This window comes from Pleurodeles waltl, chromosome 4_2, assembly GCF_031143425.1.
Source record: "Pleurodeles waltl isolate 20211129_DDA chromosome 4_2, aPleWal1.hap1.20221129, whole genome shotgun sequence".
NCBI classification, from domain to species: Eukaryota; Metazoa; Chordata; class Amphibia; order Caudata; family Salamandridae; genus Pleurodeles; species Pleurodeles waltl.
The window spans coordinates 659,995,841-660,067,929 of record NC_090443.1 but is presented as its reverse complement, the minus strand read 5'-3'; positions in this window follow the sequence as shown (position 1 = coordinate 660,067,929).

The following is a 72,089-nucleotide window of genomic DNA, read 5'->3' as shown; positions in this document are numbered from 1 at the left end:
GTGGTGTGAACATGTGTGGACCCTCCTGTGCGGTGACGTTGGGTAGGGGTCCTGCAGGTGTGTGTAAAAGCATGATTATTGCATCTGGGTGTACCATGGTGTGCAATGGGTGGGTGACCGTGTACCTCAGTGCTTGCGTTCCTGTGTGGGACATTGTGTGATGATGGTTTAGGGGGGTATATGGGTATGTGCAGTGTCCATGCATTGGTGATGGGTGTCCATGCTTTGTTGTTGCATGCAGGGCTTGGTGTTGGGATGGGTGGTTTGTGATATTGGGACATTTGTGAGGAGTAGGAGTGATGGGGGTGAAGGCGAGGGTAGGGGTATGTGATGGCATGCAGGTAGGGTGGGGGATATAGTAGTTAAGGTTTGACTTACCAGAGTCCATTCCTCCAGCTACTCCTTCAAGGCCCTCAGGATGCAGAATAGCCAAGACTTGCTCCTCCCATGTTGTTAGTTGTAGGGGAGCAGGTGGAGGTCCGCCGCCAGTCCTCTGAACCGTGATGTGCTGTCTTGAGACCACGGAATGCACCTTCCCCCGTAGGTCATTCCACCTCTTCCTGATGTCATCCCTATTTCTTGGGTGCTGTCCCACTGCATTGACCCTGTCCACTATTCTTTGCCATAGCTCCATCTTCCTAGCTATGGAGGTGTGCTGCACCTGTGATCCGAATAGCTGTGGCTCTACCCGGATAATTTCCTCCACCATGACCCTGAGCTCCTCCTCAGAGAACCTGGGCTGTCTTTGCCGTGCCATGGGGTGGTGTGGGTGATGTGTGGGGTGGGGTGTGTTGTGAAATGTGGGGTGATATTTAGTGGTGTGTTGTGTGAGGTGCGTGGATGTTATGTGGGTGATGGTATTGTGTGCCTGTGGATGCTTGGTTGGAGATTGTAGTGCCTCTCTCTGGCCTTCTGTCGTAATTGTGGTCGTAAGGGTTTGTGGGTGATGTGAGTGTGTGTTTTATTTTGTATTGGGTGTGTGGGAGTGGTGTGTGTATGTGTATCAGGTGTGTGTATTTCGAATTGTCCAATGTGGTAGTGTTTTGTATATGTGTGTGTATTTTGAGCACAGTGGTTTGTACCGCCAATGGAATACCGCGGATGAAAGACCGCTGCGTGGATTCGTGGGTCGTGATAGTGTGGGCGTATTCCTGTTGGTGTGACGGTGGAGGTTTTGTTTTCGCCAGTTTATCACTGACCTTTGGTGTGGCGGACTTGTGTGGGTGTCTAAATTTTGGCGGATTCCGAGCTGTGGGTCATAATGACCGTGGCGGAATTCCGCAGCGGTGTGTTGGCGGTCTTCTGCATGGCGGTAAGCGGCTTTTACCGCCAATATTGTAATGACCCCCTAAGTTTTATGGTATCCCACCTGCCAGATCGGCCACCTAGCTGTTTGGCCGTTACAATATCAGAATGAATGATTGAGCCACAGCCTCTGACATGACAGATCCAATGTGAGACTTTAAGAGTTAAGGAAAATGTATCTTCCCACAAATGTACTCAAAGCGGAGGGACACTGCACATATAAATGCAGTTTTAATTAGGCATATATGCGGACTAGCCAGATACTAATAAAGTATCCTGGTTCCGATCAAAATTGGAAAGAGAAGGTATGGATTTTGCCAAAGGTGGCACAGCAGCTTTACTATGACTAAACCTTTGTTTGGGACCTTGGACAGCCACGGGATTCAGCGGCAGATCTGCTGGCAAGGACACAGAGGCCGAGGGTTGGTTACTTGGCAATGGCAATGGCTTCAGTACACTGGAAAGGGGTAAATCAGGCTTCTTAAGAAGCTTGAGTACTTCAACCAGTAAGTGCTTCAACTCTCCTACCTCACTCTTTAAGCTAAGAACCAATGCTGAAAGTTCTTCTCTGAAAGAATCGCAATTGGGGACAAGGAAACCAGTGGAATCTGCTGGACACTATCCAAGTCTTGTTGTTCCAATATGGAAAAACGGTTTGAATAAGGGATCCCATGAATGATTGTATCGGTGTCTGAGGCTTCCAGGATGGAATTGGGTGCAGGATATAAAGCAAAATTGTCATTTTAAGAAGGGCTTTTGGCAGCGGGTGCTTGGGGCGGATCACACAGGGGCTGGGCATCAGTAGAGGAGTGGATTCCAGTTGTTAAAAACGGTATTAGAGTGCCCAATTTCAGCGTCTTCCGAACATTCCTCTCTTTTTTATTAAGAATCAACTCCACTTCTTCGATTAGATTATCAATCTCTCGAGACACGCAATTGGTGTGAGGCTGCGTGACTCTATTAGGTTTTTAAATTTTTGATTTGGCAGAGCCCAGTTCGGGACTGGTTCTTGCCTCACGTTTCCCCATTCTGTGCAAGGATCTCTGCGCCAATTTAAAAGTAAAAAAGTCACACAACTGTATCAAAGAACCCCAAACCGTACCTGGGGCCCGGAGGGGGTGCCCAGCCCGGCCCCAGATAGTCTCAATCGGGTACGGACGAGCCTGCTCTTAGCCCAGGCTTCGTAGCATGCTGGACCACATCTGCTATCTGAAAAGTACAGCAGGGGTCCTGGTAGATGTGTTTTATTGATGAAATTTAAAGGGGGCCTAAAGGTCCTGCCCCCACAGCAGCACCGGAGTCCAGCACGTCCCGCGAAGCGGGCACACAATGAAATTTAAAGGGGGCCTAAAGGTCCCACCCCCACTGCAGCACCGGAGTCTAGTGTGTCCCGCTGTGTCAATGTTTCTGCTGCTCCCATTCTGGTGATGCATCTTGTGGCCCTATGAATGCTTGTTGTGCACACTGGTAAGGTGTCGTTCCTGTCCTCATTACTTTCATCTTGACATAGCAAGTCAAGATGGAGCTATGTAGACAGACATGTCTCTGATTTGAGCATGATCTGTGCTTGATCACTCCCAGGTGATTACACTTCATTTGTAAGATGACAAATAGGGTTTTTGTGCAAGGGAACACTGTGGTAGTGTTTGGAGTTACAGAAACAGGGCCTGCTGGGATTTGCTGTCGGGTCATTCTCTTTACTACCCAATACTTGACAAATATTCTCCCCCCAGGTAAGATAACTTTATTTGTGAGTTGACAAACAGGGGTATTTGGACAAGTAAACACAGCGCTGGTGGTTGGAGTAACAGAAACAAGGCCTACAGGGAGTTGTAGTCTTGACACCCCATCTACTACACACCCTGTACAAATGGTATCCTACCAGGTGAGTATACTTCAATTTTTAGTTAACAAAGAAGGTAATTGTGCAATTGAACCATAGACTGGTGTTCAGAGTAACAGAAACAAGGCCTCCTGGGAGTTACAGCCATGTCACTCCCTCTACTACACACATTGTTCAAATAGTATCCTCCCAGGTGAGTACACTGCAATTGTGAGTTAGCAAACACGGGTAATTGTGTATGTGAACCCTGGGTTGGTGTTTGGAGTTACAAAAACACGGCCTCCTCGGAGTTGCTGTCATGTCACTCACTCTGCTACACACACTGTACAAGTGGTATCCTTCCAGGTGAGTACACTTCAACTGTAAGATAACACACAAGTGTAATAGTGCAAGTGCACCACTGGTGTTTGGAGTTACAGACAAAAGGCCCCCTCGGAGTTCTAGTCAGGTCACTTTCTCTACTACATACATCACTCAAATCATGGGTATTACAGATCTGTATGCAGATTGCATTTAGGTGTGGGCATACATTTACATGGTGAGATATACAATTAGACATGGGCTTTTTTTGATAGACTTACAGGCACCATTCGGACATATGGCATGTGATGGGCCTTGGTCGGTGTGATATTGGGTTCAACAATACACATTGGCAATGTTAACACTCAGATACTCTGGGTATTGAATGTTGGTTAAGTACATGAACACAACAGTGGCAAAAGGTGAGTTATGAGCATGCATGACATTGCATTTTTGTGACAATGTTTGTGTTGTAACTTACTAGACTCCACTCTCCCAGGTATTCCTGTCAACCCCTCAGGATGCATGATGGCCAAGACCTTCTCCTCCCAGGGAAAGAGTATTAATGGGGCCTTCAACTGATGCCTGGAAACCAGGGAACGGACCTTGCCCCTGAGGTCATTCCACCTCTTCTTAATGTTCTCATTTGTGTGAAGGGTAGTGCCTACAGCATTCACTCTGTCAAAGATCCTGTCACACATTCCAATTTTTACAGAGAGGACTATTCTGGACTTCTGCTCCAAACAATTGTGGCTCTACTTCTATGATTTCATCCACCATGACTCTTAACTCATCTTCAGAAAAATGGGGATTTTATTAATGTGGCATGTTGGAAGAAAAAAAAAAAGGATGACAGGGACTTATGTAACAGGGGAAGTGCAATAGGGTAAGAATGGACAAAAGTGTGTGCAGGGTGTTCTGTGGGATGGTGAAAAAAAGGGGTGCCTAATCTATGTACTCTGCAAATAAAGGTGCCTGGGTTTAGTTGTCTTGCAGTGGAAATGCAAAGGATTGTGGTCTGGGAAGGGCTGTGTTTTATAGTGTCCTTTGCAGGTTTGGGACAGCCACATCAATTGTGTGATTGTAATATGCTCAGTAGTTTGGCACTGCATAGGCGGCGCTGGAGATCGGCCCGCCTATACCCATGCTGCCGCTGTGCTGGTGGTCTGCCTTTTTGCTTGGTGGTCGCCGGTCCTGCCTGTATGTCTCGTAATAAGGCGGTCTGGAAGACCGCCGCGTGATAGTCTTTTTACGACCTCCAACATGGCGGTCTGGCGGTCCAATCGCCAAACTTGTAATCAAGCCCTAAATCTTAACATTTTACAGTCAATAAGGTCAATAGCACCTCCGTAGTTATGGTTAAGTCAAACATTCCATTCAAAAAACATTTTTACTTAATATATTTGGCGCTGTTAAATGAAGCTGCTTGAAACATTCTGACTAAAGTTAACCAATGGAAAATTTCATACACGTCCATCAATCATAGGCCTAAAAATAGGGGTGATCCAAAATTAACATTTCCCTTTTCAATTCTTATCGCATTATTTGCCCCTTGATGCAGCTGAATGGCTGAATAAAATTACTTAAAGGTTGGCATCTAAATACAACTTTGCTCAAGGAAGTACCTTTACTTGGTTTCATGCAGATCTGTTCAGCAGTTTTCAAGAAAGTAGATTTTAAAGGTGTCCTGGTCTTGGCATGAATATTTTAAATTATAGCACTATTTGGACTGTTAAGTCATAGATCATCCATTATATGCATTGGCAAATCCAATTAAAAAAAATAAAGGCACTTCATTGCACTAGGTAGCTCTTTCTATTGCTGTCTATTGTAAATTTCGGAATTCACAATGGATGGTCATTCTGTTGAGGGTGACATAAGTCATCCTGGTGCACTGAGCTATGTGCTGAGAAAAAAGGGCACAAAGAGGCAGAATGTTGATATAAAAAATGATAATAACAGAATTCACAAGGCCTACACACGATTAACACATTTCCAATCCTCTGAGTTCTGTGGAGTTTACTGGGTATGAGAATTCACAAATCCAACCAAGGATCAACAAGTCCTATAAAAATGAGGAAAAAAGTATTTAGGGCCAGATGTATCAAAAAAAGCCTTTTGCGATTCGGTAATAGCGATTTTTAAGAAATAGCTATTTCTGAATCGCAAAATGCTATGTATCCTATTTGCGATTCGGTAATAGCGATTTCTTAAAAATCGCAAATGCTATTACCAAATTGCAAATTGCGATACCGGCCCCATTCGCACCTATGGGCCTGTAGGCCCATATTTGCGAATTTTTTGTATTTCCCAAACTGCGAATTCCAGTTAGGAATTTGGGAAATGCAAAACCCAGGGTGCTGGGGGCATAAGGCCCCCTCTGCTGCATCCCAAGATTTTCTTTAAGGACATGTAAGGCGCACACATGCCAAAGGGGCATGTGTGCGTTACATGTCAATTTTAAAAATGCATTTTAATGCATTTTACAAATTTGCACATGGTTACCACCAAGTTCAACTTGGTGGTAGTAGCGATTCCTTAATGTCCAATTCGCATTAAGGAATTGCTTGTTACATGTGATTTAGAAATTGCAAATAAGGATTCCTTATTTGCGATTTTTTTTTTTAGAGAATCGCAATTTGCGATTCTCTAAATGGGCTCGCAATTTTAAGGAATTGCAATTTTAGCAATTCCTTAAATTGCGTTGCGAGTGCCTTTCATAAATACTGAATGGCATTTTTGCATTCGCAAACGACCATAAGCACTGTTTGCGAATGCAAAAATGGATGATACATCTGGCCCTTAGTGCCTACTGTTGTACTTGGCCAACAACAACACATGGGTGTGGGTTACCAAGCATGGTAGGCCACCCATGCAATGCATGCCTGAAAGCAGTTTTCAGTGGGATTTGACTTCTTGTAGACCTGCAGTCAACCCCCCTTGCACACTGCTGAATATCATGCACTGTGAATGTTGGGCAGCCACGAAGAGTAGGGTTAGGGCATGAGTGGAGGTCCTCATCTCTGTGCTCTGCCCTCCCCAGGAGCCTATATGGGGCTGTGCACAAGGTATAAATATACACATTAACCTTGCCACATGACAATGATGTGCAGACACAACATGTCACAATGACCCTGTAGACCACATCTGTGGAGTACTAGAGCATCCCCACATGATCAAGACCCCTAGAGCAAAACTTAAGGATATTAAAAGTGCTCTTAATGATGGCTCCCATGTGTATGTGTGACTTGTAGTACGGCTGTTGTGGCAGGCTGGCTGAGGGTTGGAAGAGAGTAATTAGATGTAGGCAGAGGCCATGAGCATCATCACCTATAATAAAGATATATGATATTTGTTTCACCGTTGGGACATTGCATGATTGCATTTCGCTAAGGCACAATTGTGATAGAGTGAATACCTACGAGAAGATATTTCCAAGTTAAATACACAGTCCTGGTGTAAGTTAGGTAAACATTCCCAGTTGCCGTATGTCACCAAAACCCTAGCAATTAAATGAAGTGCAATAACCAGCAGGCATGGACTGGAGCTTGCATGTGTGCATCCAGGAAAGGAAGCATATACATCAAAGAAAAAAGCACTGGCGTCACCTACAGCAGACATGCTAATAAAATGTCACTGGTGTCTGTTGAGGAAATGCTATTCTATGTGGTAGTTTGGCTTATGTCCCACATGAGCACAGTCAATGCATCTAACAGCAAAAATAATTTTTGCACTCACCTGATCATGCATCCCTGCACCTGAATAAAAACACCTTAATTTGCTTCTCTATGAGACGCCAAGTGTGATCCCATTGGTTGTCAAGAAAAAACAGTGGCCAGGAAGAGGACTGTATCCATTGATTTGACATGTGTTGGAATGGCCTGGAAAAGGCAGTAGGTGAAGTAAACTACTGCTGCCAGTTGGCCACAACATCAAGGAAAACATACGGAGGGAAGCTGGATCTTGCCACTACTGCTTCACTGGACATTCCAGTAAGAGTGATACTCTGCCTGTTGATCCTCACTCTCCATCTCAAGCAATTGTGCCTCAAACCGAGGGACAATGTGACAGTTTGGTTTGGCTATGGCTTACCTTCTTATGTCGTCAGGCAATTTGTGATTAGCTGATGGTGCGCTATCTTTCAGGTCATGATTAGTGTGATGGAGTTATGATTGTTGAATCCCCGCTCCTTTACAATGACAGGGGTATTCATAGGAAACCTTGTAGTTATATGCATAGACCACTCAGTAGTAGTAAGTAGTGTCTGTCTATCATTTATGATATGTGCTTAAGAATGTCTGTTGTTGTTTTTAACATTTTAATGAATTTATGGGTAGAAGTGTAGGAATACTGAGTTGTGAGACTCACGGTGTCCTCTCACATTGTGTAGCTTTCCCATGCAGTGATGTGAAGTAATTAATTTTTTAACCAAAGTTTTATGTCTGCAGGCACTCTAGGTAAGAAAATACAGTAACATCTAAGGAGGCCAGCACCCAGATCTCCCCAAGGTGTCTATTATTAGGATATGTTTAGGTTTGGGAGATTTACCTAGGTTCCAGACAACAGAACACCCAAATGTTTTCCACATTCCCCCACTGAGATGCATTTTTAGGTCTAACCAGAGGTAGTGTTATACAGTTTACAGACTGTGTGCATGAGTTATTCGATTGGGAGGATGTGAGTCATTCCCAAATAATAAGTGCAAAACCCTGTTTGGTCCAACAAATACATTTAATACCTAAACCTGGGCTCAACCCTGGTAGCAAACAGGCTTAACTTCAAGAAAAGTGGTAAAATATTTACCAGTAGCAAATCATTTAAGTACTCAAATGTAACACAAGAAATATCCCACAAACAATTTCTGGTAGAGACAATGTTCATTGGATACATGACATAAAAATGTCTACACCTGAACTAGAGATATGGGGGCATATTTATACTCCGTTTGCGCCGGAATTGCGTCGTTTTTTTTTACGCAATTTTGACGCAAAACTAACTCCATATTTATACTTTGGCGTTAGACGCGTCTAGCGCCAAAGTCCATGGAGTTTGCGTCATTTTTTAGCGTGGGCACCTACTTTGCGTTATTGAGATGCAAGGTAGGCGTTCCCGTCTAAAAAATCGACTCCGAGGCATGTGCGTCGGATTTATACTTGCGGGCAAAATTCACGCCCGGGAGTGGGCGGGTCAAAAAAAATGACGTACGGCCGCTTTTGCGCCGTTTTTTAGCGCCTGCAAAAGGCAGGCGTTAAGGGACCTGTGGGCTCTGAAGGAGCCCAGAGGTGCCCTCCCATGCCCCCAGGGACACCCCCTGTCACCTTTGCCCACCCCAGGAGGACACCCAAGGCTGGAGGGACCCATCCCAGGGACATTAAGGTAAGTTCAGGTAAGTTTAAAAAAAAAACATTTTTTGTGGCATAGGGGGGCCTGATTTGTGCCCCCCTACATGCCACTATGCCCAATGACCATGCCCAGGGGACAGAAGTCCCCTGGGCATGGCCATTGGGCAAGGGGGCATGACTCCTGTCTTTGCTAAGACAGGAGTCATTTCTATGGGGGTTGGAAGTGAAAAAAAATGGCGCAAACCGGGTTGAGGCGAAAAAATTGCCTCAACCTGACTTGCCCCATTTCTTGACGCCCAAGCTCCATTTTCCCCTACGCCGGTGCTGCCTGGTGTACGTCGTTTTTTTTAACGCACACCAGACGGCGCCGGCGGCTAACGCCGGCTAACGTCATTCAATAAATACGGCGTCCGCATGGCGCTTCAGAATGGCGTTAGCCGGCGCTAATTTGTTTGACGCAAAACTGCGTTAGCGCAGTTTTGCGTCAAAAAGTATAAATATGGGCCATGATGTTTTAAAGATTTAGGGCAAAAGGAACCAAGACAAAGCCAATCAGAGGTCACTGTTCATGGATGATCAGGCCTTAGGCATGATTCAAGTGATGGAACTGAGGTCAAATACCACCCGAGTCATCTCGATCAAATATTTTACTTTCTGTCTCAGTCTCTGAAATGGCAGTCAAAACCTTCAATGGAGCAAGGCGGCATGATGTGTCCAGTTTTGTCAGGAAAAATTCTGAGAAGAGAAATATAAATTTCATATTTGCCATAGTCCTCTTGTCATTTGGACTTTTTTTGTTCCTTTCCTGAGTCTGGATTTCTACCTTAGGCCCATAATTGCAGGCTTTTTGATGCAGGGCAGCACAGCAAGTCATCTTGCTGGACTGCCCTGCATCACAAGGCAAGGTCATGAATGCATAATATTTATTCAATACGGCACATTCCTGTCATTTCCCCCTGCATTGGTGCCCTTTTGACAGCCTTTGACCAATGCAGGCAACCTTACACCATGGTGCAAGGATGCCTGTGCTGCATGCAGGATTGTTTTCGTGCAGGAAGGGACACCTTCCTCAACAGAAGCAAAACAATCCTGATGTGTTTTCCTCTTTCTATGTGTGCTGCAGAATGCAGAATGCAGCACACATAGAAAGAGGAAAAATGAGGAGGAATAAATATATTTCTCCTCGTTAAGCTGCTACTGGGGAAGTGTATCCTTTTGGTACATTCCCAGATTTGCAAGTTTTGTAATTCTGGGAATGCATCAAACGTCCTGGACACACCCATGGAAATGCCTCTTTGGTGCAGAGTAAAGAAGCGATTTACTCTGCATTACATTACTCAAGATTTATGAAGCCACGCAGGGCCACACAAGGGGGCATTGTGTGGCTTCATAAATCGTACTGAAGGTTTGCATTGCTCTTTCACCAGTAAACTAGGACATAAATATGGCCCATAGTCTTTTTATGGAGTTTAGAATCCTCTAGTGGTGCAAGCCTTAAGCTAGATCTGATCGATTCCTTTCGACATGAAACACCTTAACAGTGGGATCCTGCTGACAGGAGGTCTTCGAATTTGACAAATGTTCTAAGTCCTAAGTTTTTAAACTTTCAGGAATAGTTCTTCTTTGTCTCTTCTAAGAATCCCAAGACTACTAGGACAGAACTTAGGGACCAGCACTCTCCCCAGCAGAGACAACCATCAGGGTGCAGTCCAGATTCAAGTTGCTACTGTTCATCTGGTAACTCAGAAATTGTTGGTTGCAGCTTATTTTGTCTCTGTAGTCCCACAACAGACCAGCGAACTGACCCTTGGAGTCCACTTCTCATCCTAGACACACATGGGAACAGGTCTAGACCCTCAGGTCTACACACAAGTCAGAAATAACACTTACAGGTCTAGGTTTTGATGTGCTGTAGTATTTACAAGCCAGTGGTAGGGACACTCCTGTAAACCACCTAATCAATGGGATAAAGCTCCAAAGGGCAGCCCTTCCCAGATCTAAGTCAAAAAGGTTTCCATGTATAACTTTTAAACACCAGGCACCCTACCTTGTGGGCTACAAAAACATGTTGCTTTGACAGATTTTCCTGCAGGGTTCAAAACAGCAGGATTCAGACTACAAATGCTTTATTTGTCAGCCTTGTGCTGCAGTCAATGGACAACACATAACCACCATGCCATTGGTGTATTTTTCTGCACTGTATTCTATGGTCCTACTTTAACGTTAAATATGGCAATTGGGTAATAGCCAATTTTACCTTCTTTTAGGGGTCAGAGCACATGCACTGGACCTAACAGCAGTACCCCAGTCGGCAGAGTTCAAATACCAACATTATAGGCCAGCAAAGAATGAGTGTGATCAGCAAAAAGAGGTTTACTTACACAGCCTATGACAGCAATAGGCATAATACAGAGAGTGTGAGTAATATGACATTGCACTTTAATCATCTATTGTTGTAAGTGTATTTCACATGTTCATCAGCCACCACTCGACCCATTTATTGTTTTAACTGACAGTTAAGTTGTATGGTGTTTTCCCATTTACCAGCATCCATGTATTTTGCTGGTGCAATAATTACATGATTCTGCAGAGAAAGAACACTGTTCTGACCCAACAAACACTAGATCTCTGATGGAAGAGAAATAAGGAGGCATGTTTTGGGTAAAGGGGAAAGAAGAGGCATGTGAGATATTGAAACCCCATGACAGTCAGTCAGTGCAATGCATCATCAAAAGTACTATGTGTTAATGTTTGTAGGAGGCTGGCCTGGTTTGCAGTGGGTACCTAAGGTACTTACACCTTCTGACATGTCCAGTTATCCCTTATTAGTGAAATGTAGACAGTGTCTAGAACCCAGGCCCGCTGGGGGTAGCTGTAGCTGCGCAGCCAAGGCTTATCTGGGAGAGATGCAACGTTCATGCAATACCACTATAATCACACAGTACTCACACTCATGAAAGAAAATACTCAGTTGTACAAAAATAAAGGTGCTTTATTTTGGTGACACAATTGCCACAAATACCATAGAGACTATACTCCCTTAGGAGGTAAGTAAAACACAAATTACATACATTAATATGCAAAATAGCTGTAAAAAAAGTTAGAAAACTGTGCAAATAATGAAGATCACAATTGTTAGAAATGGGCCTGGGGGAACCCAAAACATGTACTAAGAAAGTGGAATGCGAATGTTGGTTTCCCACTTAGGCAAGTGTAATGTGTAGAGGGGTGCTGGGAGTATTAGAAAACACCAAAGCTAAGTAATAGAATCCACCCAAAGCCCAGGAAAGCAGGGGTAAATCACGTAACTTTCCTAGAACACACAAGAACACAATAAAGAAGATATTGCAACAACCAGAAGAGACTGCAAGACACCAACAATGGATTCCTGGACCGGAAGACCTATGGAAGAAGGGGACCAACAAGCACTGAAGAGTCCAGGGAGAACAGGAGCACCTGCTAACCTGGATGAAGGTGCAAAAGAGGAATCACCGGTGAAGAACAACAGTCAGTACTGCACCCAAGGAGGCAGATGCGGGTTACTGGTTGATGCAGAAGATGTCCCACGCCAGATGGATAATTGCAGTCTGGTTTGTGTCTCTGGATTCCGCCAACAAGCCTTGGAACACGCACAGCTCATGGTTCGCAGAAAATGTCACTGCCTGGAACCAGGAGGGACCTTGTGGACTCTACCCAGGAAGGGGACTCAGAAGGGGCTCTCAGCAACTCAGAGAGCCCTCAGAAGGCTAGGCAGCATGCACAGGAGTCCCATAGCATAGGGACAAAGAAGGTGCATAAGGAGGCCCATGCAGTACTACAACAAAGGGTCCCATCCCCGCCGGATAACCTCGCAGGAAGCTGTGCATCACAGGATAGATTGCTGAGGGCCAGAGCTGCAGAGTGCATGAAGAACTTTGTGGAAGGATGCCAACAAGCCTTGGCAACTGCAAAACATGTGGTGCATAGGGGTACTGTCTTGCGTGGGGAGGCAAGCTCTAATTTCCACCAAAGTCGGACAGTTGGACATCAGGACTGTCCGGACCACTTCAGTTTACCACCCGTCATGCAGGATCCATGCCACTTGTCAGGAGAGGGGACCCACGCATCCGGTCTTCGATGCAGAGAGGTGCCTGCTGAAGCAAAGGAGTTATTCCTTCACTCAAAGGGAGATTCCTTCGTTCTTCTGGTGCAGGCTGAAGACAGGCTGTTCTCTGAGGATGCATGGTTGGGAAACAGTTGTAGTTGCTGGCAGGAGCTGAAGATACAATGTTGCAGAAGTCGTCTTTGCTTATTTGTTGCAGTTTGTAGAGTTCCTGGAGGGTCCAGATGCAATTTTTTCAGTAAGAAGGTGAAGTAAAGGATGCAGAGGATTCCTGCTGGAGTCTTGCAATCCGAATCCGAAGAACCACCCAAGAGAGAGACCCTAAATAGCCCTGAAATGGGAGATTGGTCAGCTAAACAGGTTAGCACCTATCAGGGGAGGGCCCTAATGTCACCTGCTGGCCCTGGCCACTCAGATGCTCTTAGATTTCCCTGCCACCTTGGAATCCAAGATGGCAAACCTCAAGGATCCTCTAGAGGAGCTCTGAGCACCACCCCTGGGGTGGTGATGGACAGGGAAGTGGTCGCTCCCATTTTCCTTGCCCAGTTTCGTGCCAGGGCAGGGACTGGGGGGTCCCTGAGCCAGTGTAGACTGAACTATGCAAGGAGGGCACCATCTGTGCCCTTCCAAGAATTTCCAGAGGCTTGGGAAGGCTACTCCACCCAAGCCTGTAACACCTATTTCCAAAGGGAGAGGGTGTAACACCCCTCTCCAAAAGGAAATCCTTTGTTCTGCCTTCCTGGGCATGAGTTGCTCAAGCAACAGGAGGGCAGAAACCTGTCTGAGGGGTGGCAGCAGCTGGGGCTGCCTGGAAAGCCTCAGAAGGCTGGAATGGCAATACTGGGGGGTCCTCTAAGGAGTCCCCAGAGTGCATGGAATCATACAACCAATGCTTGCAAAAGCAGTGGGGTATGATTTCAACATGTTTGATACCAAACAAGCCTATGATCGGAGTTACCATTCTGTAGCTGGACATAGGTAGTGATCTATGTCCAGTACACAGATAAAATGGCGTCCCCGCACTCACAAAGTCTGGGAAAATGGTCCTGGAGGTCATAGGGGGACCTCTGCTAGTGTAGGGGTGCCCTCACCCACAGGTACTCTGCACCCTGCCCTCGGGGTTGGAAGGCCTGCTATAGGGGTGACTTATAAGTGACCTGGTGTAGTGTAAATGGTAGTGAAAGGGTGCATGCACATTTTCACACAGGCTGCAATGGAAGTCTCATAGAAGCCTTCGCATGGGCTCCCTGTGAGTTGCAAAAGAAATGCTGCAGCCCATGGGGATCCCCTGGAACCTAAATACTGTGAATAGCTAGGTACCACATAGTAGGGACTTACAAGGGGGCACCAGTATGCCAATTATGGGTGAAATACTGGATTAACAGTATCCTACAACCATAATTTAAGGGAGAGAGCATAACTACTAGGGTCCTAATTAGCAGGATCCCAGTAGACACAGTCAAACACACTGACAAACAGGCCAAAAGTGGGTGTAACCATGCTAGAAAGAGGACACTTTCCTACAATGTTTGAATGGAAAGAGAGAGCATGGATAACTTCAAGAAATTATTTTATACAAAACTTTAATATGATAAATGACCCACTTTGGGACTTCAAGCAACAGGGAATTCGGAGCGTCAGGCTTATTGGAATCTATAGATCCACCACTGAAGAACAGCATGCTTGTACCTCTGAGTGCTAGAGGAGACATTTCTGCAGTTGCAGAGATCTCTTTGGAGTAGGTTTGGAGTATCTCTCTCTCTCTATCTTTCTCTCTCTCATTTTCTCTTTACATGCTACGAGCTACTTAGTCCATCATTCCCCCATCTGTTGAGTACTGCCATTATAAGGCTTGAGGTGCTTTCTTACATCTAAAAGGAACACTGAATCATTAAGCATCCACTTGTTTTTATACATGTCTTCTAGACATACCACTTTTAATAGCACCACCACCAATACTAACACTACCAACACTATTGATCCCACCATTATTACAATGAGAATGTTTTGCACCACCATTAAAACTACCTTTATTAATATAACTGCCACAATTTCCATTGTCATTACTAATTAAAACAGCTTGACCATTACTGTCACCACCAGCATTACCGCTACCACCAACATTAACAACCCGGTCACCATGTCATCACTAACACCCCACCACCACCTCCATGGTGTGTGATGTCACTAATCAAACAACTACTGACAAAGTCAATAGCTTTGATTTATACCATTAAATGCAGGCCAAAACTATTGGATTTGCCATTGCTGGTTTACTGATTTTGGTTTCTTTGCTGTGTCATTCTTCGCAAAGCTCCAATAGTTTAAAACGTTTAATAACATTTGCAACATTTAAGCTTCACAACTGTTTCAAATCCCTCTCTATTTTCCTCTCCCATCAGATAGATTACTATGAAAATATGTTTTTGAGATTATGTAATCTCTTCTGACAGTGACTGAACTGCTTACACAATGACCCCTTGTGTGCCCACTGGATGGAGGTAGCAGGTTCAGGTCCTCTGGGCTAGAGCTATGATCAACCGTTATTAGAGGCCTGAACAGTTAACAAAATATTACCTTCAGACACATTCAGAACTGTGAGATTAAATTATTGCTCTTATATTTATAGACATTAAACAAGCTCACTAGTTTGGTGAATGTCAGTGATAAATATAGGCATGGACCACTAAGGAAAGTTATTTTGTTCTTCACATTTAATTTTGATAAGGCAAAATCACTTCATCTTTGTCCTTGGTGAAAGTTGCCAAATAGCATGGTCCATCAAAGTAATTGGTAAAGCATTAGCTCTGCTTTCTACTTCTATTGTGTATGAGGCACTTTGACCAAGAGGTATCAATGTAAAGTTCTAGGAACTGTTATATTGAGGCCTCAGAGACCTTTCAAATTGAGACAGCAAAATGTTGGGTGAGAACGGAAACATCAATCATTGTTTTCTAAGGCTTTCAAGTACTTGATTCATATCTGTAACTGAAATTCATAACTCTAGGATCAACGCTAAAGTATCATAGTAGCCTTGAAGATCAGGATGGAGGTAGACAATATTGATCTTGAAGCAATTGTTACACCTGCAGAGAATACAGCCAGCAAACAGAGGCTCCTAACAAGGTAGTGAACTTGATTGCAGAAATGCCCACAATTTGAAACTAAGGAGAAAATTTAGGGGCATATTTAGAAGCCTCTAGTACCACCGGAGCATCACTTTTTTAGATTCCCCGGTGGCGCTGGGCACTGTTCCGTATTTACAAGGCAGTGTTATGCCACTTTTTGTGGCTTAACGCCACATTGTAAACACAGCCCATTAACCCACAGCACTTTGTGTGTAAGGGGCATGCAGTATGTGTTTCTGTGGGAGTTCCACAGCAAAACTCATAGTATTTTTACCCTTCCCTAGATTTACAAGATTCAATAAACCTGAGACGGTGCCAAATTCTTTAATTTCTCCTTGTTTTTTGCTTTTTCTATGTGTGCTGCACAACTAGAAAAAGCAAATTGCCATTAAAGATTGCTCTTATGCAGGAAAGTGTCCCTTCCTATAGAAAAACAATATTCCCCGCAATGCGGCCATCCTTGCACCATGGTGCAAATGTGGCTGGGTTGGCACTGGCCAGCTAATTTAGCACAGGCACAGGGAAAAACACAGGGATGCACCGTATTCTTTTAAATAAGGCGCATCCCTGAATCTTAGAAGTGATGCAGTGCAGCACTTCCAATTTTGGCGCAGCGGCGGTGCTGCGCCACTTCTAGTAATATTCTTAACTCAATGCTCTGCAGCAACCAAAGTTGGTGTGCAGTGTTGTATGAAAGGGAGACAGCAAGACAGCATCATATCTATAGAAATATGGTTCTGCCCCTCTACTCCCTTTTGTTGGTACACTTCTAGTCTTTTTTGCAGTACAAAAAACTATGCTTCAATTTACTTTTAATCATTTCCTACAGTATAGCACACACATAAAGTCAGAAAAGTTTGGCAAAAGGAAAACGTCTACTTTTTTGCACCTGATTACAGAAGGTGTAATTATTGGTATGAAGCCCAGTCTACAAATGTTAGTAGATAGGGCTTTGGCTCAAAGGCCACCGGGGTTTCATAGGAAAGTGGAAAATAAACAAGCACTTTGTACCAGTTGATATCACTTGTGGTTACTTTGCACCAGCACTACATTTTGACAAATCTGTCCCTAAGTATGAAAATCCCTAACATTCATGGGATTTCAAGCCCATAAGATAGTCAGGAGAAATATGTTCTAACTGGGCCATACATAAACTTTTAGTAAAGTTAAGATATAGCTAATCTCTCAAAATTTGGATTAATGCCTGTGCTGAAGCCTCTAATGCTCCATTTCTTGCCAAATCATGATGGCTATTTGTAGAGAATGTCCTTTTTTGTCTAGTTGCTGCTGGATTCTGGACTCATCATACTGGGACACTGTTATCCAGTGCCCTGTGTATGTGCTCTGACCCATAGAAACAGTTCAAATTAATGTATCTATAGTCACATAGTAGATGGCACAAAAGTGTCCCCTGAACCTGTATGTTAAATATCATTAGTGGATTACAGTACAGTACATATTGTGCCAATCACAAAAGTGACCATGCAAAGCAGGCATACCCCTGCAGCATGGATAGGTGGTTTTCAAACTGCCAGCCCGACTTGGCAAAAAAAACTTTTTGCCAGGCCTAAACCTTCCTTTTTAATACTTAATAAAAAGTAGGACATGGATTCTCATGTTTAACATGTCATAGCAGGGACAAATCTCCAAAGTAGTTTTTCACCATAGTAAGGCTGGCTCTCTCATTGGATTACATTATAGCACTATATCATTCTTAACTTTAGTTTGGGAATAGCTAGAGATTTTATTCAAGGACTTGTTGTAATGGTAATCTATATTTGAACATAGTGTTCAAGTCGGATTTTAGGTTACTATTTTGAAAATTATACTTTTAGAAAGTTGTCATTTTTGTGCCTGAACCAAATGTGTCTTTCCGTCAGTGTTTAGTGTCACCTGACTGTTGGTTGTTAGTCTGTGGTCAATTGCTCCCAGATAGTGGAATAGGATTTGGGTACGACGGTTTAACTGGACCTGCCCTGCACCCTGCAGATGGCTTCTACTGGAGTGAATCCTGACACGTAAGTGGTGTCCCTAAGGTCCTGTGTCCCATATAATTCTCAGAGTGTATCCCTTTGGCTTGAGTCAAAAAACTGGGACTTAGAAACTTTTACAAAGATTTTTGCCTCAAGAACCGACAAAAGACAGGGACCAACCTGCCAAGACATTCTGACGACTGTCCTGCTGGCCCAAAGATCCAGGATGTTCCCATTCGGAGCTTTTCCACAGCAGACAATATCCTTCAACAAGACATCAAGGAGAAGATGTCCAACCTTATGGATCCGTATTTGGCCACAGCTTGGCTTGGCTACAGCTTAGAGCCTTGATCCACAGGTAGAATCTGAGCTCCAGAAAAGTGACTAAGAGCTTAAATGCATGTTTGGTGGTCTGAGGACCGCCAAGCCCGTGGTGGCGGTTGTACAGCCATAATCCTGTCATTGTGACTGCCAGATTATGACCCTGGTGGTTGGCCCACCAGGGGACCACCAAGCCACCGCCAGGATCATGGATAAAGACAGGGTGGCAGCAGTTGTAGTAGTGGTCAGCCACAGTGGCTCTGAGCTCAGCACCGCCGCGCTGATCACGAGTACTCTCTCCGCCAGCCTTTTCATGGGGGGGTCCGCTTCATGATTAGGCTGGCAGAAAGGCAGTGCTGGGGACCACAGTGGGGCTTCTGAAATTTCCATCGCCAGCACCTTCAGAATGCACACTGTCTGCTGTGCAGACAGTGGACATTTCAAGGGTGCTGTTGTGGCACGGAATTGGCCTTGGCTCCCTTAAGGGAGGTGAGGGCAATGCTTTGGCATTGTTTCCACCTATCTGACTGGTGCGACGTCATAATACGATGTTTCTGCTGGTCAGCCAGATAGAAACATCGTAGTACAACTGGGGCACATGCTGCCAGTAGGATGGCAGCCTTCTCCACATGGCCTTGGTGGTTGGTTCATCTGACAGCCAAAGTTGTAAACAGGCCCTAAATGTAAAGATAAAAATCATTAGTGGGTAAACGCGCCAACACTATCCAGCCAGGGAGAAACCTCCTTTATGTGAGAAATTTAAATTTCACCCACTCTGAACTTTCCCAGAAAAATTCAATGGCTTCACCAGCATTGTGGAACCCATGACGGCCACATCCTGCTGCCTTGCCTTGCTGAGGATTTTACTCTTCCATTTCAGAAACAGAAGCCCTTGTGTATCAAGTAATTTCACAGACACTTTTCTGACCTCAAAGTGACATTTATTGATTCACAAAACTCTGTAATATGATACAGAATCTTCCAAAATCGCTAATTGAGTTTGGGAATAAATACAGATTTGGATTTGGAAAGATAGCTTTAAGGATGTCCCTTTGAGATAGCAAGCTCCACATTAGCGTACATTTTTTAAGCTAATGTGGCTCAATGATGCCAAAGTCCTTGCGCCATATTTACAGAGTGGAGCAATGCATGCATTGCGCCACTTTGCAATCCTTTGCACTACCTTATGCCTGCACCAAGGCGGTATTCCCACTTTGAGGGGGCCGTAAAAATGGCACAAGGAAATCTAATAGATTTCCTAGCATCATTTCTTATGGCACTTTTAACACCTGTTCGGAGCAGGAGTTAAAAGGAGGCTTCCATTATTTATAATGGACTCCTATGTACTCTGCAGGGGTAGTGCTGATATTTGGGCTCTACTCCTGCAGAGTACATCAATGGCTTCACATAGAATGATGCTATTGCCCCCTACCCTGTTCCATGGTGCACTGTATTTTAAATATGGCACTTACATTGTGGCGGTAGGGGGCGCTGAGGGGCACAGGGAAAGTGACGCTGCACTATGTGCAGCGATGCTTTCCATAAATCTGCCCCCAAATCTTTAAGCTGTGTGTTAATGCTCTGCAACAGAAATCCAGTCACAAAACATTAATATTTTACCACCTCCTCTAAAAAGGTAGTAAGCCATTCGCAAATGGAAAGTGGTACCAATGGAACCACTTACATTTTGAGTATAAGGTACCTTTAGAAATTCCTTGAGGCGTTTTGTTTAACAAGTAAATGCAGATTAGATTGACTGAGCACTGCTATTTGGTAGATGCAGAGGTTAAGGATGGGACAGCAGTTTCTGTTTTTTAGGATAGAGAAGTTTTTTAGGCTGAGATCTCACACTTTATTGTGCTCTCGATGTGGGTGATACACTGTGAGCTATGCCCAGTTTTGCTGGTATGAGAGACATAACTTTACGCAAAGGCTCTGTCTGTAATGCACCATGAAAGAGATACTTCAAAGTGAACAGCTCCTACGCAAAGCACACATTACTATGATAAAATTAAATTAATCCATGCATGAATAAGGAAAAAACTAACATGCAAGGGAGCAAAAATATCACAGTGGATAGAACACAGCCAATCTAAATACAACTTATATTAGGCAGTCAAAAACACACACACTCTCTCTCGCAGCTCTGTTTTGAAAGCCCTACAAAAGTTCAATATTTTATAAAAGATTCTGGCGGTCGTTACAACATTGGCGGTAAAATCCACCTACCGCCGTGCAGAAGACCGCCAACACACCGCCGCGGCCGCGGAATTCCGCCACAGCAATTATGACCCACATTTGGGAATCCTCCAAAATTCAGACACCCACACAAGTCCGCCACACCAAAGGTCAGTGATAAACTGGCGAAAACAAAACAAACACCGTCACGCCAACAGAAATACGCCCACACTATCACAACACACATATCCACACACCGCCGCGCTCAAAATACACACACTCTTACAAAACACAGCCACATTGGACAATTCGAAATACACACACCTGATACACATACACACACCACTCCCACACACCCATTACAATATAAAACACACACCCACATCACTCACAAACCCCCATGACCAAAAATTCCGAAAGAAGGCCAGAGAGAGATAGCACCAGCAAGAACAACAGCATCCACAGGCACACAACACCATCACCCACAGAACCTCCACACACCTCACACAACACACCACTACAAATCAGCACACTTAACACCACACACTCCACCCCACACATCACCTACACCAGCCCATGGCATGGCAAAGACACCCCAGGTTCTCGGAGGAGGAGCTCAGGGTCATGGTGGAGGAAGTCGTCCGGGTAGAGCCACAGCTATTCGGAGCACAGGTGCAGCACACCTCAATTGCAAGGAAGATGGAGCTATGGTGAAGAATAGTGGACAGGGTCAACGCAGTGGGACAGCACCCAAGAAATCGGGAGGACATCAGGAAGAGGTGGAACGACCTATGGGGGAAGGTGCGTTCTGTGGTCTCAAGACACCACCTGGAGGTTCGGAGGACTGGCGGCGGTCCCCGACCTCCTCCCCCACAACTAACAACGTGGGAGGAGCAGGTCTTGGTGATTCTGCATCCTGAGGGCCTCGCAGGAGTAGGTGGAGGAATGGACTCTGGTAAGACAAATCTTAATTATTACATCCCCCACCCTACCTGCATGCCATCACATACCCCCACCCTCACCCCCAGCACCCCAACTCCTCACATATGTCCCAACATCACAAACCACCCATCCCAACACCAAGCCCTGCAAGCAACGACAAAGCATGGACACCCATCACTAAAGCATGGCCAATGCACATACCCATACAACCCCCTAAACCATCCTCACACAAGGTCCCACACAGGAATGCAAGCACTGGGGTACACGGTCACCCACCCATTGCACACCATGGCACACACAGATGTAATAACCATCCTTTTATACCCCTGCAGGACCCCTACCCAACGTCACCGGACAGGAGGGTCCACACATGTCCACATCACCAACAGAAGAGGCCCACAGTGATGACAGCAGCTCTGACCAACTGGATCTAGATGACCAGCCCAGCCAATCGGGGACCTCGGGACAGTTGGTTCCCCTCACCCAGTCACAGGCCACCACAGCCCTTCCCCCCTCTGGAAACACCAGCACAGCACCCACCCAGCGGGCCCATACCTCCGTCCCCAGGTCACGTCAATAAGCAGTGTGTCCACCACTACAAGGAACCCAGGATAACCCACCACCCCAACAACAGGGACCTGAGGGCAGTGGTAGTGGGCACACGGTCCAGGGGACGGAGGCCCAGGAACACAGGGGAACTGGGAGGGCTGCTGTGAGACAGGGGGCGGACAGGCCAAGGGAACCCACTCTCCACGAGGCCCTCTCCTCCATCATGGGAGCATACCACCACTCCCAGGAGACGATGGCAACGGTACTGGCCAAGTTTCAGGAGACCCAGCGGCTGCAGGAGGAACAGTATATGGGTTTCAGGGAGGAACTCAGAACCATCAGCTCCACCCTGGGCACCATCGTAGGGGTGCTGAAGGAAGTATCCAACACCAGGAGGGACACTGTGGCACTACAAGGGGCCTCTGACACTAGAATGGAACATGAACTGCCCACCACCTCCGCCGGCGCTAGTGGACAGGACGCCCTACCACAGGACCACCACACCAGCACCCCACCCCTTGCAGAGGGAGAACCACCCCGCAAACGGTCCCTGAGATCCAGGACAAAGACAGAGCACGATGCCAAGACCCCCGCCAAGAAATGAGACCACCCTGATTGTCATCCAACTGTCCCACTTTGTCACCCTGTCCATACTTTAACTGCCCCAGCTCTACTTCCTATGCCCATTAGGGCAATGCACCTGTGAGACTAATAGACTGGACTCTGCCAGGGACATTCCTTCGCCATCACCCCTCACCATTTCACTACCCCCTCCAATATTGAGCACTTAAATAAACACACTTAAAGCACAAAACAATCTGGAGTTTGTCTGTGATTTCGAAATAGTGTATTAGCAATTATAGTGACAAAATGCTCTTTCAATTGTAATGTCAACATACCTATGTCACACAGCTCTAGTCCATGAGGAATCTAAGCAGATGTCACACAGTGGGACCCACATCTGTGAAATCTTAAGGGAAAGTGACAACTCATTGACCATACACTGGGTGAAAACGACACACAGTAAAGAGGTAGTAGTGTTAAAGTACATGTAGTAGGCAGGTCTGGACTCTTACCTGTGTCTCACTGGAAATATTGCTGGATCACTGAGTCCCTGTTGTTCATTTCTTCTTCCTCTACTTCCTCGTCTTCACTGTCCACAGGCTCCACAGCTGCAACAACACCGCCATCTGGACCGTCCTCCTGCAGAAAAGGCACCTGTCGTCGCAAAGCCAAGTTATGAAGCATACAGCAGGCCACGATGATCTGGCACACCTTCTTTGGTGAGTAGAATAGGGATCCACCTGTCATATGGAGGCACCTGAACCTGGCCTTCAGGAGGCCGAAGGTTCGCTCGATCACCCTCCTAGTTCGCCCATGGGCCACATTGTAGCGTTCCTCTGCCCTTGTCCTGGGATTCCTCACTGGGGTCAGTAGCCATGACAGGTTGGGGTAACCAGAGTCACCTGCAAATGGTGAGGGACAACTGTTCGACAGGCACTAACCTGGAGGGATATCCCCAGACCCAGACAACCATTCCCACTGACTTGCCTCCAGGTGCTCACCTAATAGCCACACACTGTGCCTCTGGAGTTGACCCATCACATCTGCTATTTTGCAGGATGTAGGCATCATGCACTGAGCCAGGGAACTTGGCATTCACATGGGAGATGTACTGGTCTGCCAAACATACCATCTGTACATTCATAGAATGCTAACTCTTCCAGTTTCTGTACACCTGTTCACTCCTGTGGGGGGGACCAAAGCCACATGGGTCCCATCAATGGCACCTATGATGTTGGGGATGTGACCCAGGGCAAAGAAATCACCTTTCACTGTAGGCAAATCCTCCACCTGAGGGAAAACGATGTAGCTCCGCATGTGTTTCAGAAGGGCAGACAACTCTCTGGACAATACGATGGAAAACATAGGCTGGGACATCCCTGATGCTATGGCCACTGTTGTTTGAAAAAACCCACTTGCAAGGAATTGGAGCACTGACAGCACCTGCACTTGAGGAGGGATTCCTGTGGGATGGCGGATTGCTGACATCAGGTCTGGCTCCAACTGGGTACACAGTTCCTGGATTGTGGCACGGTCAAGCCTGTATGTGATAGCCAAATGTCGCTCCTCCATTGTCGACAGGTCCACCAATGGTCGGTACACCGGAGGATGCCGCCATCTCCTCACATGTCCCAGGGGACGGTGCCTATGAAGGACAACAGCGAGCACAGAGTCAAACAACTCAGAAGTACGTACCCACAGTTTATCCAGAACACCAATCATACACAAAAGGTGGCCTGTATGTGTGTTGAGTCTAGGCCTAGGTATGTGTGATGCAGTTGGAAATTAAGCCATGTGGGGCCCTGAAATGGCAGCTGCCTGACCTCTAAAGTGGGACAATGAGATGTGAGGTAACTGCGCTGGCATTGTACATCATCGCGGTAGGCGGTCAAAGACCGCAGCGCAATGCTGCATTGGTTAACATTGGACCCTATGGGTCCCAGGAGCCAATGACGATGTACGCCAGCGGTGACAGTACGCACCGCCGCGGATGTGACCGCCATCTTATATCTGTTCAATCACTCAATACCTGATCTTCGACAGGAGAGGACCTACACTGCAAGTGATGCTGTGATCTCGGTCTGGAAGAGACAATAGCTCGAGTGTCTGGGGAAAGGGCCTCTGCCTTCACATCGGAGGAGTTGGAGAAGCTCATGGATGGGGTCCTCCCCCAGTACATGCTACTCTACGGTCCTCCAGACAAACAGGTAACTACACTGGGAGCATGTGTTATGGGCTATGCCTTTGTGGAGAGGGCTGGATGTAAGAAGGAAGGGGGGAGAGTACTGCGTTCATGAAAGATGGTGAAGGTGCCACATGGCAAGGGTAGGGATGGGGGCCTTGCAATGTTCACTGTCTCCAAAGCAGACAGCGAACATTGTGAGGGTGCTGGCCGGGGGGGCCCTTGCACTGCCCATGGCCATCAACATTTTCATGGCAGTGGTACTGCCATGAAACCACTGGCAGAGAAGGGGGTCATAATGCCCAGGAGTTAGAAATGGGGTCTTTAATTGGCAGAGGTATCCACCTTTGTCCAAATAGGGACCACAATCCTAGTGAGGGTAAGACACACACAATCCAAATTATCCTGTGCTCACTCTCTGGTAGCTTGGCACTGAGCAGTCAGGCTTAATTTAGAAGTCAATGTGTAAAGTATTTGTGTAATAAATCATAAAGTAACACAGTGAACACACCACAAAAGTACACCACACCCGTTTAGAAAAATATAAGATATTTATCTGATTCAATTAAGGTCAAAGATTCAATGAGCAAAAGTTAAGATGTCACTTTTGCAAGATTAAAGAGAGTCTTAAACATGAGAAATCAACAGTTGTCCCTTGGTTTCACAAAGTACCTGTGTTGCATCAAACATTACACGCACGGAAACCGCAGAGGAGTAAATGTGTGGAAAAATAGGGTGTGCATCGGAATTTCCGGTGCAGCACAGACGATTCATCATTTCTTTACATGCTGCAAGGGGCTTTGCATCGCTTTCCGGTGTGCAATCTTGGTTCCTCACTGTGATATGGGTTTCTCTTTGACACCCAGGGATGATGCATGGAAATCCTGCGCATGCGGGGTTAAGTCACAGACGTTGTGTCAATCCGGTAGGCGATGCATTGATTCTTCACTCGGGAAGTCAGACTGTGGCGTTCCGGTTCAGCTGTGCATCAAAGTTCCATCCACAAGGCAGGCACTGAGGCGATTCTTCACTTGGAAGTCGGGCTGCATCATACTGGTTTGGCTGTACAACGATTTTCTCATTGCAGTGCAGACTGTGCATTGTTTCTGGCAGGCTGTGCATTGATTTTCGGCTCACAAGAAGTTCGTTCATTAGATTAAGTCTTTTTGGCCCTGAGACTGAGACAGAAAACAGGATGCAAGCTCAATCCAAGCCCTAGGAGAACACTTATCAGCAAAGTCAGAGGGAAGCAGGGCAGCAGGGCAGCAGACCTTCACAGCAAAGCAGTCCAGATGAGTCCTTTGGGCAGCCGGACAGTTTCCCTTGAAGGTTCAGGTCCAGAAATTTCTGAGCTGGTGGGGTCAGATACCCCATTTATATACCCAAAAATGCCTTTGAAGTGGGGTAGACTTCAAAGACTGGTTTCGAAGTGCACAAGGTCCCCTTTCAGTACAGGTCTGTCTGCCAGGGTCCCAGTAGAGGGTTTGGCAGTCCATTGTGTGAGGGAAGGCCACTAGACTTTGATATGTAAAAGTCAGGCCCTCCACCCTCCCAACCCATTCAGTATGCAGATGAGTGCAGGTGTGACTGAGTATCCAGTGTTTGTGGTTGTCTGGGTGAAATGCACAAGGGAGCTGTCAACCAGCCCAGCCCAGACATGGATTGGAGACAGGCTGTAAGGCACAGAGGGATTTTAAGTGCAGAGAAATGCTCACTTTCTAAAAATGGCATTTCTAAAATGGTAATATAAAATCCAACCTCATCAATAAGCAGGGTTTTCTGTTACCATTCTGGCCATACAAAATATGACCTGGTTACCCCTTTCTGATCAGAATCTACCACTCAAACAGTATATGAGCGTAGCCCTAATGCTATCATATGAAAGGAGCAGGCCTCACAGTAGTGGAAAACAAATTTAGGAGTTTTCCACTACCAGAATATATAAAACACAAATGTACATGTCCTGCCTTTTACCTACATATTATGCTGCCCTATGGGTTACCTAGGGCCTACCTTAGGGATGACATATGTAGAAAAGGGGGGGGGATTAAGGCTTTGCAAGTACTTTTAAATGCCAAGCCAAAGTGGCAGTGAAACTGCACACACAGGCCTTGCAATGGCAGGCCTTAGACATGGTTAAGGGGGTACTTATGCGGATAGCACAACCAGTGCTGCAGGCTCACTAGTAGCATTCAATCTACGGGCCCTCAGGACATGTAGTGCACTTTACTAGGGACCTACAAGTAAATCAAATATGCCAAATGGGTATGAACCAATGTTACCATGTTTAAGGGAGAGAGCATATTCACTTTAGCACTGGTTAGCAGTGGTGAAGTGCGCAGAATCCTAAAACCAGCACAAACATGTCAGAAAAGTTGAGTGAGGCAGGCACAAAGTTGGTGGATGACCAACCTAAGGCTGTCAGGTCTAACACAAGGGCAGAGCTGTCCTGGCAGATTAGGACCGCCACCACATCTCAGATCCTGGTGGAGCTGGCGGTTCCCTGGCGGTCCGACAGCCAGGATTGTAATGTGGAGGCAGTCCGAACACCATCCACGAGTCTGGTGGTCTAGTGACTGCTAGACTCCGAATGAGGCGGTAGGTGTCTTGATTGTCTGCATTTGAATAGTTTTTCTGCTCCTATAAATAAAAATGAAACTAAAAAGGCCCAAAATAGTTGCAAGAACCCTACCAACACATGTATGCTTGATCCACAGATACAACCCCATTTGCCCCAGTTCAAGATAGGCATCACTGAACTTCACTGAGCACTATATTTCAGTACATGCAAACATCTGAATAAATAAATATTAACATTTTCACAGACAGTGCCTTAAACATGTCCACATCAGACTTTTTACATTTCACTGAATATGAAAACCCTCCAATCCCATCTTCCCACAGTCTGGTTGCCAGCTGCTTCATGTGGTTGAATTGCTTCTGAGAGACAGTCTACGAATGGAGACCACTAGAGATGGGGTCACTCAGCACTAGACTTTGATATGTAAAAGTCAGGCCCTCCACCATCCCAGCCCAGGAAGCACTGCATAGGAAAGCAGGGTAAGAGGCCTCTCCTTGTGTTAAACTTCTTTCTTTACTACATTGCAGCAAGCACATAATGCTGAACACTATGGACATGGTGAGATGAAGATGCTCCCGGCATGTGTCGGTGAAGCAGCAGATATACTTGCTTCATTCTGGCCCGTGTATGCAATAAGGATCACTGTTAGTTGAAGTACTAATAACTTTGCATTCATGATGTACATTGTATGTGGGTATGTGCATGCATGCAAGCATGTGTGGGAAAGTTAGATGGTGCACATGTGCATCAGTGTGTTGGAAGGGCTGTCATATGGGCTGCCTAGGGCCTACCTTAGGGGTGAGTCATATGTCAGAAAAAGGTAGTTTTGGGCTTGGCAAGAGGCTTAATATCCTAAGTCGGGGTGGCAGTGAGACTGCACACACAGGCTCTGCAGTGGCAGGCCTGAGGCATGATTACAGAGCTAGTTAAGTAGGTGGCACAATCAGTGCTGCAGGCCCACTAGTAGAATTTAATTTACAGCCCTGGGTATATGGTATGCCACTCTACAAGGGACTTACAGGTAAATTAAATATGCCATTTGTGGGTACACCAATGTTACCATGTTTTAGGAGAGAAGCACGTACGCTTCAGCACTGATTAGCAGTGGTAAGGTGCTCAGACTCCCAAGGCCAACAAAAAGATACAGCAACAAAACAGGAGGTATATGAGAAAGGGTCTCTTTTGACATGGTAGCTCTGCACTTTTTGCCTGGGAAATGGAATGGTTCCAAACTGTAAGTACCCTGGGCCCCTGCTGAACAGGCGTCCAGGGTCAGATCTTTCCACAAGCTGTACTATTTTGGCACTTCAGCCACCTGTGTAAGTCTCTAGTAAATGATACTTAGGGCATGGGTACTGAAGACAAGCCCCCAGTGCTGCAGCAGCATTTGTGCCTCTCTGAGAGGCCCCAACCCTGCCTCATGCAGACTACCATTAAAAGTGCATGACAAGGAGTATGTTAAAGTTGCAAACTCAACCTGGCACTCCCCAAGAGTTCCATGTCCACTAACACTGCATACAATATAGGTAAGTCACCCCTTCTGACTGGCCTTACCACCCTAAGGCAGGGTATACTATAATGCATGGGAGAGTATATGTCAACCTGAGCAAATATGCCCCTACTGTGTCTTTTCAAAACCTTAAGAAGTAGTGGGTGTACAGGGAAGTCATAGCAAATGCATGTGTTGGATACTGGTAATTTTGAGTTCCCCAGCTAAATAATGGTGTCGCTGAAGCCTGGTTTGTTTGGTATCAAATAATTCAGAATAGTATACCCACATTGAGACCAGTGTGGGATTTATTGTAAAATGTACCCAGAGGGCACCTTGGAGGTGCCCCCTGCAAACCCTAACAGACATGGCATGGTTGCTGACTGGTCTTAGCCAGCCTGCCACCACCAAATGGAAGTCTGAACTCCTGGGGTGAGAGCCTTTGCTATCAGGAGCCAGAACACAAAGCCTTTCCTGGGTGAAGGTGTTACTGCACCTCCCCCAGGCAGGCACCCTGCACCAGCGGTCAGCTTCAAAGGCTTTACAACCTTTAAAATCTGACCCCAACCTCTGCTGCTAGCAGCTGATGGCTGCCCAATGGTTTCCCCCCTCACAGACCCATTAATAACCTCATGCACCTACTCACAGACCTGTACACACACTGACGCACTCCACTAAAATTCAGATGTACGCACTTTCAAACCCAGACATACACTCTCACACCCAGAGAGGCCACAGACAACTCCTGCCATGCATGACCAAAGGGCCGTGCACAGCATGTGGTTGGGTGTTTAAGGGTGGTTGGCTGTAGGGTCTGGCTGCAGGCAAGGTCCTGTGGGCAACCTTTGCTGTGCATGGTTGAAGCCCATTCATGGTGCAAGGATTGGCGCTTATTGGAGTTGACAACCACCGCCACACATGGCCGAAGGCCCTGCATGGCGGTGGATAGATTAACCTATAGTAATTAAAATTAGAATATGTTATAAAAGAACTTAAAAATGTACTGAAAAAATGAAAGGTTACAAGGAAGTTATAGATAGGAAACAGAATTAAAAAAAATATAGAAATTCACTTAAAAGAACCAAAGGATACAGGGACGTTATAGTAAGGTTCACATTTTAAACATACAAACCATAGTAATTCACCAGCTATATATAGTGTGACCTCATGTAACTATAACTCATGCCCTAAGGTAACTATAACTTACCCTCCCCATGCACTGCCAATTAACCCACAAATTACGGCATCTATGACATCTTTGATAGCATCATTGATAACATCATTGCAATATTTGCTGCAAAATATTTGAAGAAAAAAGTGTGTTTGGCGGGGGTGTTACTTATAGTTACCTTAGGGCACAAAAAATTCATGCAAAAAACAAAAAGCGAGGTCTCCCACACTTGTTTTACAAACAGCCCCAGGTTGGTTCAGGTCCTGGGGGAGTTGTAATTTTAATTTGGTGGGGAAGCCCTGGCCTCCGGCTACACCAGGGACTGCTACCTCCCCAGGGCTTTAAACTAATTTGATGTACGGGGCTTGTGGCCCCCCCACAGCCCTGAGGACCACCACCTCCCCAGGGCTTTAAACATATGCAGTGTGGGGGCCAAGGTAATTGGAGGGGGGTTGCGTGGCCCCCCTCATGAAGCCATAGATGGCCCTAGGGACCACCACTCCCAAGGTCCAGCTCCTGCCATGTCCTTGGGTGCTCACCTCTAGCACATAGCTGTTTGTTTTTGCTTGTCAGGAGCTAACAGCTCCCACCAAGCAAAAGAAAACAAAGTCAGAAAGTGGAGTTTTCATCTGTACAAAATTATGAGTGCAGGGAAACAGATGAAAACATTGCTTCCACAAGCAGGGAGCTGCTATTTGAAGCAGCTTCCTTCTTGTTGGAGCAATACCGGCTCCTGCAGGACATGAGCAGCCGGCAAGGACCACAAGGCCTTTAGGCTACCCCCGCAGTCCTCTCTCTCTTTCTTTCTCTTCCATCCCATTGTGGGATGAAAGAGAGAGAGCAAGAGAGAGAATGTTATTGCAATGGTCTCTCCATGCAATGACTTTCGCCACAAGCACGCATTACCTGTGGCATAATGGTTAAGGACACCGGCCTTCTCATTGAAAGTTGAGGGTTCTGATCCATGTATGTATGTGATCGTTTCCATATTGTAAATTGTTTTCTACTTAAAAAATGTAAGGTTTATAATGAAAGGTGATCTCACTCTTTTTAATGAACAAATACATTTTTCTTTTCAGTTTGTCCAGAAATATCTCTTCCTAAGTATTTCATTCACCAAAGCATAAAAAACTCTCTGACTCCCTCCTTCCCACTCTGTTTGTCTCTCTCTCCCTCAATTTCTCTTTCTCAATCTCTTTCTCCCACTCACACACCCTCTCAGACCCTATGCACCAACTCCCAGACCCACTCAGACACTCACGCACCCACTCACAGACCCACAAAGACTCTCACACACCCAGTCACAGACCCACTGAAACCCTCATGCACCTACTCACAGACCCACACAGAGACTGATGCACCCACTAAGACATTGATACACCCACTCTCACAACCAGACATACATTCTCACAGCCACTCTCGCCCTCAGCTACACCCTCTCATACTGATTCTCAGACCCAGAGGGACAGGCGATGGCCAACTCCCCCCATGCATAGCCAAAGTGCTATGTGCAGTGTGAGGTTGGGTCATTAAGGGTTTGGCCCCAGGGTCTGGCTGCAGACCAGGCCCTGTGGGCAACCACCACCGCACATCCAACCACCACCGCACACATGGTGGTTAGATTAATGTATAGCAATAAAAATGACCATTTCCTAACTATGGTGCCCCTGTAATTTAAATTGTATTTTCTTATTGGAATCTGTAAGGTTTCAAAATGGGTGTGCGAGTGCCTGAATAGGTTGGTAAGCGGGTGTATGAGTGGGTTTATGGGTCTGTCATTGACTGTTTGAGAGGTTTTGTGGGTCTGTGAATGGGCACATAAATCTCTGATTAGGTGTGTGAGTTTGTCCATGGGTGGGTTTGTAAGTGGGTGTGTGAGTCTGAGTTGCTGTGTGAGTGGGTGCATGAGCCTTTGAGTTGGTCTGTAAATGAGTGCATGAGTCTAAGCAAGTATGTGCGTGAGTGCTACAGCCTTTGAGTGGGTCTGTGAGTGGGTGTGTGATTGTCTGAGTGGGTCTTTGAGTTGGTGCATGAGTGTCTGAGTGGGTCGTTGAGTGAGTGCATGAGTTCCTACTCCACTGTTGAATAACAATAGTACAAGGGCTTGTTGGCCAAAGGTATTGTCTAACCCCTATTTGATAAGTGGGATTTATAAATTATTTGTTGATGAGATGGCAGTTTATGAGAAACATGAAGTTAATAATATTCCCATTCTTAATATCCATGAAGATATGCTGAAGAAACTGCAGAGTTTCTTCTATAAAAAGACTTGCTTTAAGCCTTTCGATGCCAATATGAATAACAATGAATGGTTTAATGAGGACTGTATAAAGGCTATGTCTGCACTAAAAACTGCTACTATGATCAGGTCCCCAGGGGAGATCCAATCAGCTAGATGCACACACAAGAAGGCTATAACTCTAGCAAAAAAGATATGGGAAGACTCCATCTGTCAGGATTTGCTTGCTGCAACCAAATCTAATAACAATATGATGTTAAGGGAATTAATGTCTAAAAGTCAAAGAGGGTGCTAGAGCAGCATCAGGAATCTTATACAACCTAAGAGCTGGGTAGATCGGTTCACCCAACTCTATGTTACTCCCTGTAATTTTCAAATTCGTAATCCCCAAATTTGTGATTCAGTTCCTCCATTGCTGGCCAGTCGGAGCAATTGCCAAGACTCATTAAGGCTGGATATCTATACCTCCGAGGGTTGCATCTTTTTTCCCTAGAGGAAACTATAGCTGCAATCAACTCTCTAAAATCAGGTAAGGCACCCAGCCTGGAAAACATACCAGGAGGTTTATATAATCAGAACCAATTATTTGGTCTTAGTATACACATCTGATTTCGCACAAAATTGCTGCAGGTGGTGCAATCCCGAGTACCTGAAAAGCTGAAATAATCCCTATTTACAAAAAGGGTAATGCAAACTCCCCAGCCAACTACAGACCCATTAGCCTTATTGATAATTTACAGAAAATTCTTGCTAACCAGCTTTTGGAGAGGTTAACAAGTTGGGTACAAGATCATCAGGTCCTTTCCTCGCTACAGGCGGGCTTTCGCCCAAAAACCAGTACGATAGATCAGGTTTTTAGGCTGGTGCTTTTACACTGGAAATATGTAGTCCTTGCCAAGCAATATCTATATGTTGTTTTTGTGGACCTTCGATCTGCTTTTGACTTGGTCCGAAGGGAAAAACTATGGGAAGTACTACATAGATTGGGCACCCCAACTAACATAATACACCTTTTACAGCGGTTGCATGAAAACACATACGCGCAAGTGAGATGGGGTGACCAAAGAGAGTTGACAGAAAAAGTTCCCATTCAGAGGGGAGATTGCCTGGGTTGTGTTTTGGCCTCTATTTTATTTACCTTATTTATTACTGAGGTGGTACAAACACTGTCCTCTTGTTAAAATGATGCTCCCACATTGAATGCGCAGAAAATCCCTATCCTACTTTTTGCTGATGATTCTCTTCTTATTTCCAAGACCCCTTTGGGCCCCAAACCAAATCTTTTTGTATGGATTATGGTTTGGAGCTGAACGTTAATAAAACTAAATTAATGGTGTTCAGCCCTGGTCCTTGTAGGAGATGCACTATTAATTTGGATGTGATTTTCTTAAGTAGGGTTAGATCTATAGATTACTTGGGTGTGAGAATATCAAGTAATCTAATCTGGGAGGACCAGATTAGCAAAAGTGTGGGGCTCCTCCAGAATAGAGCAGCCGCCATCCTGCGCTTTTATTAAAGTTCTGTATCCAAAGCTGGATCCCCAGCTATTAAAATCTATGTGGCAAAGGCGCAGGGAGCGGCCACTTATGGTGCTGAAATGTGTTTTTTTTTTTATAGCAAAAGATTATCCGTGGGATAAAATAATTTTTTCAGGGCTTTAACAGCATGCCCTCGTAGCACACCCCTGATCCCAATGTTTTTGGACCTTGGGTTTAACCGTGTAGCTGAGCCCTAAGACCTTTACTTTTCTGGATAAGGATTTGGACTATTCCTGAACTTGTTGTATACAGGAATTCCCTTGTTGACCTACTAAAGAGACTGAGGGGCATATTTATACTCTGTTTGCGCCGGAATTGCGTCGTTTTTTTTTACGCAATTCCAACGCAAAACTAACTCCATATTTATACTTTGGCGTTAGACGCGTCTAGCGCCAAAGTCCATGGAGTTTGCGTCATTTTTTAGCGTGGACACCTACTTTGCGTTAATGATATGCAAGGTAGGCGTTCCCGTCTAAAAAATTGACTCCGAGGCATGTGCGCCGTATTTACACTCCCGGGCAAAACTCACGCCCGGGAGTGGGCGGGTCAAATAAAAAGACGTCCAGCCGCTTTTGCGGTGTTTTTTAGCGCCTGGTCAGGGCAGGCGTTAAGGGACCTGTGGGCTCGGAAGGAGCCCAGAGGTGCCCTCCCATGCCCCCAGAGACACCCCCTGTTACCCTTGCCCACCCCAGGAGGACACCCAAGGCTGGAGGGACCCATCCCAGGGACATTAAGGTAAGTTCAGGTAAGTATTTTTTTTATTTTTTTTTTGGCATAGGGGGGCCTGATTTGTGCCCCCCCTACATGCCACTATGCCCAATGGCCATGCCCAGGGGACATATGTCCCCTGGGCATGGCCATTGGGCAAGGGGGCATGACTCCTGTCTTTGCTAAGACAGGAGTCATTTCAATGGGGGTTGGGAGTCGAAAAAAATGGCGCAAATCGGGTTGAGGCGCAAAATTTGCCTCAGCCTGACTTGCCCCATTTTTTGGCGCCCAAGCTCCATATCCCCCTACGCCGGCGCTGCCTGGTGTACGTCATTTTTTTTCACGCACACCAGGCAGCGCCGGCGGCTAACGCCGGCTAACGTCATTGATTAAATACGGCGCCCGCATGGTGCTTCAGAATGGCGTTAGCCAGCGCTAATTTTTTTGACGCAAAACTGCGTTAGCGCAGTTTTGCGTCAAAAAGTATAAATATGGCCCTGAATGTGGTTACTATCCCATGGGTCAAACATGAGTCTAACTGGTTCTGTATCTTGGGATTGGGAAGTTTCTGGGAGAACCCACAAAATTTGGAAAAATCTCATAAAACCATTCTGAAAACAGCTTATTGGTCCTATGTAAGAAACAATTCCATCTGCTGTAAATTATATGGTCGGCTGACCAATTTATTGACTTCAAGAGGTACCCCCAGTATGAACCGTATCTAGATCTTATACCTGATTTACTGGGGAAGGGCCTGTATGCACGCTTTCGCTTTGGGAGTCTACCGCTCTTGTCCTTATCAAGAAGTTGGGAACAAATTCTACTCTCTGATATATACCCAGCCTATTGTGATAGCTCAGAAACAGTAGAACATTTTATGTTTTTTTGCCCTGCATATTCCATTCCACGGTCAAAATGGATTTGTACAATCTGTCGAGACCTGGGTTTGAATCAGTGTTGTACAGCTATAAGGATTTTAAAAAGTGACACCTCTAACTTTTTAATCCTTGAGATTAGCAAGTTTCTTGTGGCCGCTTGGCATATATGAAGTTTTTTTGTTAAATGACTCCTCTTGGAATTAATATTAGGTACACATGTATTTTAAAGCTACGAAGTTTAAGATCGTATTCTATTAGTTTTATGTCTCTTATATTTTTGTATATGTTTTAAATTCTGAAACCGAATTGTATTATGATGCTTTGATGGTTATGTTGACCGAATAAAGCTTATTGTTGATGATGATGATGACTGCCAGCCTGAACACGGCGGTAAACACCGCCGTGTTCATAATGAGGGCCATAGTATTGCTCTAGTGACGGAACTTGAGGCATGGACTTTTACACTTTGTTGAAGTTATTAAGTTTGTTCCATATATCACTCTTATGTGACTTTTGTGACATTTTCCTTTATTGCATGGGGCTAACTTCATAAGTATGGGGATGGCCAGGTGGGGTCAGTATCTATTGCCTGTGCAGAATCCCAGTTGCATACTACCAAAACACTTTTTAAAATATAATGCCATTTTCGGGACAACTCCATTGTTTGCAGTGACGGGGGTCATCTTGACTCCGTTGGGTAATGAGATACATAGCTTCCTGTGATGCGGTAATCGGGACTATAGCGTGTTTTCTTAAAGTGCGATACACATATATAAACATATTATATTTAATAGTTTCCATCAGTAGTTTATTAATAAATTGTGGAAACACATTTCTGTAACTACATTTATTATAAAACACTTCTTAAGTATATTTCCAGCTTCACAACAATGTCAGTATTTGTGATCACGTTGGCGTTTACGACAATCATGTGACCTAGAAACAAAGAGATGTGATTGGAGGAGAAACTTTTCTTTAACCATCAAAGGAAGTTTCCATGTGTTTCTTCATTCTTGAAGGTTTCACTTGCTGTTAGGATCATTCTAGGAGCTTTTTTTGTCGTATTTTGTGAAATAAAATGGCATTAGGGGTTAGTGAGGAGGAAGAAGTACTCCGTCATGAGGGCTGAGGAACAGGAGTTACCATCTGGAGCAGAAGACTTTCCTGGTGAAGAACCACTGGCTAAGAAACCAAGTGAAGCGTGGACTTTTTTCATCATACCATCAGGTGAATCGAAAGCAGTGGCCACATTTGTGAAGTGTACATTCTGCAATAAAACTCTATTGAGGGGTAGTGCCTACAAATATTCATGTGGTACAACTTCCATGCTCTACTCTGCCATCTATCACATTAGAAGGGTAAAGAAAGAAAGAGCTGGAGAGCAATCACCCACTTCCAGGGCTACACCACCAAGGGCTGGACAGAAAGCGTCGGTGCAAGTGGAGAAGCAGAGGCCGGTAATGTCACCAGATTTAAGGCGAGTTGGAAGTTATTGCCTTGACTGTATCACCACCCTCACTTGATTTTTTTTTCATAATTTCCTCCAATTTTGCACTGTTTTTGTGTTTGACAATAACATTTTTATTACCCTTGTTGCTATTTTAGTTCAGAAAAAAATACAAAAAGTTCTAGAAAAAAAAGGAAAAAAAAGCTTCTCCAGAGAACCTCCTTTCATGGTAAGAAAACAGGTAATCTGTATGTGTGTGCATATGTAAGAAAGATTCCATGTATGGGTGACTAAATAAGTGCATGACTGTGTACTGGTGAGTGACTGAGTGCATGCCTGGTGTATAAGTGAGTGAATGAGTGCATGACTGGTGTATGTGTGAGTGAGTGAGTGGCTGAGTGGTTTATGTGTGTTTATGAGAGTGTCTGCAGGTAAGTGAAAGACTACATGAGTGGTGTATGAATGAGTGAATGAGTGCTTTTCTGGTGTATGGGTGAGTGACTGTACATGAGTTTTATATGGGTGACTGAGTGAATGAATGAGTGTATCTGCAGGTGAGTGAATGAGTGTATGAGTTGTATGAGGAGTAAGTGAATGCATGAGAAGTGTACGGGTGAGTTAGTGCCTGTGTAATGGGTTGTATGGTTGAGTGAGAGGGTGTGTGAGAACTGCACGGGTGAATGACTGGGTATATGAATGGCTGTATTAGTGAGTGACTGTGTGAGTGCTTATATGAGTGTACATGTGTGGCTGTATGGCTGAGTGATTGGTTGTATAAGTAGGTGTATGGGTGAGTGAGTAGCTGTGTGCATGGCTGTATGAGTGAGTGAGTGACTGTGTGAGTGGCTGTTTGGTTGAGTGAGTGGCGCTATGAGTGGCTGTATGGGAGAGTGAGCTGGTGTGTGAGTAGGTGTATGAGTGAGTGAATGGTTGTGTGAATGGCTGTAAGGGAGAGTGAATGGTCGTGTGAGTGCCTGTATGGGAGGATGAGTGCTTGTGTGAGTTGGTCTATTGATAAGGGTGTGCTAGTGTGAGTGGCTGTATGGATGACTGATTGCTATTGAGAGTGGCTGTTTGGGTGAGTGAGTGGGTGTGTGAATGACTGTATAAGTGAGTGAGTGATTATGTGAGTGTTTTTATGAGTGCATGAGAGTGTGCATGAGTGACTGTATGAATGAGTGACTGGTTGTATGAGTAGTTGTATGGGTAAGTGAATGGGTGTGTGAATGGCTGTTTAAGTGAGTGATGATGTGAGTGCTTGTATGAGTGAGTGAGAGGGTGCATGAATGGCTATGTAGGTGAGTTATTGCATGTGTGAGTGGTTATGTTAGTGGATATATGGGATAGTGAGTGGTTTTGTGAGTGGCTGTATGGGTGAGTGAATGGTGGTATAGGTGAGTGACTGGTTGTGTGAGTGCCAGTATGGGAGAGTAAATGCATGTGTGAGTGCCCCCTATGGGTGAGGGAGTGCTAGTGTAATTGGCTGTATTAGTTAGATAGTGCTACTGTAGGAGGAAGGTGAGTGGTTGTATGGGCGAGTGAGTGGGTGTGTGAATAGTGTATGAATAGCTGTGTGAATAGCTGTATGAGTGAGTGAGTGGCTGTATGAGTGAGTGAGAGGGTGCATGATTGGTTATATGGCTGAGTGACGGGTTGCATGAGTACCTGTGTGGGTGAGTGAGTGGGTGATTGGATGGCTGTATGAGTGAGTGACTGTGTGAGTGCATGCGTGAGTCAATGAGAGGGTGCATGAGTAGTTGTATGGGTGTGTTGGTGCCTGTGTGAGTGGCTGCTTGGTTGAGTGGAGGGCTGTAGGAGTGGCTGTATGGGAGAGAGAGTGATTGTGTGAGTAGCTGTATGGGTGAGCGAATGGTTGTGTGAGTGGCTCTTTGTGTGAAGGAATGGGTATGTGAGTGCCTATATGGGAGAGTGGGTGCTTCTGTGTGCGGCTTCATGGGTGAGTGAGTACTAGTGTGAGTGGCTGTACGGGTGAATGAGTGCTAGTCTGAGTGGCCTTATAGGTGAGTTAATGGCTATATAAGTGGTTATATAGCTTAGTCAGAGGGTGTGTGAGTAACGGTATGGGTGAGAGAGTGGGTGTGACAGTGAGTGTATATGTGAGTGAGTGGGTGTGTGAATGGCTGTATCAATGACTGAGAGGGTGTGTGAGTGGATTATGAGTGAATTAATGGGTGTGTCAGTGACTGTTTAGTGAATGAGTGTAGGTGTAATCCACTGTATGAGTGAAAGAGTAGGTATTTAAATGGCTCTATCACTGAGTGACTGTATCTGTGAGAGGCTGCATGGGTAAGTGATTGGTCGTATGAGTGTCTGCATAAACAAGTGTTTGAATGATTGTGAAAGTTATTGTGTGACCACCTGAAAATCAGTTGTATTACACTTAGGGCCTCATTACGACTTTGGCGGTCTTTTGGGAAGACCACCGTGGTGGAGGCTGCCATGTTGGTGGTAATTTGACCGTCAAATTATGACTCACACTGTGAAGACTGCCAAAAAACAGCCAGAATTCCCAAACTACCAGGACACTGGAGGACAGAAAAGAAGTAGTCCCACCACTACCACCGTCAGCCTGACGATATACCACCCACCAGATTACGAGCCACAAATCACCACAGTGGTTCTTCCTTGGTAGAAAGCCATTGGCGGTCCGACCCACTGCAGTCATAATACTACAGCAAATTGGATAGTTTGAATACCCAAAAGCTGACACACATACACACACTAGACACACCTATTCACTGCACTCTATAACACACCCCTGCACAACCCACAATCCTTTGTATGCAGAACACCCCACATATACTTAGAGAAGTCAATAAGATAGATATAGTACTATTACACCAAAGGCACACATACATATTTTACGCAGCATACACACCACATCAGCACAACTAACACAATAGACACAACACTAGCATACACAATCTGTGGCTGTCATAACCCCCTCACAACGCAGCACCCACACCACATAAATTATCCAACACTGCACTCTTACACTCACAACATCTCCACACACCGTCCACACAGCCATAACCATGTCCCCACAAAAACGCTGTTTCACTGATTGTTAGAAATGGGGTTTCTGGTTGGCTAGGGTATGCACCTCAGCCAGGCAGAACTTACCCACTCTAGTCAGGGAAAGGGAGTTACACGTCCAAGATAACCCCTGCTCACCCCCTTGGTAGCTTGGCATGAGCAGTCAGGCTTAACCCGGAGGCAATGTGTAAAGCATTTGCACAACACACACAACACATGTGATGCAATATCCCCACCACAAAGGAAACACAACACCAGATTATATGAAAATATACTGTATTGTACACAATGCAATTATCATACCAAACATCACATATCAGTACTATCCTGCTACCTTAGCAGTTGTCAGAACGTTATACATTAGTTACTCTGCAAATTAGCAGTAGTCACACATAACACAGGTTACTCAGTATTCTGCAACATAAGCAGTAGTCAGGAAACACGTTATCACATTAGAACACTTGTCATAAGAATATCATAAAACACCCATAGTAGGAACATTAGAAAAAATATGGCAAGTTAGGGAAACATATTAGCAAGTCATGCCCATAAAAGGAACATTTGCATATGCCTATGAAACACCATCAAAACAGGTAGGCAACATATAAACCAGGCGAAGTCTCTAGTAAGAACTTATGTTCTATATATTGTTCCTTTAACAGTACCTGGCTTGATGAAGGCACCTCCAGTGCCTAGAAGATGAACAATGGGGCCCCCGGCGCTCCTATGCGCAAAATGGAGGCCTCTGACATCCTTTTGAGGAGAAGAGGGCGGCACGCACCTCCTCTAGACCATTGACGGGCCCCTCTGGGGACTGTGACTACTGGGGGCCATCCAGGAAGCGCTTTTCAAAGAGCTAAGGCCATACTTATAGCCCGGGTTGCGACGGTGATTCCAGCATGAAACAGGTGCCTCGAAGTGCCTGAGGGCACAGAAGAGCGCTCTCTGAGCGCAAAGTGGATATCAAGGCAGCACTCCTCGTGCAGGGAAAAGTTACAGGGGTCAGGGGACACGGCACTGTGCCCCTGGGAACAATGAAGCGGGAAGGAGCACAAGGCTGGTGGGTCCAGCTACAGGCCAGCACAAGGGGTGCAGATGATGACAGTTACTCCTAGTGACCAGGCAGGTCACAGGTTAGCACAGCAGCAACAGTCCAAGGCGGTTTCCTGGGGAGTCCATTCAGCAGCATCTTGTGTCCAGGTTCAATTTCCAAGAGTGTTCAAATTGTGGGGAAAATTCCCCTGTACTTATAGTCCGTTTTTACAGTGTTTTACAATGATAGGGAGAGGAGGTTCCATCCAGTTACAACTGGTTCTGGGAGTGCCCCCTCTCTCCTTTCAGCACAGGCTCCAAACATCAGTGGGGGGTTAACGACCCTATTGTGTGAGGCCAGGGCACAGCCTTTACAAATGTAGGTGTGCCCTGCCTCTCCCTTCTCTCAGCCCAGGAAGACTATTCAGTATGCAGATGCACCTCAGTGACACCTCCCTGTGTACAGGCTGTCTGAAAAGTATGCACAAAGCCCCAACTGTCCCTCTACCCAGACGTGGATTGGAGTCAAGCTGCAAAACACCAGAGTCATAAGCACAGATAAATACGCACTTTCTAGAAGTGGCATTTCTGTGATAGTAATAAAAAATACATCCACACCAGTAAGCAGCATTTATTATCACCATCTCAACCATACCAAACACGCCTACGCTACCCCTCATAAATCAGACAATACCCCTTACACTTAAGGCAGGGCATTTCTAATGCAATCCTATGAGAAGGCAGCACTCACAGTAGTGAGACACCAGTTAGGCTGTTTGTCACTACCAGGACAGGCCATGCAATATGGCACATGTCCTGCCTTTCTACATACATGGCACCCTTCCCATAGGGCTAGCTAGGGCGTACCTTAGGGGTGACTTACATGTAGTAAAAGGGGAGTTCTGGGCCTGGCAAGTAAGTTTAGATGCCAGGTCCCTGTGGCAGAAAACTGTGCACACAGGGCCTGCGCTAGCAGGCCAGAGACAGGTTTGAAAGTGTACTTCAGTGGGTGGCGCAAGCAGCACTGCAGGCCCACTAGTAGTATTTAATTTACAGGCCCTGGGTATAGAGATAACACTCTACAAGGGACTTATAGGTAAATTAAATATGCCAATTAGGTATAAGCCAATCATACCAACTTTAGATGGGAGAGCACCTGCACGTTAGCACTGGTCAGCAGTGATAAAGTGCTCAGAGTCCTAGAGCCAACAGCGAGAGGTCAGAAAAAACAGGAGGAAGGAGGCAACAAGACTAGGGATGACCATGCGTATGGCCAAAAGTCCAACACTGATGATGAGTTGAGAGTCATTGTGGATGAAATTGGCAGGGTAGAGCCACAACTGTTTGGAGCACAGTTTCAACAAACATCCATTGCCCGGAAAGTGGAGTTGTTACAAAGAATACTTAACATGGTAAATACTGCAGGCAGCTATCTACACACAAGGTAGGACATCAGGAAAAGGTAAACTGACCTTACAGGGGATGATGCATTCCATTGCATCCAGGCACCGGATAGCAGTGCAAAAGACTGATGGTGGGCCCCCACCTCCTCCCACACAGTTCACATCATGGGATGAGAAGGGCAGGACACACTACATCTGGAGGGTTCTAACTGGAATACCTGGGGGACTAGAGTCTGGTCAGTACCCACATCAGTCATGCCACACAATTGACTAGTACTGCATGCTGTATCACCATTCAAATCCTCCCTAGTTAACTAACTGTGCCACTACACCTCTCATCTAATCACCTAATGCCCCTCTTTTGCATGCCGCCACCTCACTCAGCCCAACTGCCCTCACAGCCCTTGGAAATGGAATGTTAACCACAGGCTGATCAGATCACTACGACTCCCAAAATACACTAACCCATGATGGTGAAAACCTGGATTGTGCACATCACATTTCATGCATGTATGACTAATGTTCTAGCTACACCAACTAGATTGTTCCACTGAGGACCAGTACATGGAAATGACAGCAATGCTATGGCATACACACAACACCAACACAAGCAAAACACAGTTACAGCCCAGTGACCATTCAAATACCCACAGATCAAAGATCCCAAACCAGACAAAGACAGACCTGGGTTGGAAAGTAAGATGCCAGACTCCATGCACATGCATAACATCTAGTTATGGGATACTTTACTCTACATACTCACATACTTTGTGGTCCTTTGTGCAGCTCCAATGTGAGACAACTAGCAAACCTGACCCTTCACTAGGTAACAGAGATGAACAGTCATGTCAATCATCAGACAATATAAAATCCCAACAGCACAAAAGCCTTGATCCAAATAGTATGACAGCACACAACATGGAGTAAGAAAAATAAGTCACTGAGTCGTATGTGCAACTAAGGTATGCTGTGCACCATTTGTCATTGTCCTTGCAGGGAATCATGTAAAGCCACTGTCTGCATCTCACAAAGAGTAAACCAAACACACATTCTAACCAGAACACTGTAGCTCGCTCCCTCCACAGGTAACCCTGCTATTGCCACCATGGAGAGGATACCTGAGACTGCTAGTCCCCCTCAGGATGAAGACCCAGTGAGGACAACACGCCTGAATGTCTGGACACTGACGAACAGCCTGGTCCTTCTGGGACACCTGGTCAGTTAATGATTCCCAGCCTCACCCTGCCCACATCAAACCCTCCCCCTGGTACATTCACTTCACATGCAACCATTCGTCCCAAACCTGTGTCCCAAGGACTGTTCAATTGATAGTGTGCCCCACAGTACAGGGACCTGAGTCGAACCTTGACACACCTGACAAGGATGGACCTGCAAACACTGGTGTTGGGCACACTGTGCCAGGGGCACTGGCACATGGGGTTAAGGTGCGTGGGAGGGATGCTGTGGGCCAGAGGATGGAGCCTCAAAGGGTCTCCACTGACCAGCAAACCATCTCCCAAACCTTAGGGGCATACCAAAGTTCCCAGGACAGAATGGGCCAAATAATCACCATGTTGGGAACAAATCAAAGGCTGCAGAGGGAACGCCACCAGGAAGTCATGCAGCAGCGGCAGGCACAAAATACCCACATGGCTAATATTGCAGGGGTGCTGAGGGACATGAATACCACCCTTATGACCTTCTCCTCACAACATCAGCCCCCTTCCACTAGCAACTTTTCATCTTCCCCATCTACATCGACAGCAGTAATTCAATGGAGGCCCTGCCAGGGGAAGGACATGCCTCAGACACCCCTCCCTCTGTAGATGAAGAACCCCACTGCAAATGTGAACATCTACCCAGACATCCAGTGGGGCAGATGCCAAGACCAAACCCACTGCTAGGGAATTAACCTCTCCTGATTTGTCACCCTTGTGAGCCACTGAGATACCCTGTTGACTGTTCAGAAACATAACTCCATTTTCCCATGGTACAAGGGCACTGGACCTGTGTAACCAACTGGAGTAGCAGCTACTCTGATGAATCAATCTACCATGACTTCGCTCATCACCTTAAATTTCATGTATGCACATTAAATTTGAGCTCCGGGATTTTGGAATGCACAATACATCACATTTAAACACAGCTACTATATATTGGTGTTTTTTATTATACATCAACAATAGTCATGCTTGCCAAGTGCGGCCTGTTCATGCCCCCCTGAATCGAACATCCAGTGTAATGGTCATCAGACGGAGGCTCCCTCAGTAGAAGACACATTACAACAGAAATGTCAAAGAACGGATGTCATTGAGGTAGAAATCCAGGTGTACACAACAGAATAGTCAGTGATCTAATTTGCAAATAGAGCATGACAGAGAGTACTGTCAGGATGTCAGTCATGGTGTCACACAATGCGTATATACAGGTAATAGATGCCAGGCTCATGGAATACTAGCTACAAAGCAGGTGCACCCAGATTGGACCTATACATCACCAGATACAGGCTCTTCACATAACCATACCATAGCTACCTATTCACACATCCAATGAAACACACAAAGAATATCACAGAGGAACCCAGTGCTTAAATCATACACTAACAAGGCTCCATACCTGTAGGATTGTCACTCAACTGTGTCAGTATACAGTAACCTCCACCTTGTAACCAGGTAGCTGTCAGATACACCTCTCATGTCTGACAACAATCGCCATTGGCTACTAACAATGAATACCTAAAGCCTAGGTTGCAGAGCCAATCAAGAAATAGCAAATTCAGTGAGTAGAAGGAAAAGAGGATATCAGATTGCAGGAAACATACCTCACGTCTGAGAAGTCCATAACAGAAGTGTATGTAAGTATCTGAAGTAACAACACATGAAACAGCAGAACATAATGTACTGTACACATTGCAAACTATCAGTCTGTGAACACAACTCACACATAGGCATTGGAGATCATGGGACCCCCCCCACTGATAAAGCAAGTAAGGAGGTATAATGGCAGCCATCTACTTCAAGTTATGCACATTTTTCAAATCAAAATGTCCACTTCACATACCTGTATGTCAGTTGAAGTACTTATTGATGAGATCTGCCCTAGAGTCACCTGCTCCTTCATCCTCTGGCTCTTCATCACTTGGCATTTCAGCATTTCCAGCCACTGGTCCAGCTGCCTCCACCTCATCTGCTATCAATGGTATCTGACGACTCAGGGCTAGATTGTGGAGCATGCAGCGGGCAATTAATATTTGGCATATCTTGTGGAGCGAAGAGAGGAGGGTTCCTCCAGATAGGTCCAGACACCTGAATCTTGCCTCCAGGAGCCCAAATGTTCACTCTGTTACACGCCTTGTCCTCCCGTGGACCTCATTGTCAGAGTTCCCCTATCGTAGCTGGATACCTCACTGGTGTCAACAGCCAAGGACGATTAGGATAGCCTGAGTTACCTGTGACTGACCATGTCAAATTTTGTATCTGGGACTGGCTAGATTGTGATGACATGAGACATAACACACATACACAGACTACAATGGAAACTTACCAACCAGGCAGGCCAGCTCCTTTTGTAGCTGTGCCATTAGATTCGGGACATTGCTGTCCGCATGATGTAGGAATCATGCACAGATCCTGGATCCTTGGCTGTGAATTCTGAGATATACTGGTCTGCCAGACAAACCACCTGTATGTTGATTGAGTGGTCATTCTTCCTGTTCCTATACACCTGTTCATTGGCACTGGGAGGAACCAGGGCTATACGGGTGAAATCAATAGCTTCTACCACATGAGAAATGTGTCCCATCTCATAAGAGTCTGCCTTCACATAGGCCAAATCCGCTTGTTGAGGAAACCTGATGTAGCTGTCCAGGTGTTTCAACAATGCACACAGTACATCCGTCAAAAGCATACTGAACATGAACTGAGACATACCTGCTGTTAAAGCCACTGTATTTTGAAAGAACCCTGTGGCCAGGAAGTGTAACACTGACAAAACTTGAACGATGGGAAGTTTGCCATAGGGATTGCGAATTGCAGGCATCAGATCTGTCTCCACCTGTGTACAAAGATCCATGATGCTGATGATTCAGAGGATATGTCTGGATGACATGTCTTTCCTCAGGGTGTCCAGGTCTACTAGTGGACGGTACACTGGTGGTAGTCTCACTCTCCTCATGGCAGGAAAACTATGCTGAGAGAAGTGAAAAACCAATGAGGTTTGCAGTATGTACACATCATGGACACTTTGGGGGTCATTCTAACTCTGACGGGCGGCGGAGGCCGCCCGCCAGAGTTCCCCCCTCCAGAACACCGCTCCGCGGTCATAAGACCGCTGCGGTGATTCTGGGTTTCCCACTGGGCTGGCGGGCGACCGCCAAAAGGCCGCCCGCCAGCCCAGTGGGAAACACCCCTCCATGAGGATGCCGGCTCCGAATGGAGCCGGCGGAGTGGAGGATGTGCGACGGGTGCAGTTGCACCCGTCGCGAATTTCAGTGTCTGCTCAGCAGACACTGAAATTCTTTGTGGGGCCCACTTACGGGGGCCCCTGCAGTGCCCATGCCATTGGCATGGGCACTGCAGGGGCCCCCAGGGGCCCCACGACTCCCTATACCGCCATCCTGTTCCTGGCGGGCGACCCGCCAGGAACAGGATGGCGGTATGGGGTGTCAGAATCCCCATGGCGGCGCTGCAAGCTGCGCCGCCATGGAGGATTCTGCAGGACAGCGGAAAACCGGCGGGAGACCGCCGGTTTTCCTGTTCTGACCGCGGCTGAACCGCCGCGGTCAGAATGTCCTGAGGAGCACCGCCAGCCTGTTGGCGGTGCTCCCGCCGACCCTGGCCCGGGTCAGAATCAGGCCCTTTGTATATTACCTCACACCTATCATCTGTAGAGGGTGCCTAGCAGTTCAGACATATACAATACAGCTGACAGATATGCTTCAAATTCACACTCATTGCTACACATTGGCAACCATGTAAATGGGATTGTACATAAAAAAACTTAGCTCCCCTGCAACATTCATTAGTATCTTTTGGAATCAAACTATATCTACCTGTGGGCTATGAATTTCTGAGTAGCATCACATAGTTCTAACCATATACACTCCTTCAACATGTCAATTTGTAATGTTTTGGGCAATATGTTGCAGAAACATGATGCCACTACATACGGATATTAAGCATTTTGGGGCAGTAAGTGAATGACGCAGATTAGTAAACACATCTAGCAATTAAATGTGCCCAAATCGGCAGGCACCTGACCTACTGTAGTGGACATTTGGAAGTGACCCAAGTACGCGGTGGAAGCCGTCATGGCGGTAGGCGATCACAACCGCTGTGCAACTTGCCATTGGTTAACATTGCTGTCTTTGGAGGACTCGGGCCAACGACAACGACCCCCGGTGGTGACGGTCGGGTACGTGGCAGCTGTGACCGCCATTTCTAGCAGTATTGCTCACTTGAGTCCTGACACTGTTGCCACTAAGACCTCCATGATGTGAGCTTCTGTGTACTGCTTCTGTGAGCCATCATGCCACATCCTTCAGGTGATAGGGCCCTTGCCTTCACCTTGGAAGAACTTGAAAAGCTCATCGGACCCTCACTCCCCTAATGGCCCATATTTTGACGGTGGCCTACCCTGAGGTAAATGGGTGTTTGTGAGCAGCACAGAAGCCACAAGGGGGCTGTATCCTTGTACTTAGCTCTGCTAGTTTGGTGTTTGCTGTCACACTTTAGCATCTGTGACAATGTAGTAGGGGCTACATATATGTTGACTACTGGAAATACACAGTACTCATTTTGCCTGACTAAGAGAAGGAGATCTGGCCTTAGGCCTGCTCACGCATAGGTTTATATCACCTGTGTCAAGGTGACTGCATGTGGGGCATGTGACTGCATGTGGAGATGCACAATTAACAGTGCCACGTGTGTGTCTCTATCCAGCTATATAAATGTATGTAAGCTGCTGTAGCATCCTACCTATCTAGTGTTTCCAGGTCCATATTTTTGAATATTTTAATATGTATCTCATCTGTGTAGATCAGCTTTATTTGCCACGGAGTGACTGACATGGTACAGGGTCTATTTACCTTTTGCCCTGGTACAGATATTGAATCCATGTGAGTCTGGCATCTCAATCAGACAACAAATTTTGGCAGGATTGGACTGTACATATGGGTATCCGGAGATGTCCCCATTGTCCCTTCATATGCATACTATGGGATATGTGAAGGTTGTAACAGAATGACATCCAACTATTGGTGACTGACATTGTTAATTTGATCTTATCATGCATTTTCATGCCATTGAAATGTAGATGATTTACTATCATCACAATGCCATTATTTTAGAGAAGGTAAGTGATTAGGCTGTCCTACCCTTTGAAATGTGCAATGTCCATGTAATATGTGCCAATCGCCTACCAATACTAGTGCAACATATAGTATTAGCTGCCTACATCATGTCACAATGGTTACCTGGGACAGATCTTGTTGAGTGGGACAATCATTGCTTCCCTGAGCCAGCTGACGTGGGCAGGTTGGGCAGCCATTGGTTTTCGGTCACTTTGAAATGTCATGGTTTGGTTGTACTACTACTTGTCAAACAGGTGTTGTTTTTGTGGGATATGTTGTAAATACAATGGGAGTTGTGTAGGTCCATGTGTACATCATGTGTACATGTCTTTTCAGTGGGATATGTGTGTTGTCCGGATTTAGGTACAGGTAATCATGTTAGGATTGGTGATGTTTTACTCGTTGTTCTGTAGTGGCTCTGTATCCGCATGTCAGGTGGAATGTCATGTGCTCTATTTGGAATTAGTTGGCTGTCTTTTGTTTATGTGCTGTTACACTGCTCTCTGTGATTGTCAGTAGATGTCTCATATGTGCTAGGAAGGACACTTTTGCTGTACATGCATGTATGGTGTGATGTTGAGTATCTGTGTTTTGTGACTTCAGCTATTCCTCTAGCATTTGGAACATATTGTTACCTAATTGTTCTCCAGACATGGATTCTAAGAATCAGATAACACCTGTATGGGCCTGCCACATGTTGTGTCTTCACCAGGGATTGTGGCCATTGTGTAATATATATATAGAGCGTTAAGCTAGGCATGTGATTGGAATGGCAAGTTCTGTGTTGTTTGTGACTAGAGTTGCCTTTACTTGCATGGAACATCACTTATGGACATGGGCTGGCCAGGTGTTGAATCTGAACATGCATGATATGGTGGTATCAGTCAACTACTGTTTCTAAAGCTTACAGGAGAATGCAGAGATATGACCAGGATTAGGACAGAATATCAGCTTTAGCCAGAGCATGATAAGCATACTCGCATAGGTTTATAGGTGGTTTGAAGGAAAGCTCTAGTACTGCTACCTTACATGGATTATGATGTCAGTGAGAGATATGACATGAAAGGGTGGATAGAAGTAACATGTTGTGACATGATGAAGGATATGTGGTATACTATATGGTATTCCCTACCCAGGAAATGTATACCTACAGTTGTGTATGTTGTAATGTGTGTATGTGAAAAGTGTGATGACCCTCTCTCTCACCCTCCCTCTCTCTCTATGTGCATCAGCAGGAGAAGGAAATGGGGCACAGGTGAGTGGAGATGCTGCCGGCCACAGGACCCAGAGTGCTGAGACCACTGACAGTGAGGGACCCAATGGCCCAGAGGGCGAGGTGAGTGCCAGGTGGGTGACCAGATCTTCCAATTCATTTTTTGGGTATCCTCCTCCACTGGACAATCCGTGGCGGTAGCAGACCCTTCTGGGACCATCCCAGCACCATCTTTGTCTGCCACCCCCCTTACTACCACTGCCCTCCCTGTGGCTCCCCACCCAGTTGTCCGTGCACACTAACCCAAGAAGGTGGGTGTCTCCTTTGCCACAGGCACCTATGCCCTGCCTCTGTCAGCCCTGCTGCCCTCAATGAGGAGGCTATTGACCTCCTGATGGCCATCTCTGTTGGTCAGTCGACCATTGTGAATGCCATCCAGGGACTGGCAACTCAAGTCCAGCAGAGTAATGCATTCCTGGAGGGAATTCATGGTGCACTGGCTGGCCTACAGAGGTCCTTTCAGGCTCTAGCCTCTACACTGATGGCAGCCAGACACCCTTTGTCTTTCGTCCGCCCTCCACCTTCCTCTTTCTAATCCCAAACCCGTTGTCCCCAACACAGCCAACTCAAACAAACTAACAAGCTTGCGTCCACCTCAACATCCAAGGGTAGCACTGACAAACACAAGCACCACAGGACACACCACCGGAATGTACACCCATCTGCGGACACACCAACAGTCACTACCTGCACTGACACCCCCACCACCCCCCGCATCACATACACAACACCTGACACAGATGCAGTCACCACACCAACATTCACTGATACAGCCACAACACCTATCCTGCCCACAATCAGCACAATAGCAGAACCTCAGACATCCACTCCAGTCACCACACCTGCAGCCACCACAACCACAGACATGCCTACATGTAGCACACTCAATATGCCTGCATGCACCACCCCAACAGTCACCCATCTACCACGGCATCTCCCAGCACCTCCAACCCCCTCCTCCCAAGACACATGAACACCCACACTCATCCTCCCAACAGACACCCAGCACCCACAGCTACCTATCACACACATACACCCAAGACATCCACCAAAACACCTCAGACAACCATTCCCTGTCCCTCCACACCCAAACCCTTTTGCCATAACTGTCCCCGGGTGTCTAAATAATCTTTGAGGAGTTGAACTTTGAACCTTGTACCTTTTCCCTACTCCTCCCCACCCCATGTGACCCTCAAACGCTCTGTGTCCCTCCCCAAGTCCAGGCCTTCCACCTCCAAGATCTCCCTTGCCCCCTGCAAGTACTCATGTCCTTCCCTCTGATTAGAAGGCGACTCCCCTGAAGAGTTCCAAGCCCTAGCCTAAGCCTCGACCTAAGCCTCCTCCCAAACCCAAGCCCAAAGCTCCCCCTCCCAACCCTGACCCCAAACCCTCCCCTACAACCCCCTCAATTCCTGAGGTGCCTGCCCCCCCTTGATGCCTCAGGAGCCCAAATGTTCGCTCTTTTATTCACTTTGTCCTATCGTGAACCTCATTGTAATGGAGTTCCCCTGTTGTGGCTGGGTACTTCACTAGTCTCAACATCCAAGGACGATTAGGATAGCCTGAGTCACCTGTGAGCACAATGGATAACCATCTACAATTTTGTATACCCCTGCAAGTACCCATTGTAACCTGTGGAGGTTTCATGGCATTCAGGAGTCAAGTCGGGGCACTCACAGGTGCCATTTGTAAACGTTGCACAAATCTGTTTGGACTGGCCTATGGTCTTTATATTTGTACATATTTATGTATGTATTTTTATTCAATACTTTATATATATATGTGGGCCGACCAGTTGTTGGTTCGAAGGTTACATCTTTGTCCTGCCTTTATATACTTAGTGCTGTTTTGGTCTTGGCAGCTTTTGTTTGTGTGTGAGTCAATTTTGTGTGAATGGTGGTTGTGCTACCAGTTGTGTCTGAGCAGCATGTGTGGTTGTGTGTGTTGCTTATGTCCCTCAGTGATGGGTGTGTATTGTGTGATGGGCATGTGTATGTTGGGGACATGTAATTGTGTTGGTATTGTGTGGTGTTGGTGTTGACATGTGTTGTTTGCAGTGTTTTGTGCCTTTGTGTGGTTGTACTGTGTGCATGAGTGCTTGTGGGGATTGGTATGTCAGATCCGTTGTGATGCGTGTTTGTGGGGCATGACGTATGCCTTGTTGTTAGGATGTGTGATTGTGTGTGTTTGTCTTCTGGTGTTGTGTTGTGTTGTATGTATGATTTGTCAAGTAGAGGTGTGTGATGTGGGTGCTTAACGAAGCTTTTGTGGTGTTGCGGTTGTGGTGTAGTTGTGTCATTTGGTGCTATTGTGTTTTGTGTGTGTGACTGTGCTGGTGCTGTGTATCTAGAGGTTGGTGTGTGTTCCAGCAGTGGGTGGGTGACTGGTGGCCATAGTGTGTGTACTATGTATGTGCATGTATGTATGTGTCTGTGTGTGTGTGCATGTGTCAGTATGAGGTTACATGTGTGTTTCACTCCAGCCACCCATTCCCAATGTGTATGTTGTGCCTGCGTAGGTAGTTTGACTTTTTGAAAATTGACAGGTAAGTGTGTATACTCACGGATGCTGTCGTCTTCGCTGGGTCCGAAGTCTTTGGGCGATCAGGATTAGCTGGAAGATGTGTAGTTCTGGTTCCATGGCGGCTCCGAATGGGTATGGCTTCCTGAGGTGAGTGTATTCTTTTATACAGTTGGTTTCCATCTGGGTTTCCATGGTGGAGCGAACAAAACCTTGGCTGTGTGCAGCCTCATAATATATCTGGCAGAAACATGGTCTCCGCCAGCCTGCAGGTGGCTACCGTTGACCGTGATGGCCTGACCCCACTGTCAGTGTGGGCAGTGGTTTGGCTGTATTCTGTTGGGAATGCAGCCATGGTCATAATTTGGTGGTCTTCTCCGCCAGCCTGTTGGCGGTTCGACTTCCACCGCCAACATGGTAGTCCTGAGACCACCAAACTCGTAATGAACCCCTGAATGTTTAAGTAGTAAATAGGCAAAAGAAACTAATGGAAAGATATGACAAGAACAGTTTATTTTTAAAAGCACTCTCCATGGATAACTCTAAGAAATATGTCTGTGATTTAAGAAGTGTTTTGAGACATGTAACGTCATTCAACTGTAGCTGCCATTGAGAAAGAAAGAGAAGATAAAGATATGTTAGTATTTAATCTTCAAAATTACATAACCATAAGAATAGTCATTCCTTATACTATAAGAGTGTATTACAATGTAGTAAAAATAAAATTTTCACTTTGTTTTACTGTTCTCAGCTTTTATACTTATTCACAGTAAACAATGGTTTGTATAAAGCATCATCTTTGAACAGTGGGGAAAAAGCAATCAATGGATAGTAAAAAAAAACAAAGCTGCACAGTAGATCACTACAAATAAGGGATACTTTATGTTGCACTAACTACAATTCATTAATTAGTGGCTTTTTCTAGAGTTACTATGGTAATCTAAAGATGCACATTTAAACAAAACCTTTTATGATTATATCTGGTACAGGATCAGAAATATATGAATAGTAGTAATTTTAGAGATCCTTTTGAAAACATCATTCCTGGTAGGCCAAATGATGTCTAAACTGCTGATCATCCGTGTACACAAAATCCCATACAGTCGTTTTTTTTAACCTCAATTAGGATGTAGAGGTTTGGTTGGAGAAACAAAAGGAGACATTTTTTAATTCTTGAAATCATTTTTTTGTTTCAACTTAAGGCTGCTGTACTAGTGTATGTCCATCCAGTTTAATTGAAGGGCGTCGTATTGAGTAATTAGAGTTGTTGTATTAACTCCTTCTTTGAACAATAAAAGGACTCTTGATTTTTGAAGATTTTTTTAAAAAAAACATTACCCTGAATAGGCTGAATAATGTCTAAAAAAGAGATGAACCACGTACCAGGAACATCATACGCCACTTTTTTAACCAGAATTCTTCCTTGAACTTTAGTTCAAGAAAGAAAGTATATGAGTTTCTTAGTTTGAATTGACATTTTGGTTTGTATTTTAGGTAGATGTCATTGAATTCTGTCCATCCTGTTTCGCTTCATTAATAGGCAGTGTTGTGGCCAGAGGTTGCATTAAATCCTTGATGAAAGATGATAGCCAAAGTAGTAAAAGTTATTTCCAAAAGTGATATTTGTGGAGCACAGAAGTTTGTAACTTGAGTTTCCAATTTGGAACCATCCGCTCTGCATCGTTGTAGCATTACTATAAGGTATTTTCCAATTCTTTGCAGAAACAATGAAGACAATGCAGACCTAACATCTGATTTCCAGTTTGGTCAGGTTACACTTTGGTTAGTATTTCTGCACAATTTGTCAAACGGCACACTTTTAGAATCCGATAATGTTGTTGCGTAGGCTCTCATTATTCTAATGAGACTACTGGATTTGAGCAGCAGAATTGCCTGCGGTGTGAGAGACTGAGTGTTAACCCACTACAGGTGACACCTGTCACACCAATCCAGCTAACTAGCAGTGCCTTATCTCTACCCAAGAGTAGGGATGATTGGGCAGCCGAGCGCATGACACAATTGATACCTCAGGGTAATCGTGGTCATTCAGATCTCATTTATTTCTCTCAGTTACATTAGTCTTATATATACAAGGATAAGTAGAGGCAGTATATGTTTCAACAAGGTTTTAATGAAGCAACTGCATCTTAGAAAATAAAACATGTACTGCAATAACCAGGACGATAAACTTGACAGGATTAAAATTGTGACAAGGAGAGTAAAGCATAGAAATAACGCTACCATATTGTCACTGGAGTCAATAGACTAATTCCTACCTAGGCTATATTAGAGCAAAGCGTGTTAAGCTCTAGTTCTGCCCTTCAGGCTCCCCTGGGAAGATATCATCCCCCATACCTAAGCAAAGGCCTGAAGTCTGCATAAGCAGCAGTGGCAAAGCATTCAGCAATCAGCATACAGTCGTGGTCATCTGGCTGGAATCTCCCTCTGACGTGTATGGGTCAGGGAAGTGTTTTTGAAAATGTCCCTACGTAAGGATGTGTACGTTTCTATGAATACCAGAGACAAAATGTTACCATGTTTACCAGCAACCTATCTTACTGTAGCCATCAGAGAAGCACAGAGTGAAAGAAATGTCTTGTTTAAGAACACAATGCTGACCTAGGCAAAGAACAGCTAGATAGAGAGAAATAAACAAGACCACAAATGTGGCTATTGCTAAAATAATAAACAAAGCTGAATAAAATAAATCTAGGTTAAAGTGCACATCGGCAGGCCTAGTGTGCTAAAATAGCATGCAGAGAGCTATAACTAAAATGGCTACACAACACCCTCCCCTTGCCCTTGCCGGTTCAAAGGTGGTTCAAAAGCCTAATTTTGTATAAAAGCTACTAAAATTCAACCTAAGATATACATAAAAAATGTAAATAATTACAAGTTAAAAGACACTTGAGCATGTATAAAAGGACAATTTAAAATGTTAACTTGTGGTGTAAAAAGGCCGGATTTCAAGAGTCATAGTCATTTTGGAAGTTACCAATCAAATCTGAGACAACTGAAAATAGGAAATCTTGCACTTAGGCAGGTGCTAAAGTAGGAAATGCATCACCTAGAAGGAACAAGGAGCATTTGTGTTCCATAGCCTGAGCTTCAGCCAAGGCAGCAGCATTCCGTGGTGTACCCAATAAGGAGTTCAGTGACGCACCCTCCAGGAAGGGCAATTCACAAGCAGCTTCCGGTAGCAAACACACCCTCAATGCGCATGTCTGGTAATGAGCTCTCAGTGGGAACATCAACATATCAGCGTCCAATGAAAGCAAGCGCTGTGTAGGAAAACAAACCTTCAGTGTATGTTCGAATGAGCACCAGAGGCACCGAAACACGGGCTGCACACAATGCAAAACCGGTCTGAATGACAGAGACCAGTCAGACTCCAATTGCTCCAGGAGTGTTGCTCCAAAGTACTGCATCATGCGTTCACAACACAGCTGCGCTGGTGGGAGTGCTTTCGTTTCTCCTTGTTGCGGCAGGACAGCCATTGCGCAGAAAAAGTAGCAATAACAAAATGCCACATAATATAGCCAAAGTTATTGGAAATCCCCTGGAAATACTGGAGAATATTGAGTGAATGGCTGATGGTATTAAACCGAATATAGAGGAGAAGGGTTGAACAAAACCAGAATCAACAGCCTTAAAGAAATTTGAGATTCCAGTAGTACTGGACGCATTAAATATTCGTCCCATGAGCTCACCAAAGTGTCTTGGAAAATTGGTCCATAAAAGGGACTGTATCTTTGCTGATGACCTTGCCACCTGAGGTGCGTAGGTCTTGCGTGCAGATGTGAGCGCCACATGTTTTTGGAACAATAAAGCCTTGAGTCTGCTCAACTTGTCAAAATTCACATTAGCAGTAGCAATATGGGGCCAAATGTCAGCTACCTCTCTTCGTCTAGTGGGAGGAAAGAGTACGTTCCCGTAGCATCTAACAATCTTAGAGACTGAAAAAACATAAACTATCCCTGCTTGCATTCCACAACAGTCTTCATAATTGAGGAGAACATAGCTGCCATTTGAAAGCACCTGGAACGCAGGTCTAATTAAGAGGACTGGAACTCCCTTCAGACAAAAAGCCAAGTTCGCTGCCGAAATGTTACACACCCCATGCAAGGACAGTTGTTTACAAACCATCGAATGGCTGATAGAAGTCTTGCATTCACTACCGCTAAGAAAGATCTCTTTCATGCCACTCAGACATTTGTACGAGAAGGGCAGCTCCCACACCTCCCAGATGTAACTATCTCCCAGCCTTTCATATCTGCCTACCGGAATGTGTTTTAAACAGGACGTGAATTGAAGTGTTGAAATAGGCAGATTAATGACCCTGTGTATTAACCACTCAGCAGATGGTATTTCAGCCACAGTAAAAGGCAACTCTTCTAACTTTTTGATGTTTAACATGACATAAGTCGCGTCTTTCTTAGCCATTAGTTGTGGTTGTCGCGCTAAGTTCAATGTAGAAAATATGTCCTTTGCGCTAACGTGTTGCCAGGGAACTCGACCTGCCTTCAATGTTTGAAGTGTCCAACCCAACTGCATTGTGGACCTTAGTTGACTCTGTCCATGGTGTAAAGAAGGCATGTCACTTTGTATTATGTCTATTGCAGAAAAGACAATGTTATTTAAGGTATATATACGGTCGGACAGGGTATTAATTCCATTATCTACAACAGCTAATGCCTTCTGTAAGTTTTCCTGGTCTATTTGCCTTAATAGGGCAGCAGCTTCTTGTTGAGAAAGCTTCCAAATTTCAATATATACTGCATATAAGAAGCGCTTTCTAGGTTGTTTTCTGGGGCCTAACAGGAAGTCCTGTAAGTCCGTGCTATTAGACAGGAGACTGCGGTGTTCTCTAACAACATCTAGTGAGGAACTCTTCAACCATTGCTGGCATAGTTTCCCTACACTGTATGTTGTTACTATACCGCATGTTCAGATGACACATAGCGAGGGTCCGGCCTATTAGTTCTAAAACCCCCTGTGGAGTTTATAAAATGGTTATGTCACTCATTGGTATCTATTGGCCACAAGAACCACCCGCCAGGACGTGACAGTGAAACATTAAATGTGCCATCCTGGACCCATTCATTGAGCTGATCTTCATTAGCATTTATGTATTTTTGCAATTTATGAAATTTTGCAGGGGCAGGAACACTGGGTGCTGGCCTAGGCAAAGAACAGCTAGATAGAGAGAAATAAACAAGACCGCAAATGTGGCTATTGCTAAAATAATAAACAAAGCTGAATAAAATATATTTAGGTTAACCCCTTCTGTGCCCAGGACGTAATGGTTACGTCCTGAGGCACAGTGCTGCTGTGCCCAGGACGTAACCATTACGTCCTGTGCACAGAGCCCAGAGGGAACGCTAGCGCTCCCTCTGTGGGGTTCCCCCCCCACACCCCCAAGTCAGGGATGGAAGGGGAAGCCCTTCCCCTCCCACCCCCAACCCCCCCTGTGACGTCAGCGCGTGAGCGCGCGCTGATTAGTCATAGGGTCTCCCCCATCACGCTGGAAGCAGAGCTTCCAGCGCGATTGAAAGAGAAATGCTTTGCATTTCTCTTTCAGTCCCATGGGGGAGGCCCTGAGAGGCTTCAAAGGGAAGGAAATGTATTTCCTTCCCTTTGAAGTCTCTCACAGGGTTTCAAAAGCCGGATTGCTTGCAATCCAGCTTTTGAAACCCCACTAGACACCAGGGATTTTTTTTTTTTCATGAAACTGTCAAAAGAGAGCGACCCCTTGGGCAAGGGTCGCTCCCAGGGGGGGGCATTTTGGGGGGAAGGCCTTTTCTGCCCCCCCTGGGGGCAGAAACCTCTAGGCACCAGGGATCTTTTTTTTTTTTTCTTTCTTTTGGTGATGTTTTCTTTTTTTTTTTAGGTGGGGAGCGACCCCTTAGGCAAGGGTCGCTCCCCTAGGGGGCAAATTATATTTAGGCCATTGCCTATTTTGATGAGGCCAATCTGCACCCCAAGGGGGGCAGAAACCATTAGACACCAGTTTTTTTTTTTTTTTTGCGTGAATTTCACACAAGGGGAGCGACCCCTTAGGCAAGGGTGGCTCCCTGGGGGGGGGGGGAATTATTTTAGGCCATTTCTGCCCCCCTGGGGGGTAGATCAGCCTATTTTGATTAGGCTGATCTGCCCCCAAGGGGGGCGGAAACCACTAGGCACCAGGGATTTTTTGTTTTTTTTTGTTTTACAGATGGGGAGCGACCCCTTGGACAAGGGTCGCTCCCCTGGAGGGGCAAATTGTATTTAGGCCATTTCTGCCCGCTTTGGGGGTAGATCGGCCGATTATATGTCAATCTGCCCCCAAGGGGGGCAGAAACCACTAGGCACCAGGGATCTTTTTTTTGCGCCGTCACGCAAGGGGAGCGACCTTGTAGGCAAGGGTCGCTCCCCGGGGGAGGTGGGGGGGGCAAATTTATTTTAGGCCATCTCTGCCCCCCCTGGGGGCAGATCGGCCTATTAGTATTAGGCAGAAATCTCTAGGCGCCATGGCAAAAAAAAAATTTTGTGTTTTTTTTTTTGTTTGTTTGGTTTTTTAGAGATGGGGAGCGACCCATCAGGCAAGGGTCGCTCCCCTGGGGGGCAAATTGTATTTAAACCATTTCTGCCCGCCTTGGGGGCAGATTGGTCAATTTTAGGTCAATCTGCCCCCAAGGGGGCAGAAACCACTAAGCATGGGGGATTTGTTTTTTGGCACCAATGTCACGCAGGGGGAGCGACCCCGTAGGCAAGGGTCGCTCCCGGGGGAGGGTGCGGGTTGGGGGGGCAAATTTATTTTAGGCCATTTCTGCCCCCCCCGTGCCTATTATTAGGCCGATCTGCCCCCGGGGTGGGCAGAAACCTCTAGGCGCCAGGGCAAATTTTTTTTTTGTGGGTTTTTTGTTTGTTTGTTTGTTTCTTTAGAGATGGGGAGCGACCCATCAGGCAAGGGTAGCTCCCCTGGGGGGCAAATTGTATTTAGACCATTTCTGCCCCCCTTGGGGGCAGATTGGTCGATTTTAGGTCAATCTGCCCCAAAGGGGGAAGAAACCACTAGGCACCGGGGATTTGTTTTTTGGCGCCAATGTCACGCAAGGGGAGCGACCCCGTAGGCAAGGGTCGCTCCCGGGGGGGGGTGCGGGTTGGAAGGGCAAATTTAATTTAGGCCAGTTCTGTCCCCCCTGAGCCTAATATTAGGCCGATCTGCCACCGGGGGGGCAGAAACCTCTAGGCGCCAGGGCACATTTTCTTTGTGTTTTTTTTTTGTTTGTTTGTTTTTTTTAGAGATGGGGAGCGACCCATCAGGCAAGAGTCGCTCCCCTGGGAAGCAAATTGTATTTAGACCATTTCTGCCCCCCTTGGGGGCAGATTGGCTGATTTTAGGTCAATCCGCCCCCAAGGGGGCAGAAACCACTAGGCACCGGGGATTTGTTTTTAGGCGCCAATGTCACGTAGGGGGACCGACCTCGTAGGCAAGGGTCGCTCCCGGGCAGGGGGGGTTTGGGGAGGGTGGGGGGTCAAATTTATTTTAGGGCATTTCTGCCCCCCCCTGGGGCTGGCTGAGCTAGAGGCCAAAATCCACAGGTAGGCACTTTGCAAAAAAACCCTCTGTTTTCTGTGAAAAAATATGTTGTGTCCACGTTCTGTTTTGGGCCATTTCCTTTCGTGGGCGCTAGGCCTACCCACACAAGTGAGGTACCATTTTTATCGAGAAACTTAGGGGAAAGCTGGGTGGAAGGAAATTTGTGCCTCCTCTCCGATTCCAGAACTTTCTGTCACCGAAATGAGAGGAAAAAGTGTTTTTTTGGCCAAATTTTGATGTTTGCAAAGGATTCAGGGTAACAGAACCTGGTCAGAGCCCCGCAAGTCACCCCATCTTGGATTCCCCTAGGTCTCTAGTTTTCAAAAATGCACTGGTTTGCTAGGTTTCCCCAGGTGCCGGCTGAGCTAGAGGCCAAAATCCACAGGTAGGCACTGTTTTCTATGAAAAAATGTGATGTGTCCACGTTGTGTTTTGGGCCATTTCCTGTCGCGAGCGCTAGGCCTACCCACACAAGTGAGGTATCATTTTTATCGGGACACTTGGGGGAACGCTGGTTGGAAGGAAATTTGTGGCTCCTCTCAGATTCCAGAACTTTCTGCCACAGAAATGTGAGGAACATGTGTTTTTTTAGCCACATTTTGAGGTTTGCAAAGGATTCTGGGTAACAGAACCTGGTCCGAGCCACACAAGTCACCCCATCTTCGATTCCCCTAGGTCTCTAGTTTTCAGAAATGCACAGGTTTGGTAAGTTTCCCTAGGTGGCGGCTGAGCTACAGGCCAAAATCTACAGGTAGGCACTTTGCAAAAAACACCTCTGTTTTCTTTCAAAAATTTGGATGTGTCCACGTTGCGCTTTGGGGCGTTTCCTGTCACGGGCGCTAGGCCTACCCACACAAGTGAGGTATCATTTTTATCGGGAGACATGGGGGAACGCTGGGTGGAAGGAAATTTGTGGCTCCTCTCAGATTCCAGAACTTTTTGCCACAGAAATGTGAGGAACATGTGTTTTTTTAGCCAAATTTTGAGGTTTGCAAAGGATTCTGGGTAACAGAACCTGGTTCGAGCCACACAAGTCACCACATCTTGGATTCCCCTAGGTCTCTAGTTTTCAGAAATGCAGAGGTTTGGTAGGTTTCCCTAGGTGCCGGCTGAGCTAGAGGCCAAAATCTACAGGTAGGCACTTTGCAAAAAACACCTCTGTTTTCTTTCAAAAATTTGGATGTGTCCACGTTGCGCTTTGGGGTGTTTCCTGTCGCAGGCGCTAGGCCTACCCACACAAGTGAGGTATCATTTTTATCGGGAGACTTGGGGGAACGCTGGGCGGAAGGAAATTTGTGGCTCCTCTCAGATTCCAGAACGTTCTGCCACAGAAATGTGAGGAACATGTGTTTTTTTAGCCAAATTTTGAGGTTTGCAAAGGATTCTGGGTAACAGAACCTGGTCCGAGCCACACAAGTCACCCCATCTTGGATTCCCCTAGGTCTCTAGTTTTCAGAAATGCACAGGTTTGGTAGGTTTCCCTAGGTGCCGGCTGACCTAGAGGCCAAAATCTACAGGTAGGCACTTTGCAAGAAACACCTCTGTTTTCTTTCAAAAATGTGGATGTGTCCACGTTGCGCTTTGGGGCGTTTCCTGCCGCGGGCGCTAGGCCTACCCACACAAGTGAGGTATCATTTTTATTGGGAGACTTGGGGGAACGCTGGGTGGAAGGAAATTTGTGGCTCCTCTCAGATTCCAGAACTTTCAGCCACAGAAATGTGAGGAACATGTGTTTTTTTAGCCAAATTTTGAGGTTTGCAAAGGATTCTGGGTAACAGAACCTGGTCCGAGCCACACAAGTCACCCCGTCTTAGATTCCCCTAGGTCTCTAGTTTTCAGAAATGCACAGGTTTGGTAGGTTTCCCTAGGTGCCGGCTGAGCTAGAGGCCAAAATCTACAGGTAGGCACTTTGCAAAAAAAACTCTGTTTTCTTTAAAAAATGTTGATGTGTCCACATTGCGCTTTGGGGCGTTTCCTGTTGCGGGCGCTAGGCCTACCCACACAAGTGAGGTATCATTTTTATCGGGAGACTTGGGGGAACGCTGGGTGGAAGGAAATTTGTGGCTCCTCTCAGATTCCAGAACTTTCTGCCACAAGAAATGTGAGGAACATGTGTTTTTTTGGCCAAATTTTGAGGTTTGCAAAGGATTTTGGGTAACAGAACCTGGTCCGAGCCACACAAGTCACCCAATCTTGGATTCCCCTACATCTCTAGTTTTCAGAAATGCACAGGTTTGGTAGGTTTCCCTAGGTGCCGGCTGAGCTAGAGGCCAAAATCTACAGGTAGGCACTTTGCAAAAAACACCTCTGTTTTCTTTCAAAAATGTGGATGTGTCCACGTTGCGCTTTGGGGCGTTTCCTGTCGCAGGCGCTAGGCCTACCCACACAAGTGAGGTATCATTTTTATCGGAAGACTTGGGGGAACGCTGGGTGGAAGGAAATTTGTGGCTCCTCTCAGATTCCAGAACTTTCTGCCACAGAAATGTGAGGAACTTTTTAGCCAAATTTTGAGGTTTGCAAAGGATTCTGGGTAACAGAACCTGGTCCGAGCCACACAAGTCACCCCATCTTGGATTCCCCTAGGTCTCTAGTTTTCAGAAATGCAGAGGTTTGGTAGGTTTCCCTAGGTGCCGGCTGAGCTAGAGGCCAAAATCTACAGGTAGGCACTTTGCAAAAAACACCTCTGTTTTCTTTCAAAAATTTGGATGTGTCCACGTTGCGCTTTGGGGTGTTTCCTGTCACGGGCGCTAGGCCTACCCACACAAGTGAGGTATCATTTTTATCGGGAGACTTGGGGGAACGCTGGGTGGAAGGACATTTGTGGATCCTCTCGGATTCCAGAACGTTCTGCCACAGAAATGTGAGGAACATGTGTTTTTTTAGCCAAATTTGGAGGTTTGCAAAGGATTCTGGGTAACAGAACCTGGTCCGAGCCACACAAGTCACCCAATCTTGAATTCCCCTAGGTCTCTAGTTTTCAGAAATGCACAGGTTTGGTAGGTTTCTCTAGGTGGCGGCTGAGCTACAGGCCAAAATCTACAGGTAGGCACTTTGCAAAAAACACCTCTGTTTTCTTTCAAAAATGTGGATGTGTCCACGTTGCGCTTTGGGGCGTTTCCTGTCGCGGGCGCTAGGCCTACCCACACAAGTGAGGTATCATTTTTATCGGGAGACTTGGGGGAACACTGGGTGGAAGGAAATTTGTGGCTCCTCTCAGATTCCAGAACTTTCTGCCACAGAAATGTGAGGAACATGTGTTTTTTTAGCCAAAGTTTGAGGTTTGCAAAGGATTCTGGGTAACAGAACCTGGTCCGAGCCACACAAGTCACCCCATCTTGGATTCCCCTAGGTCTCTAGTTTTCAGAAGTGCACAGGTTTGGTAGGTTTCCCTAGGTGCCGGCTGAGCTAGAGGCCAAAATCTACAGGTAGGCACTTTGCAAAAAACACCTCTGTTTTCTTTCAAAAATGTGGATGTGTCCACGTTGCGCTTTGCGGCGTTTCCTGTTGCGGGCGCTAGGCCTACCCACACAAGTGAGGTATCATTTTTATTGGGAGACTTGGGGGAACATAGAAGAGCAAAACAAGTGTTATTGCCCCTTGTCTTTCTCTACATTTTTCCCTTCCAAATGTAAGACAGTGTGTAAAAAAGACGTCTATTTGAGAAATGCCCTGTAATTCACATGCTAGTATGGGCAGCCCGGAATTCAGAGATGTGCAAATAACCACTGCTTCTCAACACCTTATCCTGTGCCCATTTTGGAAATACAAAGGTTTTCTTGATAGCTATTTTTTACTCTTTATATTTCAGCAAATGAATTGCTGTATACCCGGCATAGAATGAAAACCCACTGCAGGGTGCAGGTCATTTATTGGCTCTGGGTACCTAGAGTTCTTGATGAACCTACAAGCCCTATATATCCCCGCAACCAGAAGAGTCCAACAGACGTAACAGTATATTGCTTTCGACAATCTGACATTGCAGGAAAAAGTTACAGAGTAAAACGTAGAGAAAAATGTATGTTTTTTTCACCTCAATTTCAATATTTTTCTTTTTCAGTTGTTATTTTCTGTAGGAAACCCTTGTAGGATCTACACAAATTGCCCCTTGCTGAATTCAGAATTTTGTCTACTTTTCTGAAATGTTGCGGTTTCTGGGATCCAGCGTTGGTTTCATGCCCATTTCTGTCACTGACAGGAAGGAGGCTGAAAGCACAAAAAATCGTAAAAATGGGGTATGTCCCAGTAAAATGCCAAAATTGTGTTGAAAAATTGAGTTTTCTGATTCAAGTCTGCCTGTTCCTGAAAGCTGGGAAGCTGGTGATATTAGCACCGCAAACCCTTTGTTGATGCCCTTTTCAGGGAAAAAACCACAAGCCTTCTTCTGCAGCCCCTTTTTCCCATTTTTTTAAAAAAATGAAAGTTTCACTGTATTTTGGCTAATTTCTTGGCCTCCTTCTGGGGAACCGACAAAGTCTGGGTACCTCTAGAATCCCTAGGATGTTGGAAAAAAAGGACGCAAATTTGGCGTGGGTAGCTTATGTGAACAAAAAGTTATGAGGGCCTAAGCGCGAACTGCTCCAAATAGCCAAAAAAAGGCTCGGCACAGGAGGGGGAAAAGGCCTGGCAGCGAAGGGGTTAAAGGGCACAGCGGCAGGCCTAGTGTGCTAAAATAAAGTGCATGGAGCTATAACTAAAATGGCTACACAACAATGTTAAGTAGAGAAATCGTTCAAAATTGTTTACAATGATAAATGTGAAACAGTAATCTTCACAGTGATGGTTCCATTTGTAGTCCAAATAACTCATCAATATTTACTTCTTCTTGTTCTAAGACTCCAAGGATAACCATAATTTTTTTTGCACATATTGTTAAGTGGTGAGAGTAAATATTATTGATCCACTACATGTATCTAAAAAATGTTGGAACCACGAAGTAGACTGTATTAAACTTCTGTCAGTTATTAAGCGTTGCAGCAAATTATATAGTGCAGAAGACATTCTCTTATCTGATTTTTGTTCAATTTGGTTTACTACAAGCTATAAATGGAACAGTACATTGAGATCAACATTCACTTAGCAGTTGACGCCTGAACTGTTTTCCACCTGGTAACCTTCAATTTCTCAGTCATTTTCCACTTTTTTCTTCTTAGCATAGTCTGTGTTGTCCTTCTGTGCTTTATTTTCTTGAGTCTGTGGACTGTTTTGGATCTTCCACTTCAAATGTATTATCCGTTTCTCATAAACAGGGTACTGGTCAAAATATGAGTGTATCGACTTCTTAACTGTTTGTACTCTCTTACACAGATTGCATCCGCACCAACTTTCTTCTCACCAAAGTCAATCAAAAATGAACTGGACAATGTTCTAAATTGCAACAATGCGACATATGCAGTTCCAACTTTAGGAAAAGCTGCATCTCCACTTAAACCTTGTGATTTATAGATGGTTATAGCATATGCTAGAGAAAGTAGGAACTGCTGCCGCTGGGTATATGTCTTTTACAAGCAAAAAATGTACAAAAGATCGGTTAATCTTCTTCACATCATCAACCTGATCAAATTTTATAGCCAAATATTCTACCTCGTCTCTATTTGAAAACTAATTAAATCAATACCTTTATACATTGCACTATTTACTCGAGTAATTTTACGTCACAAAATTACTTGGCGGTTTTTGCGTACACATAAATGCTTTTCTAATCCTGCTGTCTTGGATACAGATTTCTCCAAAGAATCCAATTTTTCTTGCAGTTTATCTGTCAGTAATATTGTGACTGTAGAAGGCTGGATCTCTATACAGTGTACAAAATGATGTGCACTGTGCAGAGAGTCCACAACCCCACTTTGGTATCCAGAGGTAAAACGCAGACAACCTAATTGTAAGAGGCTGGCTCTCTATATAGTGTACAAAAAGGTTGTGTACTGTGCAGCAAGTCCAATCAATCCACACTGGTATACAGAGGTAAAAAGCAGACCACCTAATACTCTGTTTTTGTGGTAGTACGGCAAGCAATCAGGCTAGGGGAGGAGAAGTGCTAAACATTTGTTGTAGTCACAGTATCAATAAATAAAGACACACACTTAAAGAATAACTTGAGACCAATTTACAAAACTAATTTAGATTTTAAAAATGTTTAAGATCAAGCTCATCATTCTACAGTAAGTATTTTTTTAGTTATGATTTTTCAAAGTTTAGAAAATGTTCTGTTTTTGTGCATAATCACGCACCATAGAAATCAGTAGGAAAAATCTTTAAAATGTATATACACTTAGGCAATGCTCTTACAAGTGTCACCTTCTATTTTTTTAGGTTGAAGCTGTTGAGATGTCCTGTGGGCCAGCTGGAGAAGTTCAGGCAGTTCCTGGTTCAAGCTGGAGCAGCAGTAGAATGTCTGGGAGGTGGTGTAGAACAGAGAAGGGGACCACTTGGAAACGCACTGCACAGGTGGACTTAAAGGTAAGTCCAGTAGGTCCCCCTTGGAGTAGAACCCTATATCACAGCCAGATGCAGTGCTGATAAGTCAGCAAAGGGTCATGTGTGAATGAGTCTTTATAGCCAGGTGCAAGTCACTTTGAGGGTAGATTGCAGGTCAGTAGGTCCACTTTGGAGGCGGTTTCAGGGTTTCACCCTTCATCAGCCAGGATGCTTGTTTCTGGTCCAGGGAGGACCTGACCTGGCAGTTCGGGCTGGACTGTTCCCATGGGGAACAGGGTCAAGACTGATTTGCATATGGCTGGGTCCAAACTCAGGTGGCATGTGAGCAAACAAAATGATGGATTAAACCCAGATCTGTGACTGGTGGTATATGTTTGATTGGTTCTGCATTCTGTCCATCATTTGTGTTTGTTTGCTTTTGGAAACATGTATGTCAGTTCCTTTATGATGGCATACTCCTTGTAATTCTTGGCTTAGGGGTCTGCAAGTGCATGAATAATTTACTAACACTGAAAAGGACATCTCTCAATCACTTAAGCACAAAGGATCATGCTTGATGGCACACCTACAGCATATCGCAGAGGTGAGTTATTCCTACTAAAATGTGGGTTTGATATTTGACAAAGGGCTTTTAGAGGCCAACTTGGGTAGGCAGTGAAAGTGCACACACAGGCTATGAATTAGTAGACTCAACCCATGATTAAAGCAGTATTTGTATGGATACATGACAAGACTGTGTCACTACTTTCCTATGTGTCTGAGTGAGTGCAGGGATCTACCTGTAGTATTGCCAGGAGATGCTTTAGTAAATTTGCAGATATGTGACTCTGTTTTAGTACCTCTAAGGCTCTCTAAATAAGTATGTAAGTAGCTGAACAATTACCTCAGTACAATAGAGGGGTATGTGGATGAGTCTGCAATTGGCTTTGGTACTCCTGCATACATAAGTATTTTCTGAGTATGTGTGTGAAAGTAGAAGTCTCTGTTCCACTCTGTGACTGCGTGAGACACAGGATGTATGCTTTGGAAACATATATGTCAGTTCCTTTATGAGTGGTATACTCTATGTAGTGCTTGGCGCAGGGGTCTGGAAGTACATGAGGAAGTTACTAAAACTGAAAAGGACATCTATAAATTACATAAGCACAAAGGATGATGCTTGATGGCATACCTACAGCATATCTCAGAGGTGAGTTATTTCTACTAAAACGTGGGTTTAAGACTTGACAAAGGGTTTTAGAGGCCAACTTGAGAGGGCAGTGACAGTACACACATAGGCTCTGCACTACTAGGCTTCACCCAAGGTTAAAGCAGTATTTGTATGGATACATGAGAAGATTGTGTCACTACTTTCCTACATATCTGAGTGAATGTAGGAATACAACTATAGTAATTCCATGAGATGTTTTAGCAAATGTGATGGTAAGTGACTGTCTGTTTAGTACCTGTATGGCTCTGTATATGTGTATGTGAGTGGCAGAATGAATACCTCAATGCCTGTGTTAAGGAGTAGAGGGGTATATGGGTGTGTTTGAAAAGAAGTTCTTGAATATGTGTCTGAATGTATAAGCTATGAAGTAGCTGTTTCAGTGGGTGTCACAGAGGCTCTATGCTCTTCAGAACATGTATGTCACTTGCTTTATGGAGGGTATACTCTATGTAGTACTTGGCATAGTGGCCTGCAAGTGTATAAGTAACTTATTTATTTATGGGTGGTATACTCTGTAGTACTTGGCATAGGGCCTGCAAGTGCACAAGTAACTTATTCACATCAAAAGAAATCTCTTGTTTTAAGCACAAAGCACCATAGTTTATGACACACCGACAGCATATTTCAGAGATGAGTAATGTCTGCTAAAACATAGGTTTCACAGTTGTCAAACAGGTTGTACATGCCATACAAATCTGCCAGTATGAGACCACAGACAGGGTCTGCAGTAGGAGGACTGATCCATATTTAAACACTGCATGTTTGACTGTGCCTAGAAGTCTTGTACTACACATCTGACTCAGTATTAGTTTGACAAACATATCCTACTCTCTAAGCACATACAAACATGCCTTATAATTTCCTAACACCTACCCTAAAGGGTATCTAATACTTTGCCCTCAGGTTCATGCTTCATATACACCTACAGTGTATGCTTTTCCTTTCCAATTCTGAGTCTTGTAGTACTCTTTTAAATGGAATAAATAGGACTAGAAGTCCCAAGGTTCAGAGAAAAACATTCTTTGTGAGCAGCACACCATGTACGGACATGTAAAACTTTGACATCTTCTAATACATTGTTAGGTTTAACCCGTAGCGTGCATTTTTTTTCTACCAATCAGAGCATGCAGTAAAGCACCACATGTACAATATGCATTTACATGACAACATTTTTTGAACCAACTTCCCATACACCTAGTCTGCACCTCAGGGAAACTGCATCTTAGTCATCTATTAATAAATATATAAAAGCACTCGCACTACCACTCAGAGATGATCTCAGGTACTTTCAATACTTTTCTATGTATTTCATACTTTCTTTTAACAATCTCACATAGACGTGTGCATTATTAATCAAATTTTCTCCTAAAAATTGAATGTAATTCACATATCTGCAGACTGAATTAATTGGTGAAATATGTTTTTCCTCTTATTAGATAGATTCAATAGTCTCAATTATTGTGAAAACTAAGCAAAAGAATGAAACCCCTCTATTATGCAAAGCAACCACAATTGGCAAACTTTTCAACTTTGCACTGTCTGATACTGGGGAAGGCACCAAACAAAACCCTTCATATTTAAGTTTTGTAAGTCTACTTCTGAATGGTTAGTATGTGCTAACCCTTTCAAGCACTTTCATAAAGAGGCCCAATATGGTGGACTTTTGTATATATTTGTGTTTTAATTGTAATCGTCATGAAAATTCGTGAAAAATAACACATGTCCAAAAACATATTTAGCTTGGTAGTTGTATGACCTTCAGAGTATGGTACACTTTATTAGCAAGCCCTCATTAAACAACAATGGGGTATATTTACAAGCCCCTTGTGTCACCTTAGCATTGCAATAGTGCACATTTCTTTTACTCTAAGGCAGCACTAAGGTGTCTTTTCAGCAGCGCCATGTTTACAAAGTGATTTAATGCAATGCTTGCTTACAAACCCTTTGGCCACATTATGCCTGCATTAGGCATAACAAATGCAAGGGGGGGCGTTCCAGTGCAGTACGTCCCGAAAAAAAGGCACCGTGAAATTTACAACATTTGACTGCACCATTTTTGTTTTATTTTTAATGACTGCCCAGAGCAGGCGTTAAAATGATGCACTAATTATATCAAATGGGCATCACTGTGCTTTGCTGCAGTAGCTTTCAATTTTTTGACGCTAGTGTAGCAAAGCGCCACAATAGCATCAAAAATGTTGATGCTGTTGTGCTAGCAACCGCCATACTGTAGTGTGCTATATTGTAAATACAGCGCAACCATGGTGTTGTTAGGTGTTTTTAGGTGGTGGTAGGGGGGGACAAGAAAAGTTTCTTATGAATATGCCCCAATTACTCTACACACCTTTAATTTTTAGAAACATAGAACTCTCTCTTTAACACCATTCATCCAGCACAGTCTCCACAGCAACCCACTAGAACCAGGAGGTCACAAGTTTGCAGCACATTCTACAAGGACCACAGTAGTTCCAAAATGAGCTGCAGCAGTTCTGGTTGACCGTACAGACTGAAAGGCATATCTAAGCCTGTATTACAATTATTTTTGTTTTTACAAGAGCCAATTATAGATCTAGTTACTAATCATTTCAAGGCACTGCCGAATTGTATTCACCTGTGTATTCACAGCATCCAAGCAAACATGTTTTATTAAACCAGGACCACACCTCTATTTTAACTGCCTACCATTTTCAAAACTGCCTCATTGAATTCCAGCCTTCTCCTGTCTGATTCACTGAAAAATGGTTAGAGTGTGGATTGTGGGCCACAGCTATGTTGTTTGGGCTAAACAGGCTGCTAGTATTGAGAGACTTGGGTTTACCTAATGTGGACATGAAATGGATTGGCCAGAGAGGGTTAAAGTGGCATCAATCGCTCCCTTTGGTTGAAAGTAGTGTGGATTCCCAACCCCCTGACCTCATGATTGTGTACTGTGGTAGTAATGACCAAGGTATACTGAATGGGGTAGGTCTGGAGATCCTAATGAAGGATACCTTTGCACGTTTGAAATCTTTCCTTACACTGTCTTGGCATACTCCAGCATATGCCAAAGACAAGAATTTAAGTAGTCAAATCAGTTCTGTCCACAAATTGACAAAGCCAGGAAATATGTTGATAAAACTGCTTTTACATTCTTCAGAGACCATAACATGGGCTGTAACTACAACAACACATGCTTTGACATGCATGGAATCTATAGAATTGATGGAGTGCACTTCACAGATGAAGGCAACAGGGTGTTTCTTAGCTACCCACAACTCTGCATCCAGTCCTTTATGTAGTTGTCACATACTCACAATGAACACAAAGTCTATTCTCAAGGCCATCCTATTGCCCAAAATTGTTGTTCATTTTCTTAATAAAAATATATATTTTTAATGTTTTACAAATATTTGCAACAACATTGCAACCTTCGCAATATAGTCGTGGCTACTCAAACCAAAAACAGACATTCAGTAGACAGCATATTCAAAATTCACAACTATGGTGGTCATTACAACCCTGGCGGACGGTGTTAAAGCGGCGGTAAGACCGCCAACAGGCCGCCGGTAAAAAAATTGGAATTACTACTGTGGCGGAAACTGCCAACAAAGACAGCCACTTTAACACTCCGACCGCCACGGCGGTACAAACAAACAGCACGGCGGTCACCGCCAACAGACAGGCGGGAGACAATGTACCGCCCACACTATTATGACAGGCCAATCCGCCACCTTTTCCGGGGCGGATTCACCGCGGATAAAAACACAGCGGAAACAGGAATTTCGAAGGGGAAACGCTCACCTCTACACACTCCACGAGGAATGAGGACACCATGGAACCGGAACTCCAAATTCCACCTGCGATAGTCTTCCTGCTCCTCCACTAGGAGCACGAACGCCGGCGGCGAAGACCACGGTGAGTAATGCACCTACGACACAGGGGAGGGGAGAGGCAAAAAACAGGGACACACACACGCAACACCCCCACCCCCACCCTCACCCACTACAACACACACACTAATGCATATCAGTACATCACAGTTACACCCCTCCAAACCCCCCCTGAAGAATGCAAAGACCAAAGAAAATGAGTGTAACCATCGGAATATATTACAAACAAGTAGGCAGAAATATATATATGCACCATGTACAAATTATATACCAGGCATAGTAGTCCAGGAACTGCACAAACAAAGTCCGTGGAACACTGGGACCACACGGTATGGGCGAGGCCCACACAAGATCCCCGACCATGACGGAGAGAACACTGCAGGGGCATCAGACAGCAACTAAACAGGCACCTCAGGGGGAGGGAAAGGGGGGGCACCTCAGCTGCTTGAGTGCACGACGCCAAATCCATGAGAGGGCCACATGCCCACTGTTCAGTCCTGGGGAGTGCAAAGCCACAGTCTCTCAAGTCTCTACAGTGGGTGGGTTCCCCACTGTTCCATCCTGGGGACTGCAAAGCCA